At 42.1% G+C, this 70,847-nt stretch overlaps 2 protein-coding genes, 2 long non-coding RNA genes, 2 other non-coding genes and 1 pseudogene across 41 annotated transcripts in view; 3 read left to right on the top strand and 4 right to left on the bottom strand.

Moving 5' to 3' along the window:
* Positions 1 to 17,291: 17,291 nt before the first annotated feature.
* On the bottom strand, positions 17,292 to 17,363 carry TRNAM-CAU (transfer RNA methionine (anticodon CAU)). Its single transcript has one exon. It is a non-coding gene; the product is annotated as a tRNA-Met (tRNA).
* Positions 17,364 to 17,479: 116 nt separating this feature from the next.
* Positions 17,480 to 18,804, top strand: LOC148864683 (uncharacterized). Its single transcript, XR_016109246.1, has 2 exons — positions 17,480 to 18,312; positions 18,508 to 18,804. It is a non-coding gene; the product is annotated as an uncharacterized LOC148864683 (long non-coding RNA).
* Positions 18,805 to 29,404: 10,600 nt separating this feature from the next.
* LOC148864681 (uncharacterized) lies at positions 29,405 to 33,807 on the bottom strand. Of its 2 annotated transcripts, none has more exons than XR_016110546.1 (3): positions 33,585 to 33,807; positions 29,812 to 32,276; positions 29,405 to 29,740 (listed from the first exon to the last, which is right to left on the bottom strand). It is a non-coding gene; the product is annotated as an uncharacterized LOC148864681 (long non-coding RNA). The 2 variants fall into 2 exon arrangements; XR_016110545.1 differs by having other exon boundaries at positions 31,682 to 32,276.
* TRNAM-CAU (transfer RNA methionine (anticodon CAU)) lies at positions 32,530 to 32,601 on the bottom strand. Its single transcript has one exon. It is a non-coding gene; the product is annotated as a tRNA-Met (tRNA).
* Positions 33,808 to 37,525: 3,718 nt separating the features above from the next.
* LOC148864680 (uncharacterized) lies at positions 37,526 to 38,742 on the top strand (annotated as a pseudogene).
* Positions 38,743 to 46,096: 7,354 nt separating this feature from the next.
* Positions 46,097 to 51,401, bottom strand: LOC148864679 (DNA-dependent metalloprotease WSS1-like). Of its 27 annotated transcripts, none has more exons than XM_088978349.1 (7): positions 50,876 to 51,150; positions 50,404 to 50,657; positions 49,328 to 49,410; positions 49,040 to 49,218; positions 48,749 to 48,944; positions 47,636 to 48,118; positions 46,097 to 46,547 (listed from the first exon to the last, which is right to left on the bottom strand). In XM_088978349.1, the coding sequence occupies exons 4-7, from the start codon at positions 49,192 to 49,194 to the stop codon at positions 46,356 to 46,358; spliced, it is 1,026 nt and encodes a 341-aa protein (XP_088834475.1). In that variant the 5' UTR covers positions 49,195 to 49,218; positions 49,328 to 49,410; positions 50,404 to 50,657; positions 50,876 to 51,150; the 3' UTR covers positions 46,097 to 46,355. The 27 variants fall into 27 exon arrangements, with proteins under 27 accessions (XP_088834475.1, XP_088834471.1, XP_088834472.1 ...); XM_088978345.1 differs by having other exon boundaries at positions 50,327 to 50,657; positions 50,876 to 51,146; XM_088978346.1 differs by having other exon boundaries at positions 49,328 to 49,403; positions 50,327 to 50,657; positions 50,876 to 51,144.
* A 14,848-nt stretch (positions 51,402 to 66,249) lies between these two features.
* Positions 66,250 to 70,847, top strand: part of LOC148864678 (protein MAINTENANCE OF MERISTEMS-like) — a 16,943-nt gene continuing 12,345 nt past the window's right edge. The window contains exons 1-8 of one of the 9 annotated variants that reach the window (XM_088978737.1): positions 66,250 to 66,586; positions 69,479 to 69,582; positions 69,683 to 69,756; positions 69,830 to 69,940; positions 70,029 to 70,130; positions 70,239 to 70,296; positions 70,383 to 70,523; positions 70,612 to 70,847. The exon at positions 70,612 to 70,847 is cut by the window's right edge and continues 391 nt beyond it. In XM_088978737.1, the coding sequence (XP_088834863.1) occupies positions 69,891 to 69,940; positions 70,029 to 70,130; positions 70,239 to 70,296; positions 70,383 to 70,523; positions 70,612 to 70,847 (587 nt within the window). In that variant the 5' untranslated portion in view covers positions 66,250 to 66,586; positions 69,479 to 69,582; positions 69,683 to 69,756; positions 69,830 to 69,890. Of the gene's footprint in view, positions 66,587 to 67,007; positions 67,475 to 69,478; positions 69,583 to 69,618; positions 69,757 to 69,829; positions 69,941 to 70,028; positions 70,131 to 70,238; positions 70,297 to 70,382; positions 70,524 to 70,611 lie in introns of those variants that run through there. The other 8 variants (XM_088978736.1, XM_088978734.1, XM_088978739.1 and 5 more) reach the window with 8 other exon arrangements.

Here is a 70,847-nt window from a genome sequence, read left to right as displayed (position 1 = left end):
TTTGTTTTGTTCGATCATGTTTGATGTCAAATTTCCAATTTTAGGTTTATTTAATTAATAAAATTACAACATATCAATTTTAGAACAAAATGTTAAAATGGGGTACAATTGTCTTTTTACAAAATTATAATATTATATATATATATAGTATCGAATTGGATCGAATCCTTTTGGATCAAATTGAGGGTGATTTGAATTCAATCGGAATCCCAAATAAATAAATTTTTTTGCGATCTGATCTGATCTAAAAGTCCGATAGAGAATATCCGAATTTGCTAATTTTGGATTGGATTCGAGTTCAAATCGGATCAAAATCTGATCCATTTGCACCCCTAGACCTCACCACTAAGGGCCTGTAATTCTATATTTGAAAGGACACTGAGTAACCATCTCAACTACCAGGTCATCAACTTTTTGGACTAGATTAAAGAAAAACTATATTAACAAATTATATTGGCATTTATTAATTTTCATTTAGGCTAATACTTGATTTGCTAGAAAATATGAAAGAAGCAGAATGTGTTAAGTGAACCAAAATCTTTACAAGAATTTTCCTCCATATAGGCTATATTTGATTTGCTAGAAAATATGAAAGAAGAAGAATGTAGTAAAGGAGTGTGGACCAAAATCTTTACAAGAATTTTCCTCCATATGGGAATTTATGCGCAGTTGGTCCTCTTTGTGTTCAACGTTTGTCCAGATTTTCAAAAGTAGTTTTCAGAAATATTCATAAAAAGTAGTTTTTTAGAAATGATTATTCTTTTCATCATTAACAATATAATCTATATAAAGTTATTTTTCCCTTAAATTAATGAAATATAAAATATTGAAGTAGCACAGAAATGGGGTTTGTCCTAAGAAACAAAGTATTGATATATTTGGTATAATATATATGGGCTACCCAGGATATCCCATCTTCGGACTCTAGTGTAGGTGGGATTCAATCCCAAGTCTCTGTTACAAGCAGCCATAGACCTTACCAACTAACCAGTTGCAACTTGCCATATGTATTGGCTTTTGACATGAGCCGATGTATGAAATTCAAGGAATTAGGAAAAATCTACATTACCAAAGTTTAAGGCTGCATTTGTTTGAGGTGTAAATTCAAATTTTACACGATGAAAAATGTGAACTTGTTTAATGATTGATGGAAATTGGGATCAGATGATTTTGCAAATTAATACGACCATGTTTGGTTGTCTAAAGTGTAAATTAGATGGAATTATTTGTCATATATGGAAAACTGGTTTTGGAAATGCAATGCTCAAAAGGGAGAATGAATAGAACGTTTGAATCTCTGAGGCGACAGAGAGGTGGAGCGATGTCCAAGTCACATTGATTCTTACATTCTAAACATTATAAGATTGATAAAATATCACGAGATCTGTATGCTGAACCTCTGTGTAGATTTGTCAATGTAGATATGAGACGGATTGGCAACATTCACTCAGATCCAGTGACAAATGTACAGACATGGCTTCATTTGGCCGGAATAGTGTTTATACCTTGTTCGTTGCGAAACAGGGACAATGATGCATAGTGTCTTTTATATGAGTAGACCTTTGAACCTGCAAGAAAGAGAATAGAGAATGAGAGAGATTTAAGAAAGAGAGAAAGAATGTCTCATACCAGATGTTCAACAAAGAAGCAGAGGCACCAATGAGAGAGAAAAACAGAATAGATTGATAATGGAGGAGAGAGACATGAGGGTGAGAGGAGTTTTACTTTGATGATAGAAGCCAATGAGTTTTACATTGATAATTTTGATGTATATTTTACATTGATAGAATTCAGTGGAGTTTTACACCGATTTTCAAGATAAAATTATACTCCTTCCAAATACATGTAAAATTGAACCGAGGTATAAACTTTACCCCCATTTTGATTTTCCACCTCAAACATGAATTCACATATGCGCCCCATCCCCACAGCACATCCCAACCATAGTGTATTGGAAACATCTCCAAATGCTAAGTACGGGAATGTTCCCAATACACAGTTGAATGTCCTGTAGGACACTTGTGGGACGCAGATGTGAATTATAATATCTTTCCTAATGTCTTTTTTGCAACAAATTGACACGTTAAACATTAAGAATTAGGATGTGATGATTCTTTGAAGTGCTTGATACATGATTTTTCAGTACTGAGCGTGTCAATACTTTGAACCATGGTTTGACAAAGATATTGGATTAAATTCATATATACCTCTTTAGTACTTTCTTCTTCGTTAGAGAAGCCTGAAAAGGTAATGTAGAGAAGGGTCCCGACTATTATTTGATAAATTCATGCACAATATACGTCCTGTACCACTTTATTCTTTTTTGTTTGAAAGCCCTAGGTTGCTTCATTAATCAATATCTTTCATGAGTACAGTTATAACTTATAAGAAAATTTGGAGCCTCAACCTAAGTGCAAAGTCTGGAGATAGCTAGAATAAGCATAGACAATGAGTCACGCTATTATCTATACCATGGTTTTGAAAATTGGATTGGATCGGATGGTCGAACTAGTTGATCTAGGAACTGGTCAAGTAATCAATTCCATTTCATTTTAAAATCGTTTTTTGGCAAAAAAAAAACCATTGATTTATTCAAGTTATTGACTTGGCGCGGTTGAACCATTGATCCATCAGTCTGGACAACGGTCTTAGCCATTTTTTATTCTATTTATTTATATTTTATTTTTTATTTTTTTTTAAGTCAGAACAAACTATGCATTCAAACTGGATGATCAAACCGTTTGACCTAAAAACCAGTCCCCAGATAATTAAACAGTTTGACCTAAAAACAAACTATGCATTCAAACTGGATGATCAAACTATGCATTCAAACCAACGAATGAAAAAGAAGGATTTACAAACTCACCCAACTGGAGAGCAAGGAGAAGTCCCTCCTTGAAAGCCAAAGCATCTACTATTTCAGGATTCACTTGGTTGTTAGTAGCATTCTTATATACACTTCCTATATGTATATTCACTTTTTTAAAGAAAATATGCCGATTAGCCTAATTAAAAAAAAAAATACTAAGAGAAAAAAAATGTGAATCCTCTGAAACAAATTTTCAATGGGGCTAGGGTTCCCTTGGTACTGAATACCAAAACACCTGACATACAAGGGGGAAGTAATTAAAAAAGAAATGTAGCTCTGAATTAATCAATATTCCCAAAAATCTCTAAGAGGAAATGAAAATAACACCCAAATTACTACATCTGATATCTAGAGTTGGATGAAGGAACTGCCACCATTAGGAAAACTTTGAGTAATGGATCTCTTAACAAAAGAAACTTGTTTTGGAGTGACTAAGCTAAACAACTACAGCCTTTTCTGATTTTTCATCATGGTGCTTTTCTTTAATTTTAGAATTCTAGGTGAATGTCTTAGTAAAATATTTTTATTAATATGTTGGTATTATTGATAATTTTATCCAAAACTAAAAAAATTATGAAATTCTACGGCATCTGAAAGACTGAAACCAAGGAATTAACTTGAGAAATTCTACTTAGGACTTTGAATATGATTATCTATCAGTATAGTGCCTTATTTAAGGCTGCATTTGGCATTCCTTATTTTAAGGATTTATTTTATTTTTGTGATTAAAAACAGTGTTTATAAGAACATTTTAATCATAAAAAGAAGATAAATCCTTAAAATAAGGAATGCCAAATGCAGCCTAACACAAATTTATGTTCTAATTCCTGCTGTAGCTTCTAATGCTTATTGTTTGAAGCTTGTTTTATTGTAAAATAGGACTATTATTTGGTGTACTTGTAAAATATTGGATCAACAAGCCTGAGAAGACAAGTTTTAAGCATGAAAGAAGTCATTTTGTGCAAAAAAAAAGAGGAAAAATTAAAAAAAAAACAACAAAATAAAAGGTTAGAATCATATCCAATCTACACCTCTCGAGAGGGACAAACACTGGGTAATGGTTTTTTTTTTTATGTAAATAGCTTTGAAATATAATCCAAAATCGTATTTATTTACTTTTCTAATTTTTATTTGAACCAGAAAAAAGAAAACAATTAAGTTAGATGATTGAACCGTTCAACCTGTGGCCCAATCACCAAAACGGTTCTCTCTGTCCCATCCAAGTCTGACAAAGATGTAACGAAGGATAAATAAAAAAGTTGAATATATAAATGGGATAGCAGGTAGGTTAATTACAGAAGCTGCAAGGTCCCGACAATGGAAGCATTTACAGTTTTTAACAAAGTGATTACACTTTAATGATGGTCATTGCCGGGCAATTAATATAATAATTCCAAAGGTAGGCGTATCAGGGACTATCGACAGTTTTTTTAGTTTTATATTTTTTTTAAATTTGGTTTAGAGAGGCTGATTTAAGGTTCTATCCATCCCATCCCTTGAATCAGTGAAAACTCGGATATACCTTTTGTTATAAAGATATAGAAGCTCCTATGATATGTATCAGTCAATACATATCGATACTTTAAACTTTCAATAAATCTTTTATCAGAACGGCAATGCATATGTGTGCATGGTTGCATGCTTAGACCTTGTGGTATGGCTGCTGGCCAACAGCCACACATGTTCTGGCAGTTTTGCTTGGTACTTGGGTTGTGTTTGGATACGTTAAGGAGTTGTATTTTTAAAGCCCAAAAGTAAAACCTCAATTCTAATACCTGTTTGGGAGGGCAGCTTTTGGCTTTATAAGGTGTACTCTCTCAAACAGCATATAAGCAATAATTGTGAAAAACCTGAAAATCCCAAATTATTATCCTTTGAAACAGAAGTTCCATACAAGAGAATGATCAAACTAAGATAGACCATTAAAACAAAATGATGAAATTGGCTTTTGAGTTGCTAGATACGATTAAGCTGCTTTTTTTGTTTTTTGTTTTTCTTTTTAACAAGGCATATTCAATAAAAAGATCTCATAGTTATTTCCAAGAAGTGAGCTTCATTTGAAGTATTGACCCCTTTTAACAATAGGTTGTCTCAAAAGATCTTCAATAAAAGAACTAGAAGAAACAAAGAACTAGTCAATCAAGATGGAATGTCAAGATAAAATCTTGACCATGGTCTGTTTTATTGTTTTATCAAACTTAAATTGGAATTGATAGTAATGGATACATACATTTTCCATGATGGCTAAATCTATGAAATCTCGATATAGGTAGATATAACATATCTTTTATCTATTATTACATAATAAAACGGGTATCCCACTTTGTAACCAAAGACTTCTGAATTTTAATTATATACCACCTGATTGGTTACTGTTTCATGAAATCGGTTCATTGGTCACAAATATTTCCAGTATCGTGCATGTCTTTCTAATATCATGGTCAAACAAATCCATATATAGAAAGTTCGTGCATGTCTTTCTAATATCATGGTCAAACAAACCCATATATAGAAAGTTAAAAACGAAGTTATAGGAAGGAACTTAGGACAATGTTTTAAAAAATGATCTAGAACCAGAATCGTTTTGGCCATCAGTTTTTGAGTCGATGGTTCGACTATCCGGTTCGAACGGATGACCTGTTTTAATAAAATAAAAATAAAAATGAAAATTCATTAAAATTTTAAAAAATGACCAAAATTGTTGAGCGGGTCGAACTAGTTGATCACTCAGGTCAATGGGTTATTAACTGATTCAGCAGCTTTTAACCTGGGACCGGGTTTGGGGTAAAACTGAACCGGTTACCTGGATGATTCTTGGGCTGAACAATTCGACCATCTGGGTCAACGACAATTCGAAAACCATGACCTAGGAATAGTTCCAATAGGTGATAAAATGAAAGAAAATAGATTGAGATGGTTTAGTCATGTACATGGAAGACCATCTACAAAACTTCTAAGAAAAATTGATCTATTACAAAGTGAAGGGGTAAGAATATAAATAAGGGAAGATCAAAAAGGATTTGAGTGAAAGCAATAAGAAATGATTTAAAAGTTCATAATTTAATAATAAATAGAACATTGAATAGAGCAGAATGGCCAAACAGGATTCATGTAGCTGACCCATATAAATGAGATAAGGCTTAGATAATGATGAAGTCATTGCTTATGGATCCATCATCTTATAACATAGCTGCCCCTCCTCCAATTGGAGGACGAAATTGAAAGTATTTTTTATAAAATGAATAATCATAAATATATACATATAGCATTATTTGCGATTGGAGAACGAAATTTCAAATAAGAGGACTTGAAAAACAACCTTGTATTTTAAGTCTTCAAAACCATTCACACGATGAGGAGTTAATTAGTCATTTAATTTGAATTCAAGGGAATTGAGTTTTCAAATTGAGACTGAACTGGATTCAATTTAGTTCCACTTCCAATATCCAAACGAAGTCTTCCATATGAGAATCAAATTTATTATCTATAATAAAACCATTTCTAGATACTAAGGAAAGATACAAATTAGGTCTATCCAACCCAATCTTACATGATACTGTTTTGGGCTAGCCAAATGCCATTACTTCATTAAAGCTTCTCAAACTTACTTTTAGAGAATTCCCTTATAACTTGACATAGTCTATAATAACTATAAAACTAATTCTTGCAATTGCAGCAGAGGTCTATAGGTGCTTCCATTACTATCAGGATAATTCTTGCAATTCATGGTGGGTTAATTTTACAGAATATTCCTTCTACAACTGCATCAAAAAAACAGAAGCTTCTAATAACCCATCACTTTTAGTTCTGGATGAAAATTTTAAGCATTTGATAAACAATTTTCTGAAACAAATTTTCAATCAATTTACGATTGTGGGTATTTAGGCTGTTAACAACATCGAATTGTTAAACCATTATGCTTAACAATTAACTAACAATTCCAAGAGCCACTCACCATTTTAGGGCAGATTAAATTGATGAATAACTAACGTAACTGTTCTTTCAAATTGAAGTTGTATGGTGCGTGTTTTGAATGAGTGAAGTTAAGGGTCTTTTTGATTTACAGTTCGAATTAAAATCGGAAATAGAATGGTCCATTCTCATAATCCGTTTGGTTCAAACAAATATCGAAATGGGAATTAGAATAAACTGAAACGGGATTTCATTTTCAAGGAAAGGGAAAGTCATGGTCGTTCCCTCAAAAGGAGGGAATTTCATTTCATCAGAAATGGGAATGGGATTTGATGTAGCGCGATCTGACTATTCCCTATTGGAGGATGACCTGGCTTCCAGTCGAACAGCGAGCTAGGTGAATCTGCAAGACAGCAGATCAGAGAACCCGGGGTGGCTAACTCGGCGGGGTTGCTCTGATGGTTAAGTTAGTAAATTGTGGTGTGACCTGAAAGCTTTGAGAACTTAGAGAGCTAGAGAGCTAGAGAGTAGAAAAATCACATGTAAGAGCTCCGAGGTCTCCGGGATGTGGAGATAGAGTTCGTTCCACTTCCGAATGAGCAGTATATAGATAAGGCTTATCGTTCCACTTCCGACTCTGGCGGAGCTGGGATGAGTTCTCATCGTGATCTTGGAAAAGTTGGGATCTGTTACCTCATCATGATCTCGAGAGATTCAAGATCTGCTAGAGAAACCTCTGGAGTCAGTTATGTGGCGATTCGGATTGTTAGCCCCGAGATGATACTTCGGTTCTTTAGTTCCGAATTGGATTGGATGCCGAGGTGCCCCGACGCCAAGGTGAGTTTTGGGCTGAGATGGCTGAATACCCGAGCTCAAACGTTGCGAACTAGGCTTGCCAAGCTGAGCTATCATCCTTTAGTCAGGTCGTGTCCACGTGTCTCCTTTTCTCTAGGTCGGGCCAAATCACCCTTCATCAATTGCCCCCCACTCCCTAAGCCAGGGGTCTCAACACGGTGCAGGGGGTTCATAACGAGTCCAGGTGGATTTGGTATGAGGTCTAGGCGGCTTGATGGGCGAATTGCTAGTCGGACCTATTCGGCTGGCCGACACAACCAAGAATAACCCAGATCGCGTCTACTCTACGCGCAGACGTCAAAATACGCGCTAAACCGATTTTAACCTCAGGGGTCGTGCAATCAGTTTTCCTAGGAGCCATTGGATCGTGACGATCTCGATCGTAGATCCCCAGACACACCGGCTATAAATAGGAGGCAAGGGGCTCACTTTCTTTGCCACAAGACAATCTGAGGTCGCACTCGAGTCCTTCAATTTGGTATCTTTCCGAGGTCGTCTTCCTTTCTCCGGTCTTTCTTTTGGTGATTCTCCCCTAACTCTCTTTTTCGATTCCGCATCTTTCCATTATGTCTAGCTTTAGTTTCGATAGCCTCTTAGACGGGAGCAGTGAATCCGCTACCTCGGCTCAAGCCGTAGATATTTGTCCTACCAAGGAGGTTACTTCGGGTCAAGATGCGGTCCATGGTCCTCCCAAGGTGGACTTACTTCGGGGGGGAGCGAGAGGCCTCTGGCATCTTGGCTTCCACCTCACATCGAGGTCAGTTGCCAGATAACTTTGGCCCGTCGACAATGACGGCGGACAGGCTCCTATCCCTAGTAGCCTAGTACAAACTTCCCAACGACCTCGTCTACAATATCCCCATAAGTAATTTCCCATGGGAACATGGTCACGATGAGATCGTGATCTTCGAGGTACAGCTCGTAGCTAGTCTTCGTCTTCCACTTCACCCTCTAATAGTCGAAATCATAAAATTATTCAACATCACCATAGACCAATTGCACCTGAACTCCATCCACAACATCATAGGAACCATTTCTCTTTTCCACGACTACAACCTTCCTCTCAACCTCGGCGTCTTTTCTTCTATTCTTTCCATCAAAAAGAGCTCATCTTGTGTTCTGCTCGAGCATAGGCAAACTTATTACCTGTCACCTCGTCCTGGCTTCAAACTCTTGCACAAGCTTCTGAACAAGTTTCCAACCTGGAAGAGGCGCTATTTCGTGGTCCGCAATACTGAGGGATGGCCTTTCCCAACTCATTGGAGGGCAGCCATCCAGGACCCCGGTGTTAGGTTGGACCTGAAGACAAGAGAGGCACTCCGATCTTGTGCGAAGCTCGGCCTGATGTTCGAAGACTTCATGACTGAGGAAAAGCTCGTGCAGGCCGGTATGAGTCCTAGTAGGTCAATGTTTACTATATTTTCTCTCTACTTTACTTCGGTATTGTTTCTGACAGCTTGTTTTTATCGCAGCTATCATGGACATCCCCGCCAACGAACTCTTCAGGAGTAAGAAGAAGGGGAAAAAGAAAAGAGCTTCAAAAAGAGTTCGTGTTGAGTCCCCGCCAACTGTTGTTCCGGAGCCCGAGTAGCCATCAACCGCCGAGCAACCTCTTGTGAAGACCTAATCGAGGAGGAATCGGGCAAGCTCTCCCCGCCCCACGCACCTAAGGAGGCTACGTCTTCGGAGCCCGCCCCGACAACTGCCGCTTCTTCAAGCAATGACGACACAACTCAAAGCATTTTGATTCCAAAATTCGGCCTCCTCAAGAGCAAAGACACAGTGTTTGCCAAGGAGGTTTCTAACTGGGCCGAACTACCGGTTGCTCAGCTCAGAGCCCGAGCGGATACTCACTGCATGGTGGTAAGTTTTCGGACTTGTCTTCTTCGATCTGTCTTGTCTTGGCTTTTTATATGTTGACAATGTTTTCTTATCTTAGCAGGTGAGTTCCACCATCCACGCCTTTGCTTATCAGTCCAAGGTGAACTTGAAGGGGGCCCTCATAGCCGAGTCTTCCCGCAAGGCCCACGCCAAGCTGAACTTAGCCCGCAATGAAAATAACCAACTGAAGAATGACGCACAGACTAAGAAGGAGCTGCTCACGTTGCTGATGTCGGAGAAGAAGGAGCTCAAAGAGCGTGAGGCGGCCTTGAAGAGGGAGCTCGAAGAGCGAGAGAAGGCACTAAAGAGGGAGGTGAAAAACCTCAAGGCTCACGTGAAGGAACGAACTGAGATACTACTTCAAGTAATGGAGGAGGCCAAGGTTAAGGTCATCGAGGAGTACAAGTCTTTGGCGGTGTACCGAAAGGAGATGGTCGAGGTGAGGACGATGAGCCACCGCAAAGGTTTCAAGCTTAGCAAGTGGTTGACCTGATGTGAGTTCCCCCAGCTTGACCTCAGTGTCGTAACCACTTTCGAGGATCACTGAGGAGATGGCCATCGAAGCTGCTCAAGATCCAAACTCCAAAGCAGAAAGTGACGGCGACCTGCTCGATGAGGGTGAGGAGATCGGTGTTGGTGAGAGTCGTATGGAGACGGATCTTCCTGCCAAAGCCTCTAATAAGGATGAGGAGACCCGAAGTGACTAGAAGCCTCTTTTCTTGGTCCTTTATGATGTATACCCTGAGCCTCCGAGCTCAGTTCATAGTGAAATTTTCTCTTTTTTCTTCTTCTCTCTTCTTTCTTTTTTTTTTTTGTTTTTTTGTACTCAAAACTTTACATTAATGAAATACAAGTATTTTGGATATCTTTGTGCAAGAAACTTTCTAAGTGTAAATAACTCCCTAACTGGTGAACTATACCCAAAATAGGAGTAAATTTTATCCAAGTGTTGGTTATTCCAAGCTATCGGGCTAACGAGATGGAACTACTGGTAGGGATAACCTCTCATTGTTGTACACCGAGGTGGGCGAACACTATAGGGTATATACTCAACCTGTCTACACATAGGCTACTCGCTTAGGTGTCGGTTATCCCTCAGTTCCGAGTCATCGGGCCTAACTTCAAATGGGATCAACCTGTTGTTATATGCCGAGGTGGGTTAGACATAGTAGGGTTTGTACCCGAACTATCTTTGCCTCAGTCATGAGAACTAGTTTGCCTATGCCAAAGAGCCAACTAGGACTTGACTGCCTATGCCGAAGAGGCGACTAGGACTTGTCTGCCCATGCCGAAGAGGTAATTGGGACTTATCTGTCTATGACGAAGAGGCGACTAGGACTTAACTGCCTATGCCGAAGAGGTGACTTATCGTAGTGCCAAGGTCTTATGTCAGCTCGACATCATAGCCTTTGGGTTTCTGGGAGTGACTCACAGTCCTCTCTCCAGTTCGGTGATCACAAGTAATACCTTCTTAGGTTGTCAATATTCCACGCTCGAGGTACTTGCTTTCCTTCCAGAGTCTCGAGCTCGTACGTACCTTCCCCGAATACCCGTCTTACTTGGTATGGACCTTTCCAATTTGGTCCAAACTTACCAACGCCGGGATCAAGTATCATAACCCTCCAAAGAACCATATCACCAATGCGGAAGTGTCGCTTTCTGTCTCGGGCATTATAGTATCAAGCTACTCTCTGTTGGTAAGCTACAGTCCGGATGTATGCCAGGTCTCGTACTTCTTCCACCAGGTCTAGGTTGGTACGGAGCACATCATTATTCGCCTCTTCGTCATAAGCCTCCAAGCGTAGTGTAGGCACCTCGATTTCTGTTAGGATCACCGTTTTTGTGCAGTAAGTGAGGTTAAAAGGAGTCTCACCTGTGGTAGTCTTGATGGTGGTCTAGTAGGCCCAGAGTACACTAGGCAATTCATCTACCCACAACCCTTTGGCTCGAGCTAAGAGAGCTTTCAGTCTGTGAAGTATGGCTCTGTTAGTGACTTCCGCTTGCTTGTTCGCTTGGGGGTGTGTCACTGAGGTAAAATTTTGTTGAATTCCCATTTCCGCACACCAATTCTGAAACATGATGTCCTCAAACTGCTTCCTGTTGTCAGAAATGAGTACCCGAGGTAGCCCGAAGCGACATACTATGTTCTTCCAAAAGATTCTGTATGTTGCGGGCTGTGATTGTTGCTAGAGGTTCAGTTTCCACCCACTTCGTAAAATAGTCTACTGCTATGACCAGAAACTTCCTTTTTCCTGTCGCTGATGGGAATGGGCTAAGGATGTTGATTCCCCACTGTGCGAAGGGCCATGGGCCAGTGAGGTATTTCAGATCGGTAGTAGGTCGGTGGTGGATGTTGGCATGCCTCTGACACTTGTCACACTTCTTAATGAACTCGAGTGCATCTGCCTTCATCGTGGGCCAGTAGTAGCCTTGCCGTAACGCCTTCTGTGCGAGAGCCCTGCCCCCCAAGTGTCCACCGCACAAGTCTTCATGGGTGTCGTGGAGTACATACTTGGCCTCTGAGGGTCGCAAGCAACGCAAGTAGGGGAGCGTGAAGGAATTTTTGTACAGCTGTCTATCTATAAGGACGTACTTAGCCGACTGGCGCTCTACCCTTCCAGCCGCATTGCGTTCTGTAGGGAGGGTCCCGTGAAGCAGGTAACTCACAAGTGGATTGATCCAGCTCGGTTCTGCTTGTGCTACATGAGCGACCTCTCCTGCCCCCCCGAGAATGCTAGGCCGAGGTAAGTCCTCTATATAAACGGTCTGCATGGTGTTACTGCTTGTGTTGGCTAATTGGGACAAGGCGTCGGCCTCAATGTTCTCGGACCTCGGGATCTGTCTGATGAAGTAGGAAATGAAGGCACGCAGGATCTCCCTAACTTTGGCCAAGTAAGCAGCCATGGTAGGGTCGCGAGCCTTATACTCACCGCTGACTTGGTTGACTATGAGCTGAGAGTCACTGCATATGATGGGGTGCTTTGCCTTCATTTCCCTTGCTAGGGTGAGCCCGGCGACCAATGCTGCGTACTCTACTTCGTTGTTTGATACCGCGAATCCAAACTGAAGTGTGTATTCCAGCTTCGCCTCGCTTGGGCCGTATAGAATTATTCCTGCACCGCTTCCTTGTTGGTTGGACGAGACGTCAACGTGGAGAATCTAGGGCTCCTCGTCCCAGGTCAGACCTGCTCTGACCAGGACCGGTGCCGCACTGGTTGAAGCTTCCATCGTGTGTTCGAGCTCGGTCAGCTAGGGAGTTGCGGTACTAAATGTACATTTTGCCACAAAATCGGCCAAGGCTTGGGCTTTGATTGTCGTCCAAGGTTCATACCAAATGTCGTACTCACTTAGTTCAATAGCCCACTTCAACAATCTACCAAATACCTCAGGCTTGAGCAGAATCCATCTCAGAGGCTTGTTGGTGAGGACGATGATAGTGTGGGCTTGGAAGTATGGACAAAGCTTGTGAGCTTCTATGATTAGCGCATACGCTAATTTCTCAATCTCGGGGTACCTGGTCTCTGCGTCCTGCAAAACTTTGCTAACATAGTAGATGGGTCGTTGGTCCCGATCTACCTCTTTGATTAGTACCGAGCTGACCACCTTGTCACTCGCAGAGAGGTACAACTTTAATACATCCCATTCCTCAGGTCAGGTCAGAACTAGGGTGATAGCTAATTATCTTTTCAGCTCATCGAAAGTGAGCTGACATTTTGCAATCCACTCAAAGTCTTTACTCTTTTTTATGGCTTTAAAAAAGGGTGGCAGCGGATTGCCGATTTGAACCTCTTTTAGTTTGTGAGGTGGCCTCATATCTAAGATGGCCTTTATTTTTTCTAGGTTGGCTTCGATGTCACATCGATTGACTATATGGCCAAAAAATTTACCCGATGTGACCTCAAAGACACACTTGTTGGGATTTAATTTTATATTATATTTTCGTAAATTTTGAAAAACACTTTGCAAATATGGGTCTTCACGACCACGTCATCAACATAGCATTTGATTTGATTCTCGATTAATAGCTCAAAAATTTTATTCACAAGGTGTTGAAAGGTTGCCCCGGCATTTTTTAGTCCGAATGGCATGACCTTGTAGCAATACAACCCGAGCTCAGTTATAAAGGTAGTTTTTTCTTCGTCAGCGGGTCCATCCTAATATGGTTGTAACAGAAAGAGGAGTCGAGGAAGTTCAGCAACTCATGCCCTGAGGTTGCGTCCACTAGGCAGTCGGTCTTGGGTAGCGGGAAGCAGTCTTTCGGGCATGCTCTATTCAAGTCAATGTAATCGACGCACATGCGCCACTTGCCATTGGCCTTTTTTTACCAGAACTGGGTTAGCTACCCAGCTCGGGTAATAGACTTCCCTGATAAAGTTTGCTGCTAGGAGCTTCCCAACCTCTTCATCAGACCAGGCAAATATATCTAAATTTGTTAGTAAGAAGCTTACCAGCTGAGAGCGAAGTAGCTCATCGATCGAAGTGCCAATCTAGAGAGTCTTGGCCGGGTCATCGGTTGAGACCGGGATGTAGACCGTCTCCTCTTTTGGGGCAGCTCGCTCGTCGGCATACTCTATTAGTCGCTCTCGATGTCAGCTATTAGCTTTGCTTTCCCCTTGAGGGTGGCTACGTAGCACTTGCGAGACTTGAGTTGGTCACCTCACACAACTCCTACTCCATAGTCCGTTGGGAACTTCATTGCCAAATACTAGGTGGATACTACCGCATGTAGGGCGTGCATAATGGGCCGACCTACTATGGCATTATAAGGAGGAGTCGTGACCACTAGAAACATGTGCTCGAACCTCACGATATTCGGCCACGTGCCGGCCTCTATGGGTATTGAGACTCGTCCGAGAGGTCTAACCTCCTTGCCGCTAAAGCCTACCAGGGGAGTGTCTGCGGGCTTTAAGTCGCTTTTCTAGAGCTGCAACTTGTCGAATGTGTCCTTGAATAGTATGTCTGCCGAGCTACCCGAGTCCACCAGGATGTGCTTGACTTCGAAGTCATTGAGCCTCAGTTTTATTACCAGAGCGTCATCGTGAGGATATTGGATCCCACGTGCATCGTCCTCTGTGAAGTAAATTGGTTCTTTAAGTCGAGGTCGCTTTGGCGGGTTCTCCTCTTCATTTTCTAGTTCGTGGACTGAGATTCGTCTGGCTGCCGAAGTACAACCCGCGATGATAGACCCGCCAGTAATCATATTGATTACCCCGCGGATGGGTCTCTCCTCGGGCAACTGCCGTGGCAGCTACTCATTATGCTTGTTGCTGGTCTTAGGGGCATTCCTTCTCTGGTCCCCCTGTTAGTTTGCTTGCTGATCTGCCTGGCTTCTCTCTTCTCGCTGTACAAAATTTTTTAAGTACCTGCGGCGAATGAGCTCCTCGATCTCATCGCGAAGGTTCCTGTAGTTCTCCATGTTGTGCCCGTGGTCTCAATGGAAATGACAGTAGACGTTCCAGTTTCTTGTTGCAGGGTCTCCCCTCAACCTAGGAGGCCACTTGACAAAGGAGGAGTCATTGATGGCCATTAGGATTTCTCCTCACTTAGCGTTGAGAGGTGTGTAGTTCGTCCTTCAACAGGTGGGGTCCTGGAGCGCTGACCTGACTTGCAAGATCGCGAAGGAGATCGGCTTCCAGATTTGTTTCTTTCCCTACTCGAGGACTTGCTCTTTCTTCTTTTGTGCCCGTCACTACCTATGTTGTCACTGTCTCTTTTTCTTTTTTCTGTCGGGTTGTCAATCTTCTGGTTTATTTCTTCTTTGGTTCCGATGAATTGGTCAGCTACCTTGAGGAATTCAATGATGTCTTTTGGTTTATTGGCCATCACATGGCATTTAAACTCTCTATGAGTTATTCCTTTCTTAGTTGCCGTGAGTCTTACCGCCGAGTCTAAGCCAGGGATCTGCAGGTAGGTGTCGTTGAAGCGCTTGATATAGTTTCTAATCGACTCTCCTTCTCTCTGAACCACATTGAGGAGACTCTCCTACGACCTCAGGCACTTTTTGCTGGTGATAAAGTGCGAGGTAAACAAATCTGCGAACTGCACCCAGCTCTTGATCGATCCCGGTGCGAGGTTTCGGTACCAGTCTGAACTACCCCCTTGAAAGTGATGGAGAAAGTCACGCACATATGAGACTCGTCAGCCCCAGATATGTGCATCTCGGACTGGAAGGAGTCCACTTAATCATTAGGATCAAAAGACCCATCATACTTGTCCAAGGGAGGCATCTTGAAATCTTTGGGCATCGAGGTCACCAAGAGCTCAGGAGACAGGGGAGATGACCTGAAAAGTAGGGAAGGAGTGGCTTTTATAGCTACCGAGCTCGCCTCCTCTTTACCTTTAGCCTGTCCTTCCTGTTGGTTTGGTCTCGCTGGCTGGCTGTTATGAGCTGAAGTACGTCGTGCCTTGCGACACCTCCATTGCTGCTTCTTTACCAGCTCGGCATTGGTGCTTCTGATTTCAGTATGCTCCAGTATCGTTCTGCGGTGAGGTAGTTCCTAGTTCCTCATGGGATTCTAGGGCTGGCTATCATGTTCGAAGAGGCCCTACCTTGAGTTCGCACCCCGAACCCAGAACTGGTTACCTGCAAGCGACCCGTCTTCTTGCTGCGAACACCAAGGAAGATTGGCCTTGTTAGGCTGAGTATCCCCGGACCTGTTTCCGAGGTTCCCTTGCGAAGCAAGTGGAGTAATCCAACTGTCTCTCATCCCGCGGGGTGAGACCTGACTCCTGGGAGGAACTAGGACTTGGAAAGTCTCTTCGCCTCGGTGGGGAGATCGAATGATGTCCTGGTTCACGCGAGGTCGGTTCTGATTCCACTAGGCCCTTGGGTGCCAAGGTGGAACCGACTGTTGGCTCTACGGCAGTGGGGGGAATTGCTGCTGGTAGAAGAGGCACTGTTGGAATTGCTGAACTTGCTACATTTGGACCTGGATGGCCCGGACAAACTGCACCAGGTCGTCAAACTGGGACTGTCCAACTCCGGGAGGAACCACAAAAGGCTCAGAAAACGTTGCGCCTACCACTGGGGGGAAGTGGGACGTTCACCTGTGTGGTGTTTGGTGGCATGGTCAGCGTTGGTACCCCAACCACAGTAAGCGGGATGGTGAACTGACCAATGCACACTGAAGGGATCGGGGTTGTCCCATGGAGACGTTCATCTTGCTGCTTTGTTCGACGTGACTAGAAGATGTCACTGATTCAGAAGGTTGATAACTTGTAAGAGGGATGACTTTTTGGTTGATTCCCACAGACGACACCAATTGATGTAGCACGATCTGACTATTCCCTATTGGAGGATGACCTGACTTCCAGTCAAACAGTGAGCTAGGTGAATCTGCAAGATAGCAGATCAGATAACCCGGGGTGGCTAATCCGACAGGGTTGCTCCGATGCTTAAGTTAGTAAACTGTGGTGCGAGCTGAAAGCTTTGAGAGTAGAAAAATCACGCATACCTTCGCCTTGTGATTCCCATCTTTATATACTAGAGTAATCGTAGGATTCACGAAAGAGCTCCGAAATGTGGAGATAGAGTTCTCATCGTGATCCTAATTCAATGGTCAACTACTACTATTGTATATCGATTATTTCCCACATTTCAATACAACCAAAATTTGGTGGGATCTTCATCACTTACCAAATGGGAAAGAGAGGAGTATCCTTTAAGGAGAGAGATTCATGACAATGTTGTGTGGATGAGGTTGAGAACCCACACGATTTATCTAATAATTTACTTGTTAAAAACTATTTAATCGCTACCGATGCCTTCTCTTTCTATCAGAGCCAGGTTTCGATCCTGGGACCTGTGGGTTATGGGCCCACCACGCTTCCGCTGCGCCACTCTGATTTGTTGACTGCATTGTGTTTTGTAACATCTTTATTCTTGTTTTGTAGCTTCAAGACATATATTTATCCAGAAGTTACTGCTAAGTAGTTGGATATTCTACTTGGGTTGTGCAATAAGTGTAGATACAGCACTCCCAAGTCTCAACTGAGTTGTTTCATGAAATACTGAAAAACAAGTACTCTGGCATTGAAGGTGTTCTGCTATCAATAACTCTCGGCTCAGTGGCTTATTCAAAAAATTTGTTTCACGGATGGTTGATGGGATACCTATCACTCTCTGTTAATTCTGTCATTCGTTTATCTAATTCTTCCCAACTCTCTCTTATCCTCTCTCTCTCTCTCTCTCCCTCTCCCTCTCCCTCTCGCCCTCTACATTTTTTTTTCTCTTTCTTCTTCTTCGTCCCACTCCCCAGTCCCCATCACTGTCACCACCCCTGTTTCTTCCCCCATTCACCGCTGCTGCAACTCTTAGCAGCGGCGATTTGCCATCTCTCCCTCCAAGTCCATCTTCTTCTTCATTCTGGCCTCTCTCTCTTTAATCCCATTCTCCTCTTCCTTTCATTCTCTATCTCTTTCCCGTCTCATCACCGCCGCTACAACGGTGGATCTGAACTCTGTGGCAACCTCTACTTCCCCAATATCTTCTCTCTCTTCCAGTCACTTTATTTGTTTTGTTTTTCGCTCTTTCTTTCTTCCTCATTCATTCCCTAACAACCCCATTGAGAATCCCTCATTGGTTTTTCGTCTTCTTCATCTGGACGACGGCGATGAACTAAGCTCTCAATACAGAGTACCAACGGTAGTTTAACGTACTATCTCGCTACCGGTTTGAAGCCAGAGCATCATCCTTGGTTCTGAGATTCATCTTCATTCGAAGGCAAGTAAGCAATACCAAAATCCATTGATGTTCCATTGTTTCATTGACAGAGTGCAAGACAAAACCCAATCAGGTAAATCCTATTCAATCCATATTTCCCTACAGGTTGTTTCTTCTTTCACTGTGTTTCTTTTTTTTTGGCTTCCTCGATGGAATGACGAACTTCTGGGTGATTCGGTTTCCTATGAAAGCTTTAATACCACAGTCTCACCATTGTTCTTTCACCGGATGCTATATATATCATGTGAACCCTTTTTGAATTTGCTAGAGAATGGATCCCCCTGCGTTATTTTTTGACGAATGGTGGTGGAGGAGCTCAGGGTCGGGAAGGAGGAGGAGGAGAAGAGGTCGTCATTAGAGAAATCGAGAAGGTCGCTGATGTGGAAGAAATCCGGTGCTAGGAGTTAATTCGGCCACAGAAATTAAATCTCCCATGAGTTTGAGTTTAAAGATTATAATATGTCGACTGGGGTATTTTAGTAAAATATATGTAAATTAATTTGAAAAAAAAAATTATGCATCCGTAAAATGAAACTATAGAAGATATTTTTATGATTATCAAAAACTTGAGAGAAAATAAAATATAAAAACCTAGATCCATCCCATACAATTTTACTTTCTAAAATATTAGAAAAACCTACGACCAATCAAAGGCATCATGAAAGTAGAACCAATCAAGTGAATTTTTACAAATTCACGTTGGGGAGCTGTGATTGGTCCAAGCCTTTTGGTATCATAGATTTTCCACCTACTAAAAGTAATTAATTACTAGGATAGCAATTTTCCATCTTAACAAGCGGGTACCCGTTGTAATTACTAGGATATCAATTTTCCATCTCACCCCACTTGCTTTGCCTGCGACCTGCCGAAGTCGAGTTCGTACTCCGCAACACTCATGAAGGCTTATGCGGCGGACACCTGTGTGGCAGAGCACTCGCCCAAAAAGCACTTCGACAAGGATACTATTGGCCAATGATGAAGGCAGAAGCAGTCGAGCTCATCAAAAAATGCGACAAATGCCAGAAGCACGCCAATATCCACCATCAGCCTGCTTCCGACCTCAAATATCTCGCCAGCCCGTGGCCCTTTGCACAATGGGGCATCGACCTCCTGGGGCCATTCCCGCCAGCAACAGGAGGGAGAAAATTCCTAGTTGTGGCAGTGAATTACTTCACGAAGTGGATAGAAGTCGAACCTTTGGCAACAGTTACGACCCGAAACATACAAAACTTCTTTTGGAAGAACATAGTATGTCATTTCGGGTTACCTCGGGTACTAATTTTCGACAACGGCAAGCAGTTCGAGGATATCAAGTTCCAAGAGTGGTGCCAGAACATGGGGATTCGGCAGAACTTCACATCAGTCGCACACCTATAGGCAAACGGTCATACGGAAGTTATGAATAGAGCCATCCTGTGCGGACTGAAAGCACGTCTAGATCGAGCTAAGGGATTGTGGGCCGAAAAGCTACCAAGCGTTTTATGGGCCCACCGAACTACAGAAAAAACTGCCATGGGAGAAACCCCCTTCAACCTCACCTACGGCACTGAAGCAGTGATCCCGGCGGAAATCGAAGTACCAACATTGCGACTACAAACATACGACGATCGGGCAAACGGAGATGAGTTACGGACCAACCTTGACTTACTGGACGAGGTAAGGGACCTCGCGCACATCCGGACAGCGGCCTATCAGCAGTAGGTAGCTCGCTACTACAATGCCAGAGTAAAGTAGCGAAGCTTCTGGGTCGGCAACCTGGTCCTTCGTAAGATTATGGTGCCCGAACCCGGCGTGGGCAAACTTGGACCAAACTGGGAAGGGCCCTATAAAGTAAAGAGAGCGCTCGGGGGGGAGGGGGGGCATATGAGCTCGAAACCTTAGAAGGCAAACAAATACCTCGAGCGTGGAACATTGTGAACTTAAGGCGATACTACCTATAAATCGCCAAGCGAAGTGGACGAAATCGCTTCAAGGGCCTAAGGGCCATGATGCAGAGCCAAGAGGAACCTCGGCGTAAGCAAGCAAAGAAAAGTCGGGCATATTATCAGCTCGGCAAAAAAAATCAGTTCGCTACAAAATCCTTAGCACAGAAACAGGTCGCGTAAATACAATAACCCAGACAAGAAACAGTGGCATATTATCAGTTCGACAAAGAATCAGTTCAGGAAAAGGAACACTTAGGCAAAAATATTGTCTATTCCGTTGCAAGAAACAGGAGTACATTGGCCATCAGAAGGCACTTCAAAAAAAAAATCTTTACATGCCCGGAGCTACTTCTGCACCATCAGAAGGCACTTCAACAACACCCGAAGGCCCTGCCTTTCGTTCAGAATCCAGCTCGCCATTGGCAGCATTGGCCATCTCCTGAGTTATACGCGAAGTGGAGATGGCACTAACATACGTGTTCCGGATCATCCACCGGCTCAGCTTGAACCCCCTTCTGTAAGAATCCACCATCAGATCGTCAAAACACGGAGAGGCAATATAGTCTTCAACGACCTTCTTCTTGGCGTCTTCAATGCCTTGGGAAAAAATATGCGTTTTCTCCCTGATGTCCTCCTGAAGATATTCGACTTGATGTTGTAAGTCCAACTTCAAGTCCGCCATGTGCTTGACGACTACCCCTATGGCCTCGGCATCACGCTGAGACATCGCCTGCCTGGCCATGGCAATGCGAGCAGCTTCTTCGACAGCATAAGCGGCCGCCTCAGCAGCTTGAGTATTTGCCTCGGTGGCACGAAAAGCCTCTTCAACAGCATGGGCGGCAGCCTCTGCAGCTCGCGTCTGTCGCGAACTCCTCTCCACTTGGGCAGCTAAGGCATGAATAGAAGAATTCACCTACAAAAAAAAAAAACAAGTGAGCAACAACAGCAAAAGCGATAGAAAATGAAGGCAGACAAAATCTAAGTTACCATCATAGCATGTGTTACGGCGCGGCAGGCGACCTGATTCAAAGGAAGATCGGTCCACGCTGCGATCTCCTCGGGGAAAGTAGCCTCCCTACTCTTCTGAAGAGCGTAGTTTGGCGTCAACACGCTCCTGAACTCCCCTTGAGCTCCCGAGGTTGAGGTCCCAGCTCATGTATGAGCGGACCTAGAGTGAGCAGGAGCACTGGAGTAAGCAGGAGCACCCGTGTGAGTAATCTCAGCGTAAGGCATCCCGGCCGCTTCATGCACCGGTGGAGCCACCTCGGGCTCCCTGAGTAGATCTTCCGACGTGTGGCTTGGAACTTGAGGCTCCTCATCCGGGGGCAGCTCGGTACGAGTTCGCTTGGCAACGCGCTTCTTCTTCTTCATGCCTTGGAACAGGCGCCCCCCACGAGTTCTCTCCACATCCATCACACCTGTAGAAACGAGTTCGACATCAGAAAAAATGAAGGAACAAAGCAAACAAGAAACCGCAGAACTAGAAACCTACCCGAACTCAGGCCGACCGCAATAAGCTTGGCCTCCGTCAAGTACTGATGGCACTTTAAACCTTGTCGTGCCCATTGCCGGAGGCCCTTCACCGTCTCTTTATCGAGAGTGACACCGAAGTAGTCTCGCTTCCACGCCAGGACCTTATTAGGAAGATCGTGCAGAAGCTTAAAGCCCGGGCAAGGAGAAAGGTAATACGCCCGTCTTCCCCCAGGAAGAGAACCCGCTTGTCTCTTGAGCATCAAGATGGAGGAGAATATCTCCAAGTCTAAAGGGAAATTCTGCTCGCAAAAAAGGGAGAGAGTCCCCACTAGGTTCCGAATAGAGTCTGGATGAAGCTGGCCAATGGTAACACCGAAGTGGTTTATAACTTCGACGAGAAGAGGGTGGAAAGGCATTCGCAACCCCGCAGCGAGCTGCTCTCGAAAAATCACGATCTCATCAGGACCGTGTTCCCAAGGAAAGCTACGCGAAGGAATGAAATATGTATACCCCCCAGGCAGATTGTAAGACATAAGTATAGATTGGAGCCCCTCGGGCGTCATGGTTGAGGGACCAAACCTGTCTAGCATCCGACCTCGGCGAGAGGTAGATGCCAAACTGCCCGAAGCAGCTCGTCCTACGGGTTCATAGTCATCAAGTTCCACCTCAGGATCATTAAGGCAGTCGGGGGATACGGCACGATTTGTAGAACCTACATCAGTCCTATCTGAAGAGTCGTCTGAGCTATCGAAGCTAGACATCGAGGAAAAGAAGTGGATTCAGGAAGGTACTCACCGGAAAGTTTGAAGGCTCCGGAGACGGGAACAAGCCAAAAAACCTTGAAGGCTAAGTAACCAGCGTAGACACGAGCTGAAAAGTTGGACGCGAGCTCAAGAGGCAAACCGCAGAAGTGACAAATCGACTGGGGTCCCCCACTATTTATAGCTGCAGTAACCAATAACCGATAGTGCATATCAAAGACAATCCGATGGCCCGCATTCGCGCTGACTGCACGTCCCTTGAGATCGAGACGTGATTGGCTCACGTCTTTCTGAAAAGAGCGAAACGACAGCGTATGTCTTTTTGAAACCGATGTCGCGCCGGTGCACATCCTTCTGAAATTGACAACACGCCGCACGTCTCCCTGCAACTTACAACCGCCAGTGCACGTCCCTCCAGAACGGCAGTGGCGCGCTTTTTTCAAATTTAAATGACCTGCTGTCACGTCCTAGTGGCGCGAATTTTTGAAGTTTAAAATAAACGCGCGCTGCCACGTCCGTCAACATTTGAGCAGTAGGCAAGTCTCCCACCTTCTCGGACACTCCAGAAAACTGAAGAACCCTGGCAAAAGCAACTCGCGCAGTAAAGATTTGAAGAGCGGGACAAATCCACCTACCACCTCGCAAAACTCCCCGCACCAGGGCAAGACCCTTGGTGCAAGGAGTGGGGGGCAATTGATGAAGGAAGATTTGGTCCGACCTCACAGTTATGCGACACATGGCAAAGGCAACAGCTCGGCACAAAGCAAGCCTAAGGCGCGAGCACCAAGGGGAGAAACCAACGGTCAGAACTCCCTACTGGGGCCCGAACTCACCCTTGGCCCTAAACCAGAAAAGTAATCCGAATTGGCCTGCATATAATAGTTCGGGACATACTTCGCCGAACTGGCCTGCCTTGTAACAGTTCGGGACATACTTCGCCGAACTGGCCTGCCTTGTAACAGTTCGGGACATACTTCGCCGAACTGGCCTGCCTTGTGTAACAGTTCGGGACATACTTCGCCAAACTGGCCTACCTTGTAACAGTTCGGGATACCCCTCGCCGAGTTGGCCTGCCTTGTAACAGTTCGGGATACCCCTTGCCGAGCTGACCTGCCCTATACATACCTCCGAACTCAAGACCCTGCCTTGCTCACCACTCCACATCGCCCTCAGGGCACCAAAACCAAGTAAACCGCACTATGCCTGACACCGAGGAAGTCCGTACTCGAGGGCGCCGCACCTGATTGACTTGGGATCTGACGCTTGACGGCCGTAGTCTAAACGGCCACCTGCCACCGCCTCCTGACACCGCCATCTCCAGTTAGAGAGATGGTTAGACAGTGACAGTTCTGTCCCAGCAGAAAGGACGATGCCCGAGTTGACAGACGCAAGGGTAATCATACCCGACCTGACAAGGGCCTCAGAGCGAGTGTGCGAAGTGATTATAAAAGCCTCCTGCCCCCAACAAACAAGGTATGTGAACTTTGCGCTATCTGGTCTACACTTTGCCTTTGAGAGATTACTGACTTGAGCTTCGGAGTTATCACATCGGGTTCCTCCCGGAGTTCTCTCATCTTTCCCGTTTCAGGCTCCCCGATGCTCCAGTTCAGAGGCGAATTCGTTGACAGCTAAGACCGGCTAGATCGCTCTCCATCAGAATCCAATACATGTAGAGCTGTCAATGGGTCGGGTCTACCGATAAAACCAAACTGATTGAATCGATTGAATCAGTTCATGTTCTGCAAAATTTGTGTCTTGACTAAAAATTGATGTAATCGTTTCTGGTCAAGTACCATTTTTTGTGGCGAGCTCCCTACTTGGTGGCGAACTGCCTGGTGGCGAGCTCCCTACTAGGTGGCCTGTGACTTAGAGAATGGTGGAGTTCCCTGGTGCAGTGCAACCCGACTGCCCTCTGCATGAGGTGGTCTTCTTTCCTTTGTAGGCAGTGGGAGCTGAGGGACCAGCGAGAACTGAATCAGAGGACCTGGGGGTATTTTCCCGGCGGGGGTTTTCCGACGCTTAAGTTAGCACTCTGATTGTAGAAAGCTTTGAAGATGATATTGGAGAAATGAGAGAGCTAGAGAGCAAGGATTACCTCCATTTTTCCATCCTCCCCCCCCCCCCTTTGGGGGGTGTGGTCTTTATATACCGGAGTCCTCGCAGGTTAGGTGGGTGAAAAGCCTCCAGACAGTAAGACTCGTCACATCCCGTCAGAACCGGGGTACGGTGGTGAACTCCTCGAGGTCGTCAGGCTGGCGCTTGTGTTAGGCGGCCAGGTCGGCGCCTGCGTCAGTCAGCGGGTCGGTGTCTGGGCCAGGTTGTCAGGTCGACACCTGTGTCAATTGGCGGGTTAGTGTCTGGGCTAGGTCGTCAGGTCGGCGCCCGTGTCAGTCAGCGGATCAGTGTCTGGGCCAGGTCGTCAGGTCAGCGCCCGTGTGAGTCCGTGGGTCGGTGTCTAGGCCAGGTCGTCAGGCAGAAGGCTGGCACTTGTGTCAGGCGGCCAGGTCGGCGCCTGGGCTAGGTTGTCAGGGCGGCGCCTACGTCAGTCAACGGGTCGATGTCTGGGCCAGGTTGTCAGGTCGGCGGGTCAGTGTCTGGGCCAGGTCGTCAGGTCAGCGCCCGTGTCAGTCGGCGGGTCAGTGTCTAGGCCAGGTCGTCAGGTCAGCACCCGTGTCAATCGGCGGGTCGGTGTCTAGGCCAGGTCGTCAGGCAGAAGATCTTCCTGCGATACGTCAAACTACTCCTGTACCAAGCTACCCTACAAGTGGCGAGTTGCCTATGCAATGCCGAGTTGTCTAAGTTGCCAGGCTATAAGGGTGAGCTGCCTGTGGTGAGTTGCCTGTGGCGAGCTGCCTGTGGCGAACTGCCTGTGGGGAGCTGCCTGTGGCTAGCTGCCTGTGGCGAACTGCCTATGGCGAGCTGCTTATGGCGAGCTGCCTATGGGGAGCTGCCCGTGGCAAGCTGCCTATGGTGTGCTGCTTTTGGCGAGCTGCCTGTGGCAAGCTGCTTATGGCAAGCTGCCCGTGGCGAGCTACCTATGGCGAGCTGCTTATGGAGTTGCCTATTGCGAGCTGCCTATGGGGAGCTGCCCGTGGCGTGCTGTCAAGAGGTCACACTTAATTGGCATGTGTCACAATTCCACTGGAGGGCCAAATCTGCCCTCATCAATTGTGTCAAAATCAATTTTAATTGTTTTGAAACTGCTTATATAATTAATAATATATAAAATTCTCATTTTCTTGTAATATTTGTTATATTTTATTTATCTATAAGGGTAAATTTCACAAAATACTATACCAAACAACTTTAGTTAAAAATGCTTGTTTTATCAATATATAAACAAATTTATATTTGCCGTTATTTTTATTACCAAATATCATCGAACATGAAGTTTCAAATTGTTATTGTCAGAGAAAATTATATTAGCTAAGTCTAATTGGGTTGGACTCATTATCTCGAGTATCAATCAATTCAGTTCTGAGTCTATTTTATAAAATCAATTAATAATTCCGGATGATCCATTCTGTCCCAATTGATAATACCGGATGATCCGTCCTGTCCCATTGACAGTTCTAATACATGGCTTCCTTTTATATTTTAAAACAAAACATGATTAGGATAAGTATCCTTAGGCTATGTTTGATTTGAACAAAAGAATAGGTTTAGGGAAGGAAAAAGTAAGGATATCTATACAAGATTTGTAAAAGTTTTTCTATATCTTTCTTTTTTTCTCTACTCTTTTTTTAGACCAAACACAACTATAAAAAATGTGATATATCCAATGTTCATATCACTTAGGGGGGATTCTTTTTTCACATTTTGAAAGGGGGGAAAAGTTGGTTAATGGGATTTGGTTTTCATTGATTAAGAATCATATGTTCTTTTTTTAGATTTATATGACGATTAAGAAAAGTTTATTTTCCTCAGTATTACTTACTATTTAACTAGGTAAATGATACCCATTTCCTAAGTGGATAAATAACTTTCCCACCTAGAGGAAAAATTGTCAATACTTAAATGGGACAAAAATGTCTTTTTTAATAATGAAGTTTTATATCTAAGATGATCATTTAGCTTATTTAGATGAGAAATAAAAGAATAGGACCCCGAGTAAATATTTCCTAAAAAAATTATCCAAATAATTATATTTATCTGAATAAGTTACTTACCGAAAAAAAAAATGAAGCGTTAATAAATAAAGGTAATGGCCGTTACAAACTTACAACTGTTTGACAATCAATGGGCCAATTTCATACCACTGTTTTGATTAAAAATGACGTGTGGTCTCAACAGCCACGTGCAGCCTTTCGAGCATACTTCCAAATAATATACCCTACATTAAAGACATGATAGCCGTAGGTTCAACCCGTTTAATTAATAAATAAATATCTTAATTAATTGATTTATTCTTTGGATGCTGGGCCTTATAAAACTAATGTTGTTACGATCTTATAGAGACCGGTCAGCAAGTTCGTACAACGGATTAAAGGCCTAGAAGCATGTGCTGTGGTTTAAGCTTTTAAGGTATCTTATCTTATTTTTAATATTCCCTATTGTAATTAATATTAATTAATTTTCAAGAACCTTCTAAAACCGTACTTAATTTGCTTTATAAGAAGCATATCTATGACTTTTTTATTACTGCTCAGAATTCACATCAGTCAAGTCTCAAGAGAGGGTGGCATATGGACCACGTAAACAAAAATTGAGAATGTAAAGCATATGATAGGTCATGTGCCTTGTTTCCTCATCGTCTAACAAGCCAAAGTGAGCACCGGTAAAGGTGAATACCAACTGAACTTTTTAGGAGCTATTCCAATTCGATTCAGATCGAGCTTTGAGCCGAATCCAAGCCTTATATATGATTCGTCTCTCAATCGAGCTGAATTCAAATAATTTAAAGTTCGGCTCGTTAGGCTCGCAAGTCTAACAGCATTTATATATGTATATTTATATTATACATATTATATATAAGTATATATACTTTTTTCTATAAAATTTTATTGGTAGGGATACAGTTATAACATGGTCCCTATTTATAGTATACTTACTTCTTAGAGACTAGAGAGGGAGAAAAATCCCTCTTCGTCTTCTTCGATCAAAAAACCTAAGTGGCTAAACCCTTTTCTTTCTCGTTCCTTGACTTTTAGACTTCATCTTAGAGTTTTGTTTTCCTCTATAGCTCTGCTCTCACAACTCTCATCGGTCGTCGGTCGATGGTCTTAGGCTCTCAGCTCTCACCTAATTATCGAAAGTGGGAGGAACCTTCCCGTCTTAGGCTCTCAGCTCTTGGAGTTTCGATGGCTTTGGTTTTGAATCTCTCTCACTCTACTATAATTACAAAATACATGAAAAGCTGCAAAAAATAAAATAAAAATAAAAATAACAAGTTTTCATTATCCTCTCAATGTTTTCACAACTGACGTCCAACGACAACAGTTTGCACCTTCCTTTCTCTGCTTCTTGAAGCAGTTATCATCACCGACAAGAGCACCAGCAGGTCCAAAGGATATGGCTTTGTGACTTCTTCTTCTTCTTCTTCTTCTTCTTCTTATTTGAGGTTTTTCTCTACAAACTACAATTGGGAGTTAGGACTTCGATGTTCGAACATGGAAGGATTGATTGCATCGACAAGAACCGTACGGGCTGCGGCATTGCCCCTGATGAATCGATTTTTGGTGATGACCAATTTTTTGTACTAAGTACCTCGTCATTTGGTCGAGCTGGGGGTAGGTTAGGTGCTGAGTTAACTGGGCTGAGTTGGGCAGGTTAGGTGACGAGCTGACTAGGCCGAGCTAGGCAGGTTAGGTGACGAGTTGTCTATTAGGTGCTGACCTGACTAGAGGGCCGAGTTGCCTATTAGGTGTCGAGTTGACTAGAGGGCCGAGCTGGGTGGTTGCGAGCTGGATTGATTGTTGAGATTCATAATTCTTTAGAGACCTGCAAGGAATCAATGTCAGAGGACCCAGGGTGGCTAACTCGACGAGGTCGCTCTGATGCTTAAGTCAATACTCCCATGGTAGACTACGAGCTAAAAGTCACAAAGTATGAGAGCTAGAATATACTTACTTACCCCCCATACCATTGGGGTTGGTGCCTTTATATAGGCATTGTTTGGCGTGGGCTTCACGCACCATATCCGAGATTTTTGAGAAGTCGTCCAAGTGGTACAAGATTCCCTGAGGTAACCGCCATGCACGTTGACCACCCTCCAGATCGTTCGGCACGTGAGTCAACTTCCAAGGATCGTGGGAGTGTTTGGATATGCATGCCGAATTTGTCGCCGAGCACGTCTCGCAGGTCACCAGGTTGGCGCTTGTGCCAGGCCGCCAGGTCGCGCCTATGCTAGGCTGGCAAGTCGCGCCTTTGCCAGGCTACCAATTTGCGCCTGTGCCAACTACCAACTCGCACCAGGGCCAAGCCGCCAAGTGGGACACTATCAACTTGGCTAAGGCAAGTTGTTGCCAAAGTGGTTTCGGGTGTCACGTAGTTGTTCCGAGGTGCCATGTGTCACAATATCATTGGAGGGTCAAATCCGCCCTCATCAACCTCCATTAAGAGTGAATAAACCAAAGCTTCACATTCAAAGGTAACACTTGGGAGCTCGGTTCATTATCGAGCTCGAGTCGAATTAAGCTTGAACCTATGAATTTTGTAGGCGAATCAAGCTCGAACTTATGTTTTCAATTTGAATTGAGCTTGAGCTTTACATTTTCCTAATGAACTGAACTTGAATACTCATATGTTTGGCTCGACTCGAATCCACCCCTAAGCACCAGTGCCAAGGAGGAATCAGAACTCTCTCCCAACAAGGGTTTTAGTATAGTAAAACTGTATTTGTTTTTGGCGTAAATACGAATTGATGTAAAATATTTGGCGACATTTGTTTTGGTTTGAATGTAATTTTATATTAAAAATTCATGTATATTGCACTTATGGTAGAGTTTTATATTGACAATCTAATCGATGTAAAAGCAACACCAATGAACAAAATCGATATTTACATTGATAATCATTTAAATTGGTGAGAATTAAAGTAAACATCGATATACTTTTACATCAACAAATATTTACATCGAAAATAAACGCAGTCTAAATGGATACTGCATCATCTTGGTCGACAATCGTCGATAATAAATTAATAATACACAATTAATACAGAACAGGCCAAGTTCCAATTAATGCCTTGTTAATTAGACTTTTCAAGCCTCTCTGTTTCTTCAACTGCCACTCCACGCATCAGAATACCCAAACCCAGAATAATTAAGCTGCATTAATTTGTTTTGTTGCCCCATCAAAACCGACTTTGCAGACCACGCATCACAATACCACAAAACTTGGGCTGTTAACAAAATTGATTGTTAAATCACATGCTTAACAATTAATTAACAATTCTAACTAAGAGCCACTCACCATTTTAGACCAGATTAAAATAATCAATGACTACAGTTAGAAAATTGAAACTGTATCTTCATCACCATCTTTACCATACCCTATGGTGCATGTTCTGAATGGGTCCACATTCACCAGCTCTTGCAACCTAAGTGCCTAGAGTGACATTAAGCATAGGTTTAATAGTCGACTACTGTCGATCATGTCAATCACTTCCCACATTTCAATACGACCAAAATTTGGGATCTTTATCATCACTTTGGTCCTCCGCTTTATTTCCCATTTATATAAAAGATGTGTGCGTTTCCTGCTTTCTGTTTTTTTTTTTTACTCTCATGCTTTCATCTTATTTGATATTACTATCTCTTAAAGATCCTCCATAGATATGGACCTTAGGGGTGTCATTGGACTGGATTTGGTCCAATCCAATTCAGTCCAATGTGAGTCCATTACAAATGGACCAGGTTTAATTCAATCCAATGAATATTTTGGATCAGTCTAATTCAATGTATGGACTTGGACTTGTTCAAATTTGTTTTAATTTAGATTGATTTCAACCCAATACCTATATTCTTATCTCATATCAATGGACCACATATTGGCTTAATCCAACCCATTCTAATATAAATTTATTATGGACAGACCAGGTCCAATCCAATGTAATGAATATTTCGGACCGAATTAGTCCAATCCAATATGCCTTATTGGTCTGTCCAATCCGTCCAAATTGCTTTTGAACTGGATTGAACTGGACGGGGTCCAGTCCAAAACCAGCCCTTTGACACCCTTAGATATGATCAAGTCCAACTGCCCATGGTCTAAATGCAACAAGGAAGCCAGTAATCATCAGTTATCTTACATAGTATATAGGAATGTGTTTTGTCTTAAAATGAGGGATTGGAGGTAGGATGAATCAGATGCCACATGAAAAAACCTGAGACTGTTGGTGAAGAGAGATCAAGGCTTTCAGACATTTGCAGTATTGATGATTCTGCACCAGTGATCCAATCTTAATTAGGGCACTAGGACACGAGCTTCCCTTAGGTTGTGTTTGGTTTGAAGAAAAATGTAGGAAATGAATAGAGATGTAGGAAAACCTTTACAAATCTTGTATGGGTTTCCTTACCTTTTCCTACCTTTTCCTTCAAACCAAACATAGCCTTAGGTTATGTTTTAAAAGAAAATACAGGGAAAGGAAGGAAAAGGTAGGTAAACCTTTAAGAAATTAATCTTATATAGATTTTCCTGTCTTTCCCTTCCTTTCCCTATCTTTTCCTTCGAACCAAACATAACCTTTTTGTTTGTTTCATGGGATATTTCTTTCTAAGCTTAATGATCTGGGGTATTAACATTGATACGTTCTTGTGAAACTCTAAGATCCTAGTATGAGCAATAGTAGATACAATCAACTCTAGGGTACAATAAGCTGAATGCAGGTGTTGTGTATGGGGGATAATTTGGGAGTGGGATTGAGATATGTTGACAAGGGAGGTGAAGAAGTGCATTTTATGTCTTTTATATATCTAATTTATATATTAATGTATTTGTTCAATTTAACAAGTAAATTATTTAAATTGAGAGTCACTGATTAATTTCATAGTAAATAATTCCTGTCTTCCTAGGAATAAGCTTCAATATTGGTTTGGCCTAGATTTAGCAAGAATAAAGTGGTTTTTATTTGAATTTTCATGGCATTCTTTTCATCTCTCATCTCTCTCTCTCTCTCTTTATACATCTTTATTTGTAATCCCTATTGTCCCTAAAGGGGTAAGATTTAAGACTTCTAGGCCTGTGTCAAGGTGACTGACTGACTGGCCTTAATTTTGGGTTTCAGGGCTAAAAATTCCACCATTATTTTGAACTCAATAACTAAGGCTTACACATACAATACCTTCAGAAAGACAGAGATGCCACTTCAGGATCATCAATGTTGCAAATGCATGAGATCTAGTCGTTCCATCACTAATTAACGATGTAAAATTTGCTGTTTGCATTGATCCAATCTGGTTCAACCTGCATCTTTCCCCATTAACACAAAAACATACCCATCACCAGCTAATATCGATAGCTGATATCATCATCTAGTGTACGTAGCCTGTTAACCAGCGAGCCGAGTAATCTTTCTCAGCAGACAAATGGTAGAAAAGGGGTTCAGATATGGTAGTTATCACATGAAGTTCTTCTATTGTTGCACCAGAATTCCTACCCGACTAAATTAAGTTGAGAATCTCCAAAAGCCATGTAAATTAAATTTTACTGCATGAACAGAGGTTGGTGAGTACAGAAGTGGCTGTAAGAAACCCACACATCTTTATATAAATGGTAAAAGAGCAGCTACTCTGATGATGGAGACAACACAATATGGTAGCAGTTGAAGTGTGTGGAAGGTTATCAGCTTGACTAACAATAGTCACCCATTGAAACCTTATCTTCCTTTCCCTCTAGAAATCAATGCACGAGCTGATGAATAAGGGCCAGTTCAAAACCTGCAGCATGACGCAGAAAATTAAGTATTTGAAGGTGCATAAATTGATCTCATATGACAAAGAAATTAGTAAAAAAAAAATGATAACAGAGAAAGTATAGGCTGATTGAAAAATATAAGTAAAATCCATTTGATAATTGAAGTTGGGCAAAAAGAGTCTGAATATAGAATATTGAAGTTGGGCAAAAAGAGTCTGAATATAAGTAAAAATTATTGAAAACTTTTTAAACCAGCAAGCAGAAGCCTTCTCTTTCTATCAGAGCCAGGTTTCGATCCTGGGACCTGTGGGTTATGGGCCCACCACGCTTCCGCTGCGCCACTCTGATTCGTTGAACATAACAGGGTCTGATTGAAACTTCTCCTCTAGCTTCAACACATATTATATATCTGTATTGATGCTTAAAATATTCCAAAGTTGAATTGTTCTGATGAGGATGAAAGATTCATGCTTATCTAAAGCAGACCAAATTGCTCTTTAAGTAATTGGATATTCTGACTGGGGTTATGCAAGAAGTGTAGATACAAATAAATTTATAGAATGGTTTATAAAAACGAACCGGTCAGGGGTCCGTTGGTTATCGGTTCAAATGATCTGACTGTTCAACTTGAATGGCCGGTCCATTCTGACCAAAAACATTTAAAAAAATTTAAAATATTAGAAAATGATCATAACCGTTCAAATGGTTCGAACGGTTAACGAGCCGGTTCAGTGGTTTGCTGACTAAAATTAATGGTTTTAGAGGAAAATGGAATCGATCAGGTGACCAGTTCCCAGTTTTTCCAGTCTGACCATCCGATCCGGTCCGGTTTTGAAAGCAGTGATTTATAAAATTACATTGCCAACGCATTGAAGTGCAAAACAACAACACCACTGTGGAAGTTTATCTTAAAGTTTCCTCCTTCTTATTGACAATTAGTTTGAAGAGAGTACGTGCAAAACCATATATGTTATATTATTTTGTATGTATTTATACTATACGAATTAGTATTCATATATACTCTTTCCAAACTGAGCCTAAGAAATAGTTTTATATATGGTGTGGTACTGCACTACAGCTATTGACTCTTGTCCTATATATGTAGATAAAAAAAAAAGCAACAAGACCACCAGCAACAACAGTAACACAGCAACCAGTTAAGAAAAAATGCAACTAAAGCAATAACAACAGAAAATCCAGGAAAAAAAAAGAAGAAAAAGATGAAACCCATCTACATATCGTATGGAAGAAAAAAAAAAAAGAAAAAGCGTTAACAAATTAAATGAAAGAAAAAATCAGTTCAGGAGAGAGTGGAACAAGTTGAACCTTACCTAGTCTTCATGTGAAGCAACAAACACGGCCATTGATCACTTGTTCTATATATTTATCTCAAACCATCAAGAAGAGCTAGAGATCGAATATAATGGGGTAATCAAAAGAGAAATGTACTGAACAACAATGTGGAATGTAAAACTAGTAGATAGCTGATGAGAAAAGATAAAAAGTGCTCTGAAGAAAAGACAAGTGATGGCCAAAACGATGGAGGCGGCACGGAATTCCACCCATCTTCTTCCCGGTTTTATAGTTGGGCGTGGACAGATTTGAATGAAGTAGGAATTGAATCAGTACGGTTGAAGTTGTACTGTTAATTGCACCCGTACGTACGTGTTGAATTTGTACTACTGTACTGATGATGGTCTATTCCACCAAATTAAAAGTCTACTGTAGTGCTAGTGCAGCAGGTTTTGATTCCTCCGGCTGCGAGTTGTCTTGGTCCATGTGGAGTAGGTGATTTGTAAGATGATATAATTTTTAATTTTTATTTGATGCGGGACCTCTCGGTCTCGGATTTTGTGGTTGTTAGTTAGATGAGAGAGAACGCTCTCTTATGTCTCTCTCATCTCATCAAATTAATCAATGAAAGATAAACATATGATTTAATTTGAAGCTGGAAGAAAAGGGATAAGATGGATTCATAACTTTTTCTGGATCACCACATAATTATTAACTCATATATTATTTTTTAGAATTTCGATCACTGCCCAAAAGAGCAATCTTTTAATTCCCTAATTGTTCTTTTGTGACATCAACAACTTCAAGGGAATACTCTAATTGCACACAAATTAACGAATTCACCTAGCCAATCCTATTGATTTATAGCCTCACATGGAAACGCCAGAAGCTGTATTTGGAGAAAACCCGCTAGAAAACCCTTCAATGTGATTAGGGGTGTTCATAAAAAACTAAGGGTGAAATCCGAATTGGAATGGTCCATTTCCATAATTTGTTTGGTTTAAACAGAAATGGGAATATGAATTAAAATCAGTAGGAATGAGATTTTATTTTCAAGGGAGAGACAGGGAATGGCCATTCCCTCAAATGGGGGAATGTCATTCCAGCAAGAATGGGAATGGGATTCCGATTCCACCCAACCAAGCAGTTGGAATCGGAATAGCACATTCTGAATCTGACTCCATACCCCTATTCCCATGAACCAAACAGGGTCTAAATAACCAAATAACTGAACCAAAGTGAGAAAACCAAACTGGAAAGTGCTATTAATTGAACTATTCGTTTTGGTATTTTTGAAAAACTGAAGGACTAGATCGGTTTTTGGTTAACCTAAAAAATAATCAATGATTAATAAAAAAACTGAAACCAACCAACCCGTTAACTGATTCTACTGATTTAGTTTTGGTTCGAAGAAATTGAAAAACCAATAAAACCAGTTTGATTTAAAAATTTTGACTATAATTTGATTAACCGAACAGTGGATACACCTAACTGTGACCGAAATAACAAACCTTTCAAAACGGCAGAAACCTCTCAAATGGCCCTTAGTCCGGATCGGTCAAATGTGACCATTTCGTTGTGGTCATTATATATCCAATCAGATTAAGACACGTTTCCCTTGTACAAGGATTAATGGAGGGCACTGTTGCGTCCTCTCCTCTAATTTTGTTTCTCAAAAGTAAATGAATAAATAAATAATAAACATTAAACCCCAATTAAAGCTTTGACCACTTCGCTGTGGTCAATGTGTAGGAGCAATGACGTGTGCTTACAACAGCCCTTGTGCAATGACTTCATATAAATCTGTTGAATGTTCTAAGGAATCCGAAATGGTGTCAATTGTAGGTCCAATTCGATCTAGTCAGATGTGAGTCTATATCAGGTTTAATTTAATTTAATATATATTAATTTGATCAATTTAGACCGGTTCAATTCAATGTCTGAATTATTCAATTTGTTTAAATTCATTTGATTTAGATTGATTTCAATCCAAACCCAATCCATTAATACCTATATTCTTATATTAGATATTAATTTAATCCAACTCAATTCAATAGGTGCGACTGGACGGGGTCCAATCTATTAATTAATGTATTTGGCTAAGTATACCTGTATAGAGTAAGAAGATGACTTAAGCCATGATGATGGTGTTTGAAAATTGAAACTGCTTAGTTTGTTGCATTCCCGTTTGACCACTCCACGTAGTTTTGCATTGAAATATATGCATGGGCGCATTTGGTCTTTGGTTGCTGATCTGCTAGTTTGGCCAGTAACCAGACTTCTAGAAGAGGATCTTATGGCTTTTTTGCTTCAGGAGAGTTTTGTTTGTAGTAGTGTTGAGTAGTTTGCTTTCTTCTTTCTTTGGTTCTGGTTGTTAGTTTCTGTGTTTCTTTGCTTTCTTAGGCTGCTCTTGTGGGTTGATATTGTTTTGGTGTTTGGTGGTTGTTGATGTTGTTGTTATTCTCTAATTTCTATTTCCCTTTTTAATTCCAATGAAGCTCCTCTTATAAAATGGGGGAAGCATCTAAAGCATGTTTATTGATGGGCTATTAATGACTCAACCAATAGGGTTTAGGTAGAATCAGTCTCGAATCAATTATTAATTAAGATATTTATAGATACAGAATTATCCCAATTAATAGTCACGTCTATCACGTCCAAACCTGATTATACTGAAAATTATATTTGTTTATTTAGATAATAAATTTAACCTTAATAAAAATCATAGAGAAATATTAAATTATTTATATGTTAATAAATTAAACATTTTTAACTAATATTTTCTTACTTATTACCTATTAAATTTATCATTTCAAACACAAAATATGATAAAAATTATAAAAAATTAAGAACATATTATATATGTTTAATAAAATAATCAGTTCTGAGTTTGACTTGGTTTGAAACAGATAAGAATTAAAACCAACCCATTATTAATCGGGACAAATCATTAAACCGGAACCATTATAATTGCATGGTTTGATCGATTTGGATCCATTGGATAGACCCAACCCATTGACAGCCATACTGGGGACTCTAAGTCCCACAAGAATTCTATGTAAGTCTATCCACAATACACTACCTCTATTCATAGGGAACATTTCCCATACATAATAACATTAAGAGGATGAGATATTCTCCCGGTGTGACTGCCATGTTATGTGAGTAGAACTGTCGTGAGTGGGAAATCCGAACTCCCTAAAAAGGACTGTACATGGAGGATGTGGCTCTTGATAGCACACGTCATTTACTTAATAAAAAAGCGGTGGGGTGGCCAGGATTGGCCCATTGGTTGTGAAACGGTTGTAAGACTGATCTAGGCACATCCCATTACCGATACAGAGGCCATGCCCCTAATCCTTCAATGGAATGTGTGTTGAATTCTTTCATTAGTCTCAGGGGTTTGTTTGTCCTTTTACAGGGCATGTGCCCCTTTTATCAGAAATAGGATTGGTCCTAATTAGGCCTTGTTTGATGATTAAGTACTTGTTAAAAGAAGTATTTGTACAAGTACTTATTTTAACAATCACTTAAGTTTGTTTGGTAACCCACTTTTCAAATCACTTATTATGTTTTTAAGCACTTATTGGAGTGGGGATGTTTGGTAAGCTACTTTCCCCACAAGTGTTTATATTGACGCAAATGATAATTTTACCCTCCATTGTAGATTACTTAGATATCTCCCTCTCTCTCTCATTTTCTTCACCGGAACTATCGGAACCGTCGGACTGTAGATTGAACAACAAAAAGACTCCTCCAATTAACAACCTTCACAAAATTCTCGGATTCCCATTTCTACCTCCCGAGTCTGTCTTGACTCCCTCTCCTTCTTCCGTTGTCTTATAGCTTTATACCCAGCTAGTCCATTTGATATTGTAGCATCTGGTTTATCCCTAGCTAAAACCCTTACCCTAGCCCCTTCGAGTCTGTCCTGAGCCCACTGAAGTTTGAAGCAGAAGAGAAAGAAGGAAACTCATTCATGGCTTCCAAACTTCATTTCTCGAATCTCTCTCACAATGTTCTGAAATGGTTTCAACATTTCCTATAGTGAACTATTTTAGCTTGATTCAGGATAGACCCATAAGAGGAGAAATGAAAAGTAATGCATCACAGGATCCCTTCCTCAGTAAACTCGATGGTGAAGATGAAAAAGATGAAGAAAGAAGGAACAGAACTTATCAGAACCCCCCCCAACCCGATACCCAACAAACCCTTGAGAGGAGAGAAACAACGAGAGCCATCTGAATATCATTTCAATGGAAAATTCCAGCTTAGAGACGATGAAGATGATGAGAAAATGAGAAAACTCGACCAAATACGGCAAACTCATTTTGGATCCAGTAAAGAGGGAAAAAGAGACTGTAGGTTCAACGGTGATACTTTTACCCGCAAATTTGACTCTGGTTCGGACATCAAAAGGACTTTGGAGTCGCAGCAAAGTCCTTCAGTGTAGTTTCCTAATAGACCCATGAAGGGAGAGAAGAGAGGGAGTCCATTGGACAAGAGTTTCCTCGAAAAATTGAGGCTTTGCAAAGAGAAGAAAGAGAATACAAACGAAACTTCTCCCACCCAAGTTGCAAAAACCGATGTCAAAGCATAACTAGATTTGACACCACAAGATGCCAATGAAATTTTTAGGAAAATGAAGGAAACGGGTTTCATCCCGAATGTTGTGGCAATGCTTGATGGCCTCTGCAAGGATGGGCTGGTCCAATAAGTCATGAAGCTGTTTGGGTTAATGGGCGAGAAGGGTATGTTACCGGAAGTTGTAATCTACACGGCTGTAGTTGAGGGCTTCTGTAAGGCTCAGAAACTTGATGATGCCAAGAGAATTTTTAGAAAGATGCAGAACAATGGGATTTCACCGAATGTGTTCAGTTTCACAGTCTTCATTCAGGGATTGTACAAAGGGAAGAGATTGGAGGACACCATAGGCATCTGCGTTGAGATGTTGGAGACTGATCATTCCCCAAATGTAACAACCTTTACAGGCCTAGTTGACGCGATTTGTAGGGACAAGGGTGTGGAAGAAGGAAGAACACCATTAAGAGATTGGAGAAGGGATACTTTGTCGATGAGAAGGCTATCAGAGAATATTTGGACAAGAAGGGGCCATTCTCACCATTAATTTGGGAAGTTGTATTTGGAAAGAAAAGAAAACCAAAATTTTTTGTTCACCGCTTACAAGACCTGTAAGAACGGCTGTAGGAAGGGAAAAGTGGTGGACCTGTAAGAACGACTATATTAACTATGCACCCAACTCCGTCAGCTGGCTTTTGCTCATCGTGGAACGTCACCGATGGACCTGCAACCAAACGCCACTGCTGCCTATTGTTATAGGGTTTCGAATGGAATAAGAAGATGATAAACTCGAGTAGGGGTAGTTTTGTCATTAAAGAAAAAAAACTGGGACATGCTTGTCCCATTTGAATGAAGAAACACTTCTTCAAAAAGTGCTGAAAAAAAACCACATCCATATCACTTTTTTAAGAGTACTTTTTTTAATAATAAGTACTTCTTACCCTCTTTATTACCAAACAACCATAAATACTTAAAAACCACTTAATGTATGGTCCCATGTCTTAAACAAGTAGTTCTTTTAAGTGTTTACAAACACTACCTTAGTTGCTTTTTGATGGAGGCCCATCTCATCAGGGAGGCCCATTTCATCATATGGGCGACAACTCATGGGAAGAATTCAAGATAAGCCAAAGAACTCAAAGAATCCAAGATAAGTCAAGAATTCAAGATTATCCCAAGATAATTCAAGAATTCAAGAATTATCAAAATTCAAGAATTCAATATCCAGCAAGAATTCAAGAATTCAAGACTCATCAAGAATTCAAGAATTCAAGACTCATCAAGAATTCAAAGAATCCAAGACTCATCAAGAATTCAAGAATTCTAGATAATCCAAGATTCATGCATGGATAAGATCAAGGGAGATCGGACGGGGGAGATCAAGTCAAGAAGAGTTCGATCCTATCTACAAGTTTGAGATGTTTAGATCAAATCTAATTTCTTTTCCTAGTTCTTTTATAATTTCTCAATGTATTATAAATATTGCTATTACCCAGAATTATTAATGAATTTCATACTTTAGATTTTCAGAATTTCTTCAATTTCTCTTCTTCCTATTTTCGCCACCTTTTTCTCTCTCCTAGAGAAATCGATGTTTTTCGCTAGGTGCTAGCGGATGCCCGGTGCTAGCATAGCCAGCTCCGATTCTCATTGCTTCCACGCTGCGTCAGGTGGTATCAGAGCAGGGAATTCGCCCAATCATGTCCAACCTAGACGGTAGCAGTCGCAACCCACCCCGTGACGGAGATCAGGGGTTCCCAACTGTTTGGAGAGCAATCGAAGAGCAGCGTACAGCCACACGTAACATCGAACGCCAGTTGGCAGAGGTGACTGAACAACTGCAAACCTTGTTACGGGAGGTTGTCCCACGAATCTGGGAAAATCCACAGCAGATCGCAGGAGACGACCACGACAGACCACCCGTCACTACTGCGTCCCGACGTCCAGTTCTTGACGACGACAATGATGACAATTTCGAATTTGATGGTGCTCTAGCTCTTCCCGACAACGACGGAAACGGTAGAAATTGGCACAATCAAGGTAATTTCAACCCCCGTAGGAATAATGATGAATTTAAACTCAAGGTAGATATTCCTACTTTTAGTGGAGATCTTGGAATAGAGGGACTTCTGGATTGGATCACAGAAGTCGATAGGTTCTTTGATTACATGGAAATACCAGAGGAACGAAGGGTAAAATTAGTAGCTTTCCGATTAAAGGGAGGCACATCTGTTTGGTGGGAACGGATGAGAGAGACCCGGATGAGAGAAGGAAGGGGTCCTGTTCGAACCTGGAGGCACATGAAACAATTAATCAGAGGTAGATTTTTACCCCCTGACTATGAACAATATATGTTTGAATCTTATCAGAGGTGTGCGCAGGGTTCTTGTAGTGTTAATGAACATACATCTGAATTTTTGAGATTAGCTGAGAGAAATCAATTATCTGAAAGTGATAACCAGCAGGCAGTCCATTATCTAAGCGGTTTAAGACCGTCTATCAGAGATAAAATTGGTGTACAGATGGTTCTTAGTGTGCAGGAAGCAAGGAACCTAGCCTTGAAAGCATAATTAATGTTCCAAGACAAGGCCCGCAGTGATAATTATCGCCGGTACAGCGGGAGCGACAACAGACCGGCAACTGTCGACAGGAACAAATCAGTTCCGGCAGTACAACCTTCTCACCTGGCAAGTACAAGTGACGCCGGTAAGGCTACTACAGGAGGACATACTCGAGGTAATCCTTCCAACCCTCCTAAACCCAATAACCCTTATGCAAGGCCTGCTCCTATTAAATGTTTTAAATGTAATGAGGTTTGACATAGATCCAGTGACTGTCCCAGGCGGAAGGTAGTTAATATGGTAGAAAGGGAAGAGGAAGAAGATATTGAGGAAGAAGTATATTGTGGACCTGATGGGGAGGATGAAGAGGGTCCATATGAACATAAGGAGTATACTTGTGTGGTAAGAAAATTAATGTTGTCCCAAAAAAATAAGGATACTTCTCAAAGGCACAGATTATTTCGTACCAGATGTACTGTCAAGTGAAAATTATTTAATTTAATTATTGATAGTGGTAGTCAAGAAAATATTATTTACAGGGATGTCATCCAACAATTACAGCTGATTCCTGAAAAACATCCCAACCCATACACAATTGGGTGGATCAAGGAAGGAGGCGGCGTACGAGTGGAAGAACGCTGCAAGGTACCTTTTTCAATTGGTAAGTACCATGATGAAGCATATTGTGATATTGTAGATATGGATGCTTGCCATATTTTGTTAGGGAGGCATTGGCAATTTGATACAGATGCAAGGCACATGGGTAGGATGAATACCTACCAACTTGAAAAAGAGGGTATACGTTACACTTTGTTACCCATGGCTGAAGAGAATATTCCTAAGGCCCCAAAAGCCAATGAGAGAAATTTTCTTACTATTACCCATCATCATGCTGAATTTATGAAAGAATGTAAGGATACCCACGAGGTACATTTGTTGAAGGGAAAAAATATGAATGAAACACTGGAGGAAAATAAAATTCCAGTAGAAGTGCAGGGACTGCTTGATGAGTTCCATGATGCAGTTTCAGATAAGTTACCACATGAACTCCCACCCATGCGAGATATACAGCATCACATTGATTTTGTTCTTGGTACTAGAATCATAATTCCCCTTGTAAATTCTTCAAAGGTTAAGGTTTGTGGTCGATGTGTAGATACGCCAGAAGACCTTAGTTTGATGCAAGAAATCGTACTGTGTGTAAGCTTTCACATTCACAGTTCCATTTTCATTGAGGGTGATAAGTCTTCATGGAAGTTAGAAGTTCCTTCATACTTCGATTCTACTCTTTGTCCTCTTCCAGCTCTTTTCAAATTGCTGAAAATTAAGCCATATCAGAAGGTAGAAGTTATCTCGAAGGATCTTGACAAGCGAAAATGTTCCTTAAGCCTAGAGGGTGATTCAGATGAAACTGCAACACTCTTGCCTCTTTTGAAACGAAGAAAGGGGGGCAAACATCCTGAGCAAAGTAACGATAAACAAGTTATATCAAAGTCAGCTCTAAATAAGCTTGTTGGTACTGCAGATACATACAATCTAGAGGAAATGGATCCCCAAAAAACACTCATGTGTGGTCTAAAGCCGTATCAGAACCAAGCCCTTTATTGGATGACAAAATCGGGGAAGGGAATTGATGTTGAGCAAGCGGCCAAAATACTTCATCCATGTTGGTCCGCCTACCGTATATGTGATAAGAGAGCGTCTGCAATTTATGTTAACAATTTCTCAGGGGAAGCTACTACACAATTTCCTAGTGCTTTAATACTTGCTGACCTTCATCGCTACCTACCAGAGACGACCCTCACATATCCTAGCCACGACTCGGGGTCGAGTCTTTTCCAAGTGGGGGAGAATGATGGAGGCCCATCTCATCATATGGGCGACAACTCATGGGAAGAATTCAAGATAAGCCAAAGAACTCAAAGAATCCAAGATAAGTCAAGAATTCAAGATTATCCCAAGATAATTCAAGAATTCAAGAATTATCAAAATTCAAGAATTCAAGATCCATCAAGAATTCAAGAATTCAAGACTCATCAAGAATTCAAAGAATCCAAGACTCATCAAGAATTCAAAGAATCCAAGACTCATCAAGAATTCAAGAATTCTAGATAATCCAAGATTCATGCATGGATAAGATCAAGGGAGATTGGACGGGGGAGATCAAGTCAAGAAGAGTTCGATCCTATCTACAAGTTTGAAATGTTTAGATCAAATCTAATTTCTTTTCCTAGTTCTTTTATAATTTCTCAATGTATTATAAATACTGCTATTTCCCAGAATTATTAATGAATTTCATACTTCAAATTTTCAGAATTTCTTCAATTTCTCTTCTTCCTATTTTCGCCACCTTTTTCTCTCTCCTAAAGAAATCGGTGTTTTTCGCTAGGTGCTAGCGGACGCCCGATGCTTGCATAGCCAGCTCCGGTTCTCATTGCCTCCACGCTGCATCACTTTTTAATTAATAAGTATATAAGCATATTTATCTTTATTTATTTATTTATTTATTTATGATGTTGAGATCTTCCACAAAGGCTAGTCAACATGGTACAACTAATTAGCGGCCCATCAGCATGTGCTGCGATTCAAGCATTAAGGTATCTTTATTTTTATAATGTCCTTACATTAATAAATTGAACCTTTTTTATTAATTTAATTTCACTTTGTTATTAATATTAGGGTTAATTAATGATGTAGAGTCTTCTATAAACATATTTGTTTTTACTAATCATATCTTTGTTTTATTTTTTTTTAATTTTAAACATATTTGTTATTAAGAAATAATGAACGATACATGCATACATGCTCTTCTCTAGGGGTTCAACATGTTAAACCGAACCACTAAACTAGACATGTTGAAGTGGGCCGGGTAGGTTCATGGTTGTGCTTAGTTTGAAAGGAGTACAGTACAAATATGTAGAGCACAAAATTTTGTATTTTGTATGATTTTGTATGTATTTGTAATTTATATATTTGCATTTATATTCTTTCCAAATTGAGCCTAAGGCTATATTTGGTTGAAGTGCAATTAATTTTCTTTATACTAGTGTAAATGCTTGGGAGTGCAAATGAAAATAATGCAAATTCTGGTTTAATGTTGTTTTAGGCTTTACTTTATTCTATTTCAGGTCTTATTTTACTTCATTTGTATTGCATTTAAACAAAATAAAGTAAATTTTAAAATAAAAATAAATCATAATTTGCATTGAAATCATTTGTATTACCATAGTTTTGCATCTGTACATAAATATGCATTGCAACCAAATACAGCTTAAAGAGTAGTAGTTTGTTTTAGCATTCTAGGTGTCACTACACATTTCGCTTAATTAATTACTAGTGAATGACCCCATACTAAGTACGGGGAATCAATAATGTTAAATTTACATTATGGAATCAATACTATTAAGTTTATATTTATTAATATTTTAAGTAACTATTAAAATTTCAAGAAATATTTAGTTCAAAAATAGATTTTTAATAATTATTAGAATATGAATAGTTTTCTTTTGTTATAGTACATAGAGAGTTAATGATTAATTGAGATTGATAGAATGTAGGCAAAAGTGGTTGTGAATAACTACTTTTGCATTTTCTGTATTTTTCTAGGAATTGATTGAAAATGGTGGTAGTGGGTTGTGGGCTTTAACAACTTCTTCTCAGAAAAATGCCACATGTCTAGTTTTCTAAAAAAATGAGAAGGCCATGTGGTGGGGAACTACAACCTAGTAGTGGGTTGTGGGCTTTAGCAAATTTCTCAAAAATTGCCACATGTCTAGCTTTCTAAAAAATGAGAAGGCCACTTGTCTGAATAGTGGTAGTGGGTTGTGAGCTTTAACAACTTTTTAGAAAATGCCATGTGTCTAAATTTAAAAAAACTAAGTATCTGAATGGTGGGATTTGTAGCCTGAAAGCCTTCCTTTAACATATATATAGGCAATCAACTCAAATGTGTCAGATCTATGTATACATCAGTGCGGGCAATCGTCCTATTAAAATTTAAAAAATATTTTATACAGTAATGAAAATTTTATTTTATTTTTCACAATTGTGGGGGTCAATTTATATATATATACATCCAAAATGACAATTGATAAGCATTACCCTATGAAAACTAAAGGCCTCATTCAAACCAGGCATTCTCTTTCCAAGTTTAGGATGGAGCTTTAGAATGGGTTGTTGGATTGGAGAGGAGGAAATTGAGGAGACAAACCAAGTAAGTCCTTACCTTTCCATTGTTTGGTTTTATATGTGGAAAAATAATAGGAAAAGCACTATCACGAGTTGGTTCTTCATCGGATTCATGTAAGATGAAGAAGAGAGCTCCATGACTGCAACGGCGATCAAAGAGAGAGAGGGAATGAGAGAGAGATAGGAGTGCTGAAAAAGCAGATTGCTACTAACGAAAGTTGCAGCGACGATCAAAGAAATGGAGGAAGATGGGAAGAATAGGAAGAAGAAGAAGAAGGTGAGGGAGAAGAGAGAAGAGGGAGATAGAGGGAGAGACAATATTTGGTGAAGATCGCCACTACCCCTCGCAAAAGAAGAAGGTGAGGGAGAAGATGGGAAGAATAAGAAGAAGAAGAAGGTGAGGGAGAAGAAAGAATAGGAAGATGGAGGGAGAGACAGTATCTGGTGAAGATCGCCTCTGCTGCCGCCTCTTCTGTTTGATGGTAGCAGATCGCCGCTGCCCCTCACATTGATTCCTTGCTAGTATCTAATGAAAAAGAAGGCCAATAACAGTGGTTCCTTACCAGTTCGATGGTAACAGGGAAGGCACTAGTTCTCTCCCTCCTCTATTTGTTGTCACTGGTTCGTTTTTCTCAGTCCATCCCTCTGTTCGTCATCAATGGTAACAGTAGTTTCTCAAGTTTTTCCACCGGGGTCACACTGTTTTGGTGCGACCCCGATTCCATGATTTTGGGATTTGACATCCCACATTTTTCTCATCCCATCCCAAAAACCAAATGGAGCCTTAGTATCTCAACCCCTCAATCAGCGAATGGTTAAAATGGAGCGACGGTACTAGAAGCATACTGTCCAATGGTTAAAAGGAAGCGATCACACGCTCACTTCTACAACCTTTTGGCTTTTAGGTTATTTATATATATATAGGGTGAGAAAGCAATTAAATTTCCTGAGTATAAATACTGAATACATCTCAGTTTAACAATTACATCAGGTATGCAGATTTGGGGATCACAGATGACAGTCCCATCTGAATATGAATGGCAAACTCATTATTTTTCCAAGTATCCATCACAAGAATCACTTGATTCGGAAAGCATAAGTCACTACCAACTGCCAGCCCTACCCCCACGCATCCCTTGAATTCCAATTCAGTGTTGATATATGATGCCTAGGTAACAACACTCTCTTTGGAATTCACTAACAAAGCAATGTAATCAAGGTTTACAGTATCAACAGAGATAAGTTGATATAGGTCGATCTGTAATGGTTTTTCAAGGTACAGATAATGTTACATATGTGGAATTGTGGTAGCAGGTAAACAAGTATATCTGAAAGGGTATATAGTTATTACCCATATAGCTTCATAAAAGATGAAAATAATATGTTACTAAAAGGGCCTTTGACAAGGAACGTTCTTTTCTGATGAGGTGTTTACAACTATGTGTGATGCTATTGCTACAGTTCCTATTTTTTCAACTCTCAAGTGCCAAGATTGGGTCCCCTAGTAGAGATTGGTGGCCCATATGAGTATCTCCACTGCCCACAAGCTGAGCATCTATCCAACTTAACACTGTTTTCTAAGGTACAAAATTTGCAAGACCAAACTTTGAACTTCATTTCAATATCTTTTCGCTTTTGGGTACCACAAGCTTCACACATTAGAGAAAGTGGCTGCAAAAAACACACAATGTCCTGGTCATGCAAAAACACTCAGTAGAAGTAGCAAATCATACAAGTTCAAGAGGGAAGTAGTAAAAAGATACCATGCCCATCAAGGTATAACGGTATTGGTCCTACTGGAACTAGAATTTAAAGAAAATTTTCACTGGATAAGACATGTTTTCCAGATCAACTGGTGATTACTAGATCAGGGAGATTTTGACTTCAAAAATAAAATATGCTGACCCTTTATTTAACATTTATCCATAAAGAAAATATTATGAAATTTACTAGCAGATTCATTTCATTTACCAAATCTTGGATAATCAATAATACAAAAAATCCCAAAATGGTAAATATTCCCCCATCCGACAGAACACGACAATCCAAAACATGCATGTATAAGAGAGAATATAAATCTGCTCATGCTGTTAATATCAAATGTGTTTATGTTTGTGCCTTGAATTCTTTGTGGCAAATCCACTCTGAATTAATTTGAGAAAAACCCGAAGGCAAAATTTCATAGTGGTTTGTGGTGGATGCATAGGGCTTGGGCCGCTAGGTCCGAACCGAATATGAAAAGTTATGTATTTTGGGGGGTTTCTCTCTTGTAAATAGAGTCTTTTGTCTTGTGAGAGAAGGGTGAGACTTTGGGTGTATTTGGGGCTTAGGGTTTTTTCTGTGAGGACACAACTCTGTATTTCTTCTCCATTGACAACTCCATAGTGGATTTCTGTTCCTCCTTCGCCCGTGGACGTAGGTTATAAGCCAAACCACGTAAATCAGTGTGCTTTTGTGCTTGTTTCTCTTTATCTCTACTTTTACTTTTAGTTTGGGTGCCATTCTAATCTGTTTTCTTGGGTTTTTCTGCAACAAAATGAAATCATAAGATTAAAGTCATCTCACAAGGGAAATTTGGGTGTTTGAGAAATCCAAACATTTTCTATCAAATGCATTGCAGGGTCAAACATATTTCTCAGAAAAACAGGCCATCCATGATGAGCATGTATAAGGAATATCCTATTTCTGATTAGTAAAACAAGTGCTTAGATAATGACCTTGTAGATAGCAATAATCTCAAATAGGGTAAGTAGATTTACCTGGTTGATTAGTGTGCATGTAGTACACTCCCAAGTTTCTCCATCCTTTATGTTGTCTGTCATTCTGTTATTTTGCATAGGTGCAGAAGTTGAAGTTTGGATTGGATTGTCACTTAGGATGGAAGCATCTTCTGAGCTTTCAGATGATCCCCTAGATGATCCAATCTTCCCCAGCATGACACCATGCCTTTCTTCAAAAGATTTGGAACCACACCACAAGTCATCATGCAATCTCCTTTCTGCAGCCATTGCAGCAGCTTGTATCGGACTAAGTGCAACCATAATATCACTATCACCACCCAGGCGCTTAGGTCCTGATGGCAATAAAGCTCCATGACGTGCTCTTTTTTCTGCTGCAGCCAGTGCAGCGTGGCGGAGAGACAACAAAGGTGGTTGGTAGGTAAAACCACCCAAACGTCTGCCAGGAAGATCAAATCCCTGACCAGAGCCAGTAACTCCTTTGGCCAGTAGCTCCTCACATTCCTGCAGAAAAGTACCAATAAATGAGGTGAAATTAATATAAAACAATCAATAAGGTTGTGCTTTGGTTGTGCTTCTACTATCTATAAGTGATTATTTTTTATTTGAGCCCACAAAATTTAGTAAGAATGGGCCTCTCTAGTTGGCTTCGGTTACTTGGAATCTCAAGAGGATACTCAGAATAAGTCTGTTATTTATGCACATTTCTAATTGAGAGAACATGGAACAAGAACACAAGATTTTTTTTATAAGTAAGAACATAAGAATTCCTTAAATTTATTCACCTGTTTAGGGAGGAAGATGGCCTCAACATGGTCAAATGTTAATTTGTTACCATGGGGCAATCAATAATATATGGAGAGATAATTAATCTACTTTGTCATCAAGAAATAACAATTTTTTTTAAAAGGTAGCAAGTGGATATGGAAGCTTCAATTTACAAAAATCAAAACATTTATTGAAGTTATATCAATTAATGGCTGATAGCTGGGACCAGCACATCAATTAATGGCTGAGACAAGTCATGACGTTTCTAAGCAAAGTTGGAAATCTACAATCTACAATTTCAACTGAAAAAAAAAGCTAGTTCCAATAAATATCTTGGATAACGCAAGGGAAACACAAGGCAGTGACCTTTCTGATTTCATCTAATAGCTTGTAGAACTCAGTATTGTGAGGACCATGCTCATTGTGACAGAGCTCATGCAACATGGTATCAAGAATCTGATTGTAAGGGAAGAAATCCCACTCTCTATCTGGTCTTCGCAGTCTGAGTTTAATCTCTGCACCTCCTCCGATGTTTAGTCCTAGAAGAGATGGATTTGTGGGACTGCATTTTCAGAACTTTCCATGTAAACAAGAGTACTGCATAAAAAAAAATGGAAACTTTATAGAAGTAGTATATGAAAAGATAAAAAATAGTACCAGAACTCAGAAAGGAGTTTCACTCTCCATCTATGTTTGCGCATAATTGGTTGTACCTGTTTAGCTACATTCTCAAGAATCTTCTTTGCTTCATCTTCACCTACCTTTTTAAGAGGTTTAATTTCCCAAACTTTGTTAAGATCATTGACATCCATGCAGAATAGACAGAAATATTAATCCTAGGCAACAACAAACAACCAGTCCTTTTTTAGTTTCAAATACATAAGCAGAACCCAAAATCATGATCCTATCTGTAGAGTTAAATAATCAGTTTATTATGGCATGTACCATCAAGTCATCAACATCAGAAAATCCAAAGAAATTTTCATTCATATCTCATCACGAAGGCCTCTTTATGGTACATCTGCATTCTAAGACAATCAAATAGCTGACTTTAAAAATCTATTACATGACAATTTCAATGCAGTTTGTATATGCATAAGGAAGAAAAACCCGAAATGCAGAAAAACCTGTCATAGGGTATTTCTACTCAATCTCAAACTTTATCAAGGAAAAGAGAAAATGCAAGGAAAGATCCAATTTAGATAGCTTCTACTTGACAATATCAACAAAAATATTCTGAAGACCATAAGCAAGGAAGATTCTAACTTGGCCTCACAGCAAATAGAGACAATGATTAGCCTGGCTGAAGTGCCTATGGATTTTTTAGCATTACTTTTTTTTATCAAAATTGGGCCAAATATGGTATCAACAATAAAAATAAAGGGGAAAGAATGCTGCATCCGGGCATCTCCTTAGATCCCTGGAGAAAACAAACATTGTCTTAACTCCTAATGCCAAAGTCCAGAACCCATCACAACCAGTACAAGCTCATCAACATCCGCAACATCATACCGAAAATTGTTGTAATAGTATTATCATAAATAAATAAATAAAAGTTTATCCTCTCTCCGCCTTACAGGATATATACTTGGAAACAAGAGATATGTAAACTGATTCTTTCTTCTTAGACAGCATTAAATACCAAGATACAATCCCTTCTAAAATGGCTTATCTTAATCCTTTCCGGTCAAATATTATTTGGTACTAGATTTCACACTAAGGCCTAGTGCACCAGAGGAAATGGTTATCTTTAGGAACTCTAAATTTCTAATACTCTGCAAGTCCAGCTTTAATTACTAGAAAACGTATTCGCTGAACTTTACAGTACCCTCAAGCTATTAAAAAATTTAGCTCATATAGCACATCCAAGGTTACTCCATCCTTTAATAAACATGTTAAACATGCAGATAGATGCTTTCACTGATTAGATAGGCGGAACTTAACCCCATGGTGTTTCAGCTAGAAACCAAAGTCCGGAAGGCTTTTGGTAGAACAACATGTATGACCAGTTGCAACTTCACCTTCCATTGTGTTACTCAAATTTCCTATTGCATTAATTGAGTAGCGGAGGCATGAAATCCTTCGATAAGGCTTGATTTCTGTGATGCAGTTAAAAATTTATGGACATAGGATTGGGGGTAACTCCAAACATTCACCAGCACAGCTATGCAGAGGCGCCATGTTGTTTGATTGAGATCACTAATTCGAATATCCATCCAATTCCCTCCATCGCCAACTGGAGAGCTAAAAAGAAAACATAACGAATAATTCCTCCCTGCAACCATATCACATAACAAATGAAGAATTATGCATATCAATGATGAATTCTGTGGATTAACCGGAAATTTCGTTTTCAACCATAACAGCAAAGAATCATTTGGGCCCATCGCTACACAGCACAAGTAGTTCCGCAAAAATCGTGACGATCAAACCCTAGAAAGAGAGCGACAAAAACTAAGACAGTAACTGAAGGAAGACAAGCTACCAGCCTACCAGGGGAATTAAGGGCTATCAGGAGTTTTAGATTAAGCGTGATGAAGAAACCGTCAGCTTGTTTTCACCATTGCAGGAAAAAACGAGGTGATTCGATCCAACCGAGGCAAACTGTCACTCTACCAACAAAAGGAGCGAACAATCACAGAGTGGCAGATTTTCCTTGGTTGAGGAGAGAGAGAAGCCCGCTCCGTCAAATGGAAGGAATGAAGGATTCGAATGGGCGGCTTCGAAGCTGAGACGCTGATTGGACTATTGTAACAAGAGACCGGATTAACTGCACTGGTGGTCGGTTGTGTTAATTAGGGCGGTTTAACCAATAATAACACTCCACGCCAGCCATACAGAGAGATTTGGGATTTGGAATGGTTGCGGGGTTAACACGCTTGATAAATGACATGGAATTTTCTAATTGGTCAAGCTGCTTAACTAGAGATGACAATTTAACCCGTCCCTTGGGGTTCTACCTCGCCCCGACCCCAGCCCTAACGGACGTAACATGTAAGTATTCAAGTAAGAATAACCTGGTTGGGATGGGAAAATTTGGGAATGGGGTTGGGATTTCTAGCCCTGATAGGGTTTGGGGCCGGACATTTGAGTCCGGGGTTGAGGATGAGAATGCAAAACTCATCCTTGCCCTCGCCCTCTTACCATTCCTAAGCTTATCCAATGATGTAACGAGAATGCAATAATTGTTCAGCAATGTTTTAAAAACCGATTCGGAATTGGAATCTGATGCAGCGCAATCCGGGCACTCATAACTAGCAATCGATTGGCTCCTATCTGGCGACGGACGGTACCTGAGAAGAAGACGGTGAAGGATTCTCAGGGGACTTGCCCGATGGGAATACTTCGATGCTTAAGTTAGAACACTTGAGAGAGCAGTAAGGAATGCAAAGAGAGCTAAGAGTGCAGGTAGCGCTAGATCAATGAAAGTTCGAGATTAACTCAAGATACCTTTTCCCCTTCGATCATGGGGCTCTTAAGTATGGGCATTCTTGTCAAATCGGGCGTAACCGCCATTGGACCTCTGTCGCAGCCATTATTTGCCAGGGCTGTGCAGGTAACCATTGTAGAGTACTACCCAATCGAATGAATGACACGTCCCAGAAAAGACAAACACGCCACCACCTATCAAGAGACGTAGGTGCAATCTGCCGGGTTGGTAGGGACTGCGCCGTCAGTCAGGAGACGTGATGCAGTCTGACGGGTATGGTCTTGTCGGATAGAAGCTTCCTAAAAACGTCCCGTCGCTTAGTAGCGAGTTGCCTTGTAGCGAGTCATCCCGTAGCGAGCTGCCTTGTAGCAAGCTGCCTTGTAGCAAGCTATCCTGTTACGAACTGCCTTGTAATGAGCTCCTAGAAGTACTTCAAGGTGATTCCGCCTGAGGTTGCCTTTGGGGCAGTTCTCTTGCCTAGGTATTGGAGTGAGCTGGTTATCCTAGCTCGCGAGCTGTGATAGACTTGTCTTGGAGTATTCCCTTTCAGTACATCAAGGGTCCTCGAGATCGCGCTGTAGCGAGCTCATCTTGTGGCGAGCTGTAATGTAGGGAGCTGTCCTGCGAACTCATCACTTAGTCGCAACCAGGCTATTATGCTGAGCTGTCACTTGTGTTGAGTCACGTCCACGTGTCACATTCTCAGGAGGCTGGGTCAATTCACCCTCCATCAATTGCCCCCCACTCCTCAAGCTAAGGATTCTACTCTAGCGCGAGGAGTTCATGGAGTGTGATGGGTGGATTTGACCCGAAATTCAAACTTGATTAACTGATTGCATTAAATACACGCGCAGAAGTAAGGGGATTTCTAGACTTTTCGAATGCCAAAAAATGTGCCAAAACGACACTCAATTCCCGAAGTCGTGCAGCCAGTCACATTTCGGTTTCAAAAGACGTGTGGTCAACTTGATTGCGAACTGTCAAATCTGCCTTAATCTGAGCTGTCGATTTGATGGCACAGTGGCTACAAATAGGAGGGCCTCAGGTCTCATTTCCTTTACACTAACTTGCCTTGCTTTCGGATTCTGAGGTCGCGTCTTCGTCTAGCTACTCGAGCTCTCCTTCCGTTCACACCAACTTTTCGGTTCAGCTTTCCCTGGTGAATCTTATCACTCTGTCAATATGTCTAGGTACCCGTACGATAACTTTCCCCGGGGTGGTGACCAAGATGACGCCCCCTCAAGCTTAAGGGGAGCTTGGGGGTAGGCTCCGGAGGCTCGCGAGGCCTCCGGCGAGACAGCTTCCACCTCTCGAGGTAGGGAGCCGGACAGCTTCGGTCCTTCCTCCATGTCGATGGAGAGACTCAGGACCTTGGTTCTTCAGTTTAACCTTCCCAGAGACCTCATCTACGGTCTCCCTTCCGGTGACTATCCTTGGGAGCACGGTCTCAACGAGATCGTGATCTTCCAGGAGCAGCTCATCACTGGCCTTCGTCTTCCTCTGCATCCTTTGATAGTGGAGGTTTTGAACCACTTCAATGTTACTATTGACCAGCTTCACCCCAACTCGATCCGAAATGTAGTTGGGACTATTTCTTTATTTTATGAGTATTGTCTTCCCCTTAACCTTGACATCTTCTCCACCATTCTTTCTATTAAAAGTGCTTCCCCCGGAGCGCCTCCAGAAAGGCTTTCCATCCCGGCTTCAAGCTCTTGCATGAGCTGCCGAACAGGATCCTGACCTGGAAGCGAGACTATTTTGTAGTTCACAACCCCGAAGGGTGGCCCTTCCCAATTCACTGGAGGGCCGCCTTCTAGGATTCGGGTGTTGACTTGGATCCCAAAGTTCGGGAAACGCTACAATTCTGGGCAGCGGTTGGCTTCCATTGGTCAGACTACTTAACCAAGGACAAGCTCGTGCAGGCCAGCCTGAGCCCTGGTAGGTTGCCTTTTAGGTCGCGTAGTGCCTTGTTAATTTTTTTTTACTGGACTAATGCCTTATGATTTTTGGCAGCCATCATGTTTGGTGTATACACACGCCACCTTCTGTCTAGCAACCAGAAGCTTAGGGTGAAGAGGTCGCGCCCTGAGGCTGCTGATCCAGCCTTTGTTTATCCATCGCCTGAGGTCCCACCGGTCCCATTTGAGGGAGTGGCCACGGAAGGTGGCGCAGAAGAGCCCGAGCTCCCAGCACAAGGGCAGTTCCCTCCGCCTGAGCAGTCCCACCCTTTCGCTTTCCCGCGGTTTCCTACCGGGGGGTGGGAAAGCGTCATTGACTTCACCGTGGCTTCGCAAAGGAGCCGAAAAGCGGTCTCCCATGAGGAGGTCGCCAGTTGGGGAGGGATGGACCCCAAGCAGCTCGCCAGGCTAGCCTCCGCTCACTACATGGTGGTAAGTGACTACTTTTTTCTTCTTTTCCCTTCTTCTTCTTTTTTCTTTTTTCTTTTTTTTTTTTTTTTGACCTCGGGCTTTTGTTGGCAAGTGAACTCCGCCATCCACGCCATGGCCCTCCAAACCAACATTCACTCCGGTGACACTCTTGCTCAGAGGTCAACTGTGCAGAATCTCCAAGGCGAGCTCGACCGGGCCTGAGGTGAAGTCCTTCAGGCTCGAAAGGGGAGCGAGGCCCAGGAACTGCTCATCCGGGACCAAGAGGCACAGATCGCCCAGTTATCTCAGGAGAGCGCTTGCTACCAAGAGGAGTCGTCGAGGGTGGCAGCGGAGAGGGAGCTTCTTCACTAGCAAGTCTGGGACTTGGAGTCCACGCTTCAGGATCGGACTCGGAACTTCGACACCATGGTGGAGGCTGAGCGAGCTAAGGCGGTGTGGGACTTCAAGGACTCCCAGGAGTACCACGACCTCCAGATGGAGTACAGCTCGAGCTCCTACCGTTCTGGATTTAAACTCTGCCGCTGGCTGGTCCGAAAGAAGTTCTCTAGGCTCAACCTTGACGGAATAACAATGAAGGGTCTGGATCTAGAGACGACGGACTTAGCGGAGGAGGAGGAGCCTGACTCTCCAGAGGATGTGGAGGCGGTGGATCCCTGAGGCTGGTTGCTGCTCTTCTGTTTTCTTTTTCTGAATGGATTCTAGTGGTTCTCGGGTGTTAGAACCTAGTTTTAAATCTCTCTCTCTCTCTCTTTTATGAACTCTCTTGGGTGGTTGGGCCCTACTTTTTATTTATTTTCTGTTGAACTTTTCCCGGGCTGTTAAGCCCAGTTTTTTGTTTATAGAAATTAGTAATGAAATGTCTTATCTTTTTCTGCTAAGCAATGTGTGCTCCTTACTTTCTGTCGAAGCAATTTTATCATTCAAACTGTTAGAGTTACACGTACGAAGTAGGATCTTTTGGTAGTTGTTACCCCGAGTTGATCCTCCATACTTGAGGTAGTTTTTATGGTATACCCCGAGGTGGTTATCATAGTGAGCCCGAGCTGTCCCTTATCAAATTCAACTAGTATACCGAGGCGATCTACACTTCATAAGGCTCATGCCTGAGCTGCCTGTGCCTTTGGTATTAATACTTATCCATTGTCGATGAAACGGTTAGGTCTTTCACAGTGCCGAGATCTTAGTTGGCTCGGCGTTTTAGCCCTTAGGCTGAGGGAGTGACTCATAGTCCACTCTTGGAGTTTTCCCATGCCATTGAGGCAATTGGGTTCTATTGCACCGAGGTCTACGTTAGCTCGGCATTTTGGCCCTTAGGCTCTGGGAGTGACTCGTGGTCTAGGCGACTGGGTCTTATAGTGTCGAGGTCTACGTTAGCTCGGCATTTTGGCCCTTAGGCTTTGGGAGTGGCTCGTGGTCTACTCAGTAGTTATACGTAATATTGCCTTAAGTTAACAATATTCCATGCCCGAGGTACTTGTTTCCCTTCTAGGGTTTTGAGCTCATATGTTCCTTCCCCGAGCACTCACTTTACTCGGGAAGGTCCTTACCAATTTGGCCCGAGCTTACCAACACCGGGCTCAAGCACCATAACTTTGCGAAGGACCAGGTCACTGACACAGAGGTTTTGCTTTTGGACCCTGGCATTTTAGTACCGAGCTACACTTTGCTGGTAAGCCAAGGTCCTAATATATGCGAGGTCCTGTACTTCATCAAGCAAGTCGAGGTTGGTGCGTAGCTCGTCTTCATTTTCCTTGTCGCCATACGCTTCTAGTCATAGCGAGGGAACCTCGATCTCGGCTGGGATGACTGCTTCAATACCATAGGTGAGGTTGAAGGGAGTCGCGCCTGTAGCGGTCTTCACTGTGGTCTGATAAGCCCATAGAATACTAGGTAGCTCATCTGCCCATAGTCCTTTAGCTCGGTCTAGGCGTGCCTTCAGTCCACGAAGGATAGCTTTATTTGTGACTTCCGCTTGACCATTTGCTTGAGGGTGTGCGGCTGAGGTAAAATTATGTCAAATTCCCATGTCTTGGCACCAGTTTTGGAACTTAATGTCCTTAAACTGCTTACCATTGTCAGATATCAACACCCGAGGTAACCCGAAACGACACACTATACTTTTCCAAAAGAAGTTCTGTACATTTCGAGCTGTGATTGTTATGAGAGGTTCGATTTCTACCCACTTAGTGAAATAATCAACTGCTACCACTAAGAACCTCCTCTGGCCTATTGCTGGTGGAGACGGTCTGAGTATATCGATCCCCCACTATGCAAAAGGCCATGGGCTGGTGAGATAATTCAGATCGGTAGCAGGTTGATAGTGGATATTGGCGTGCTTTTGGCACTTGTCACACTTTCTAACGAGCTCGATCGCATCTGCTTTCATTGTTGGCCAGTAGTACCCCTGTCGTAGTGCTTTTTGGGCGAGGGCCTTGCCCCCCAAGTGTCCGCCACACAGGCCCTCATGAGTGTCGTGGAGCACGAACTCGGCTTCGGAAGGTCGGAAGCAGCGCATGTAGGGGAGCGTGTAAGATCTTCGGTACAGCCGTTTGTCTATCATGACGTATTTGGTTGCCTGATGCTCTACCCTTCCAACGGCATTGCGGTCTGCAGGGAGGGTCCCGTGTAACAGGAAGCTTACGAGCGGATCAATCTAGTTCGACGCTGTTTGAACGACATGAGTGACCTCATCTGCCCCCCCTCGAGAATGCTAGGCCGAGGCAGGTTCTCTATGTACACGGTTCTCATGGTATTATCACTGGTGCTGACTAACCGGGATAGGGCGTCGGCCTCAACGTTCTCCGATCTCGGGATTTGCTTGATGAAGTGTGACTGAAAGTTGAGCAGAGTCTCTCTTACTTTGGCTAAGTAGGCAATCATAGTTGGTTTGCGAGCTTTGTATTCGCCTGTGACTTGATTGACCACGAGCTAGGAACCGTTGCAGATGACGATATGCTTGGCTTTCACTACTTTGGCTAAAGCCAGCCCGGCTATTAACGCCTCATACTCTGCTTCATTGTTGGATGTCGCGAACTCAAAGCATAGTGCGTACTCCAATTTTGTGTCGCTTGGGCAGTACAGAACGATTCTAGCTCCGCTGCTCTACTGGTTTGAGGAGCCATCTACGTGAAGGATCCAGGGCTCCTCATCCCAGTTCACGCTTGGCCTAACTGGGAGAGATGCTGTGCTAGTTGCTACCTCACGGTGCTTGAGCTCAACCGGCCTGGGAGCTTCGGGCTTGCCCGAGCTGGGGGCCTCATGCTCGACCGGCCTAGGGACTTCGGAGCCAAAAGTGCATTACCCGACGAGGTCTGCTAAGGCTTGGGCCTTGATAGCAGTTCGCGGCTTGTATTGGAGATCATACTCGCTGAGCTCAACGACCAACTTTGTCAGTTTATCGGAGACCTCGGGCTTGAATAGAACTTGCCTCAAAGGTTTGTTGGTGAGGACGATGACAATGTGAGTTTGGAAGTATGGACGGAGCTTCTGAGCTATAATGACTAGTGCATAGGCTAGCTTTTCTATCTCTAGATATCTTGTCTATGCTCCCTACAATACCTTACTAACATAGTAGATAGGTCGTTGGACCCGATTTACCTCTTTTATCAGTACCGATTTGACCACCTCGTCACTTGCCGAGAGATACAACTCTAAAACATCGCCCTCCTCGGGCCGGGTTAAGACCGGTATACTAGCGAGGTACTTTTGAGCTCATCAAACGCGAGCTGGCAATCTTCGGTCCATTCAAACCCCTTGCTTTTGATTGCTTTAAAGAAAGGCAGGCAGTGGTCTGCTGATTTGGACATGAAGCGGCTTAGAGCAACTATTTGGCCATTCAGCTTTTGAACCTCCTTCAGTTTCTGGGGTGGTCTCATGTCTAGGATGGCCTTTATTTTGTCCAGGTTGGCTTCAATGCGACACCAGTTAACGATGTACCCCAGGATTTACCCGAGGTGACACCAAAGACACACTTATTTGGGTTCAATTTCATGTTAAATCTATGCAAATTTTCAAAAACTGAATGCAAGTCTTGTATTAAATCATGTGAAAATTGGGTCTTGACGACTATGTCGTCTACATAGCATTCTATTTTTCTGCCAATGAATGACTCAAATAATTTATTTACAAGTCTCTGAAAGGTTGCCCCAGCATTTTTCAACCCAAAGGGCATGACCTTGTAACAGTACAGGCCGAGCTCGGTTATGAAGGCAGTCTTTTCTTCATCGGCTAAGTCCATCCTAATCTGGTTGTAACCCGAATAGGCATCTAGAAAACTCAGCAACTCATGCCCTGAGGTTGCGTCCACCACACGATCAATCCTAAGGAGTGGGAATCAGTCCTTTGGGCAGGCTCGGTTCAGGTCGGTGTAGTCGATGCACATGCGCCATTTACTGTTTGCCTTCTTTACTAAAATGGGGTTGGCCACCCAGCTCGGGTAATGGACTTCCTTGATAAAATCGGTTGCGAGGAGCTTCCCGACCTCCTCGTCGACTGCCCTCCATCGCTCTGGGACTAGGTTGTGTTTCTTCTGTCTAACGGGCCTAACTACAGGATCAGCATTAAGCTTATGAGTTATGATGCTAGGGTCTATACCGGGCATTTCTGTCGTGGACCATGCAAAAACATCTAAATTTTCAAGTAGGAAGCGTACCAGTTTAGATCGCAGTGGCTCCTTAATGGAAGCGCCGATTTGAAGTGTCCGAGCTGGGTCCTTCGTTGATGCCGGGATGGAGATGGTCTCTTTCGTGGGTGCAACTCGCTCCTCACATTGCTCTGTAGGTCGCTCCAACTCGAGATTGTCAGCCACCTTGGCTTTCCCTTTGAGGGCGGCGACGTAGCATTTGCGAGACTCAAGCTGGTCATCTCACGCTATCCTGATTCCGAAGTTTGTGGGGAACTTCATTGCCAAGTAGTAAGTGGAGACCACTGCATGTAGGGCATGGGTGATCGGCCGACCTACTATGGCATTGTACTGGGAGGGGGTTGCGACCACTAAGAAGTCATGGTTGAGCCTCACTATGCTAGGCCAAGTGTCGACTTCCACAAGTACTGTAATCCTTCCAAGGGGCCTAACTTCCTCGCCGCTGAAGCCTACTAGGGGAGTATTTGCGGGCTTCAGGTCGCTTTCTTAGAGCTGAAGTTGGTCGAAGGCTGCTTTGAAGAGGATATCTGCTGAGCTACCTGAGTCGACGAGGACACGCCTGACTTCAAAGTTGTTGATCTTTACCTTTATGACGAGCGCGTCATCATGGGGGTAGTGGACCCTGCACGCGTCATCCTCTGTGGAGAAGATTGGGTCTTCCACCCTTGGCCGCTTCGGGGGTTTCTGTTCTTCCCTGGCGGCCTCGCGAGCTGATGTTCGAGCTGCAGCTGAGGTGCAATCTGCCACAATCGAACCTCCGACAATCACGTGGATGGTCCCCCAAACTGGTCTCTCTTCCGAGGGCTGCCTCTGCGGTTGCTCTGCCTGCCTACTGGATTCAGGAGCATCTCTATTTTGCTCCCCCTACCGACTTACTTTATTATTATTATTATTTTGTACAAAAATTTTCAAGTATCCACGACGGATGAGCTCCTCTATCTTGTCGCAGGTTTTTATTCCTTACACTAGGATCGGCCTTCAGCCGAGGTGGCCACTTCACATACGGGGTGTCCTTGATCGCCATAAGGATTTTGGCCCGCTTCGCGTTCAGGGGAGTGTAGTCTCCGCCCTTTCTACTGCTGGAGCTCGGAAAGGCTGATTCGGCCTTGCCCCCCGAGATTGGTCCTTCTTCTTCTTGTTATTGCCCTGAGTTGGCGGCTTTGTTTCCCTTTTCCTTTTCTCGAGGGCTTGCTCGCCCTTCTGGTTGATCTCTTCCTTCGTCCCTATAAACTAATCCACGAGCTTGAGGAACTCGATCACGGTCTTGGGCTGATTGACAACCACGTGCCACTTGAATTCTTTATGGGTAATGTCTCGCTTAGCCACGGTGAGACGAACTGCGGGGTCCAGATCGAGTATTTGTAAACAAGCGTCATTGAACCACTTGGTGTAACTCTGGATGGACTCCCCTTCCTTCTGAACTATGTCGATGAGGCTTTCTTGAGTTCTTGGGCATCTCTTGCTAGTGACAAAATGGGAGGTGAAGACTTGCACAAACTGCGCCCAACTTCTTATCAATCCGGGCATGAGATTTCAGTTCCATGTGCGGGCCACTCCTTTGAAGGTGGTGGAGAAGGCCACACACATACAGGATTCACTGGCTCTTGCCAAGTGCATCTGGGACCGGAAGGCGTCCACATGATCATTCGGATCGAAGGATCCATCATACTTATCCAGTGGAGGGAGCTTGAAGTCCTTTGGCATGGGGATAACAAGAAGTTCTGGCGACATAGAGGAAGGAACTGAAAGGAGAGGAGTATCTTTTACTTCATCTGAGCTTACCTCCTCCTTACCCCTGAGCTCGGGCAAGACGCGAGTAGTAGTTCAACGAGCTCGTCAGTGCCTCTGCTGCTGCTTCATTGGCTTGACGTTGGTGCTGCTTGCTTCAGTATTACCGAGCTCGATGGGCTCGGACTACTAATGATAGTTGTGAACCGAAGGGCCCTGGCTGTAATTTGCGGCTAGGACCTCGAACTGGTTTTCTGCAAGCGGGAGCTTGAACTGAGAGTGCTGAGGTGATGTGAGCTTGACCAGTTGGGAGGCCCCCAACCTTCCTGCAGGCTGCGAGGTGGGGGTGATTGGTCTCTCCTTCCTGCCGTGGGACAAGGCTTGGCTTTTGGAAGGATTCTGGGTTTGAGAGGTCTCTCCCTGGCGAGGACGTTCACTCTGGCGGGAGGGCTTGTCTTGCTTCGAGGCCGGATGCCGATGGGGAAGTGGCTGTTGGGCCTGAGGCAGTGAAGGGAACTGTTGTTGGTACTAGTATTGAGAAACTTGATGCAACACTTGTTGCTGGTAGAGTTGAAACTGCTGGAACTATCGCATTTGAGCTTGCATGGCTCACATGCACTGCACCAAGTCTTCGAGCTGGCCTTGGTTGCTCACTGGGGGAACAACGGAAGGTTCAGTGAAGGTTGCTCCAACCGTGGAAGGGAGTGGAGCATTCACAAGTTCCACTGTGTGAGGCACGTTCAAGCTGGGAACTCCGTCCACAAAGAGGGGGATGGTGAACTGTCCAATGTAGACAGTTGGGAGCTGGGGTTGCTCCCCTGAAGCATTTTGGTTTGCACCATGTCTGGCATTACTAGAGGAAGCCATGAATGCTGAGTTCTTAGAGAGAGTTGCAGAGATTAAAGGAAGGCTTTTTGAAGCATTTCCCACAAACAACGCCAAATGATGCAGCGCAATCCGGGCACTCCTAGCTGGCAGTCAACTGGCTCCTAGCTGGCGATGGATGGTACCTGAGAAGAAGATGGTGAAGGATTCCCGGGGGACTTGCCCGATGGGAATACTTCGATGCTTAAGTTGGAACACTTGAAAGAGCGGTAAGGAATGCAAAGAGAGCTAAGAGTGCAGGTAGCGCTAGATCAATGAAAGTTCGAGATTAACTCAAGATACATTTTCCCCTTCGAACATGGAGCTCTTAAATATGGGCATTCTTGTCAAATCGGGCGTAACCGCCACTGGACCTCTATTGCAGTTGTTATTTGCCAGGGCTGCGCAGGTAACCATTGCAGAGTACTACCCAATCAGATGAGTGACACGTCCCGAAAAAGACAGACACGCCACCACCTGTCGAGAGAAGTAGGTGCAGTCTACCGGGCTGGCAGGGACTGCACCGTCAGTCAGGAGACGTGATGCAATCTGATGGGTACGCTCTTGTCGGATAGAAGCTTCCTAAAAATGTCACATCGCTTAGTAGCGAGCTGCCTTCTAGCGAGCTATCCCATAGCAAGCTATCCTATTACGAGCTACCTTGTAGCGAGCTCCTAGAGGTACTTCGAGGTGATTCCGCCTGAGGTTGCCTTTGGGGTATTTCTCTTGCCTAGGTGTTGGAGCGAGCTGGTAATCCTAGCTCACAAGCTAGGATAGACTTGTCTTGGAGCATTCCCTTTCAATACATCGAGGGTCCTCGAGCTCGCACTGTAGTGAGCTCATCCTGTGGTGAGCTGTAATGTAGCGAGCTGTCCTGCGAGCTCATCACTTAGTCGCAGCCAGGCTGTTATGCTGAGCTATCGCTTGTGTTGAGTCACGTCCATGTGTCACCTTCTCAGAAGGTCGGGTGAAATCACCCTCCATCAGAACCCTTTTGGCCTTTGGTTTTTGGGCCAATGGCTCAACCACCCAATCTAAACAAATGATTCGTTGCAATTTAAAAAATAAAAAAGAATTAAAACAAAAATTGGCCAAAACCATTGTCCAGATTGAACGGATTGACGATTTAACCACCCAAGTCAATGGGTTGTTGACTAAATCAACAATTTTTGGCAAAGGACCGGTTTAGGGGTGAAATAGAACTAGCTGTCCAGACGGTTTTTTGAGCTGAATGGTTTGATTATTCAGGTCAACAATGGTTCAAAAACCATATTGTTTAGCAAGATGCGGAACCAATGGTAATGCCCTACATCAATCTTCAAATACATGGGACCCATAACTATTTAAGCCCTGTTCACATCTCAGTAAATGACGCATTCGGTAAATGAATTTTATCTAGACAAGTGTTTCTTGGAAAACCCTTATCTAGATAAGAACAACTTACTTGTGTTCTTTTATTCCCCAAGTAAAAGGTGTATACTGACTAATGAGGGGTGATTTGGCTCAACCTAGTGAGCAGAGGACACGTGGACGTGACTTGCCAGCTAGACTGTGAATCAACATTCATCGCCACCTCAACACCACCTACCACCTCGGCGGGCCAAGCCACTTTGGTTATCTCGGGCACCTCGGCGATGACCAAGGTCAAAGTAGCTCAGGATTGCCTAACTTATTGAGGTGACACGTCAAACTTCTAGAAGCTTGCTAACTGTTTCCGAGCTCTTCGGGATCATGCCACATGACTGGGGGACTAATCCTTATCTTGCTTGAATCGGACGAACACGATAGGCCTTATTGGCTAGCACGTTATCCACCTCCCAATGCAGAATGGACTCCTGACGGAGTGGGCCGAGGATCTTGGATGTGTTTTGTGAGACCTATGGCAATCCAATTATATAAGGGCATCAACCCCTAAGACCCAGGTACACGCGATTTGGTGCATTTTAGCTCTCATATTCACTTACTTTAAGCTCGGAACCAACTCAATATTAACTTAAGCATTGGAATGACCATGCCGGGTTAGCCACCTTGGGTTCTCTGAGCATTTCTTCCTTGCAATTCAACTGGCCAACTAAGCGAACTACTATCCAGTTAGGAGCCACTAGACCGCACATCATCAATGACCATTTGCCCAAAAAAAAAGGTAATACTATTGAGGGGACAATATTTTTCCATCACGTATTAGTGATTTTCGATGTGCATGGGTAAATAGTTTACGCAAATATGAGGAGAGTATTACTTCCTCAAGTAAATAAGCCACTTGGGAACCATTCTTTTCCATGAGACCCACTAATACCAAAAAACTAACATGGATATATTTCTTTTGGTACTTACCAACTTACCCACCCCCACTTCCCGGAAAACAAACAAAGCTAACCTCTCACCATGAACCCCACATGTATTTTATAACTAACATATTGAGAGTGTTATCATTGATTTTGCATGAGTTCACATCTGTCCCCCACAGAACATGCCATAAAACATCCCACATGCACATCTCAGCGTGCATTAAGAACATCTCCCATACTTGTCATTTGGAGATGTTCTCAATACGCAATTGGGATGTATTGTGGGACTTTTTTGAGGCGCATTCTATGGAGGGCAGATGTGACTTCATTCTATAGCCCACTTCACAGCCATGCGTTCAGCTAACCCGAGCCCGTACTAAGCATGTAAGTATCAATTTAATATCTTACACCTGTGGTTTATATGCTCTTTTTTTTTTTTTTTTTCATTTGGAAGTAAACCCATGCAATGTATGGTTTTTGGATTGGTAAATTAGGATTGGCCTTGCACTTGGCATTTGGGTTGGTCTTAAGCTTTATTAAACAACTCATCCAATATATACCCCCGCATTAGAAAGGGGTTTAATGAGATTTAATAATAAACAAGGGATTTGATGAGGTAGGGAGATGTTTCAATCATTGATTATTGGAGAAAGAGAGGGAGAGGGGAGGAAGAAAAATTTTAAGAATGATTTTATATAAAAATATAAGAATGTATTTATATATATATATATATTATATAATATAAAAATATTTTTATTTTTGAGTTTTTAATCTGATTTCAAGCTCATCGATTATTTAATTGAGCTAAGCTCAAACCATGAAATAGAGTTCAAATCGAACTCAAACCTAATAGTATTTTAGTTGAATCGACCTAAGACATGAAGAAATTTGGCTCAACTTGACTCGATTGCCCCTCTAATGTGGTTCACATATTTGTGTTTGCAACACATCCTGATGCTCCCAAAAGGAAAAGGGCACTTAGTGACTTACCACTTGAAAATAGAAAAATTTTCAAGTTTTTCTGCTCACTATTGCTTCTTAACAATAGATAACCTGGTGAAATATAGAAAATTAAAAGGAAAATTTTTGACTTGTTTAAATAAAATAAGAAGGAGAACAAAGTTTAAAATTTTACAAGTTTTGGTGGACAACGCAAATTTTGTATCAAAAACTTATGCAAAATTTGTACCACTTTCTTTCTACCTCAATTCTCTATCGAATCTAAATTTATTCTAGAGCATTTCTCAGACCAGTTTCATAACACTTTGTAATTGTACAGTGGAAACATCTCTGGTATTTGCATATTGTCATTCATAAGAGATGTTACCAGCGCATGGCTGCAACGTGCTATAAGGTTGGTGTGAGGAAGTCCAATCAAACAAACCCTCTTATTTCCATTATTTCATATCATATATATAAAAAGTAGGGAGGCCACTTCATTTTACTTCTTATTTCTTATAATCAAATAAGTGGAAGTCTAGTAAGCTATTTGCACTCTATTGCATTTACACAGTGCAAAGAAACTTCGTACCGCAAACACAAACTGAGCAGTTTCAGGAAAAAGATGTTTGGTCCAAACACTTTTGTTTTCTTAGTAGATATCAAATCTGATTTCTCAGGTGTTTTGAGACATGACGATTTGAAAAAGAGGAAAACGATAAAAGTTCACTCTCACCAAACATGCCCTTTATCGTTTAGCCTTGTTATTTGAATGATTAGACCAAGTAGTAGGGTTGGGCATTGGTCTGGGCCGGTCCAATCTGACCCAAGGAAACTGCCATTGGGCCTGACCAAAAAGCAAGCCCAAGTTGAAAAGCAAACTATAATTAATCTTAGCCCTTGGTAAGGTGTGATACCTCATGTTATCATGTAATTCAAAGTTAATTTCTCCTAAGGTCATCTAATAAATTATTTGGATAAATGCATTTATTTGTATAAGTGTTTCTTGAAAAACACTTATCCAGATAAGAGCACTTATTAGTGTTTTTTTATTTTTCATGTAAAGGTCTATAATGATGGATTTATCAAAAAAAAAAATCATTATTGAAGGATAATATTATCTCACAACACATTAATGATTTTCAATATGCATCAGTAAATAATTTATCCAAGTATGAGGAGATTTACTTCTTCGGTAAATGAATCACTTGAGAACTGTTCTTTTTCATAAAACCTACTAATACTAAAAACGAATGTAGATTAATTTCTTTTCCATGGAACCTACTAGCTAACTCGCTCCCACTTCCCAAAAAACAAACGCGGCCTAACCATTAACTTGGTACTATTACACTCATTTGGTTTAAATTTGGGTTGGCCCAACCTTGGCCTAAGGCCCAAAATATGAGTTGGGGTTAGATGACCTGGCTTACTTCAGCCCCAAACTCGGCTCAACCTGATGCCCAGCTTGATCATTGAACAAAGGGACGGGACACGTGGCATGTTTGAGGGTGGCTAGATACATCCGGGATCTCGTGTTCCCCCCTTCCCCAGGCCTATATTAAGGACAAAGAAATATTGTCGCTTTTGGATTTTTTCACAGTCGCGTGGCCAAACGGGACCGTGGCACTGGTATCGTCCAAGCGAAAAGACAGTTGCAGTATAGAAAGCACAGAAGCATCCACTTTGGCCTGACAAGCTTTCCTACTCGTTCTCAGAGGATGTAAATGAAAAATCTACTCGTTTGCCGGCCCATCAGAAATTTCAAATCTCTGGAAATGAAAATTCACCTAACCCACTAGCAAACCAAGCAGAAGAAAAGGAACAAGGCATATAGAGGAGGAGGAAGGGGGAGTGAAGACGAAGAAGAAGAACTAGAAGACTAAGCTGAGAGCGAGAGCATGAGCATTTCGCCTTGGACTTCAGGTGGGTGTTTCTCCTTTTACTTTTTCTTGTTAAATTTCAGGAACTACAACTTTCTCTCAACCATTTTATTCCAGTTAAGCTTTATTTTCACTGAAAAGTAAATGATTCAGAAATGGTGGTTGATGGTGATCGTGCTTGTTCTAATAGCACTCTTGCAAAGCCATCCAATTCCTTGTACAGTTTTTTTTTTTTAATTAATTAATTTACTTTTATTTTCTAGAAGGGTTTCCTTCTATCGGTCCCGTATTTCATTTCACGGCGGTAAGAAATGAGTTTTCTAGGGGCCTGCTGGCAATTTGACAGATGCTATTAACACCCACAAAACAGTCCTTGTCACTGGATCCCGCCCAATCTCTCTCTCTCTCTCTCTCTCTCTCTCTCTCTCTCATTTTTTATCCTTTTTGTTTGTTTTTTTGTAATTGTGGAGGAAAGGAGGGGGGGGGGGGTTCAAAAAATCCTGCTTAGGCATGCTCAATTTGGTGTCAATATTGCAATGCGAGGAGCAACATGGAGCTTCTTAAGTGCAATCTCGGGAAGGAGAGTGTGCAACATAAAGCTGCATAATGTTCCACTTTCTACAGCGTAAAATTGCTTCTTTCGGCACCCGACAGAGAACTGTTCGGGCTTTCATTTCGCTAAAAAAAAAAAAGAAAAAGAAACAAAAAAAAAAAGGTTGATTTGGTCAAGTTAAGAGTAGCTTAAGTTGTAGCTATGTCTGACGAAGTCTTTAAGTCTACAACTTGCCCTAGGGTGAACTGAACCAAAAACAGCTGAAGCTGCAACCGGAGCATTAAAATGTGCAACGCAGAGCTGCATGATCCTCATTTACCTTTACATATCCAATTCCATAAAATTTTACATGGGTTCAGGTGTGGGTATCGAATATGGGTATGCATATAGGAGTTGAATCTATTTGATCCCAAACTTTCGGGATATGAGAAATCGGATAAAATTTGTTCATCCATCGCTATAACCATTTAGATATATCATAGATAGGACAATACATGTCTTGTTTTAAATCATGCATGCCAACCATATTTAACATTTTTGATGCATTCTGTTATAGACATCTAAAATAAGGAAGTATTAATAACAAATACAATAATCTGGGAAGAATCCATGACCATTCTCTTTGTGAGGGATGAAGAGTTTGCATTAGAAGATGAGCATTCGCCACTCTTAAATTATGCAATTGATTTGGCATCTGAATTTATGTATCCAAGGAGGCTCTTTGTCTTCATATTTCATAATTGTAATTGGTGGAAACATGTCTTACTGGAAGAAGAGGACGGAGGAAGTTTGAGAAGGGTGTGGCCAAATGAGTGAGAGATGGAAGTAGATCGAAATGAGGAGTTTCTCTTAGTGTTTTAAAACAGTGCACCTCGGGTGTTCTTAGGTTCACAGATGAGGCTCATTTTCTGGGGTTCACCTCATTTGGCTTGTTGCTATTTTTTTTTAATGAGTTAACCTTGATTTTGATGTTTATGTAATTTACTGTGCTGTAAGTGTACCTACAACAATTAGAGTTTAAACAGTTTTAGCCTATATAGGACTTAAATGTACAAGGCTGTAACCTTTGTGTTAATGAAACAGTGCTTTAACTAATTGACCTAGTACTTTTTTTTTTTTTTTAAAAAGGAGAGATTCCCTCAAAATCAATTGAACTAATACTATTTTTTTATTCCAAAAGTGGTTCCTCATCTCCCTCAGGCATGAACTTTGCTTGCATTGTGCTTCAGGCTCTAGAAACACTTTGCATTTTAGTTGCACTTTTCACTCTGAAAACACAGAATTCTTGGGTTTTTGTCTGCTTTTGACCTAGGAGCTTGATGGAGTATTATATTGTTAGCTGCTGAGCAAAGTTCAAAATTTTGTCATGTATCGTCCGATACATTATTGTATCGGTGAGTGACCCACTGATACGCTAAACTGGGGGGTTTTGGGGATTTGACCTATTTCAGGGGGGTAGAGGGGCCTAAAACCCATCCCCTGACCTATTTTTGAAAAAAAAAAATAAGAAAATAGATGGGCACAAGGTTTAAAGTACCAATACACCCCTTGCGCCATATCGGGGTGTATCGGTTGATACTTTGAACCTTGTTGCTGAGTTATTTTGGGGGTGTTCAACAATGTGAATAGTTTTTTATTTTTATTTTTTATTTTTTCTAAAACCAAAACAACTGCCATGTCAGTATGATCATTACACCTTTGCTGATGTGACTTTTGCTGGGTTGCTCTTTGGTGGCTGTATCCTCCCTGGGGTGTTGTAAGTTCATAGCTGGATTCATTTTGGGGATGACAAGGTGTCTGAAGGGTGATGTTTTTGTATAACATGATCATTGTATGGGATTCTGGGTTGACAAGGTGTCTGTTTCTTTTTTGTGATTCTTTTGCTCTATTTTTCCTGGCCACTTCACCTGTAGATTTCTTTTATATCGCTTCTTCTATCTTCTGTAATTTACTGTCAGAAAGAAAACTACATTGTATGAGGTTGAAGGGGGCATTTTTGGTTGAGCAGGTAAGTTTCATGCTTCACCGCTGATTGTAATATTTTGTCTTAACAACATTAGTTAATAGTTTATGTTGGTTGTGTGCCCAATTAAGTGGATACACACCCAATCCTTCAAAGCTGGTGGTGAAATGATGGATGTGGATTTGGTGTATCCGACATGTATTTCATACTAATACCCATGTCGAATTATGTCAAACATGGGGTGCAAGGGCAAATGATGATTTGGGGTATAGAATATTCTATCTCAACCTAGCGACATTCTTTCGAGCACTTACTGACCTGAATTTAGTTTTACAATCATACCAATGACACATTGACACTGTTATGTATGCTGTGCCCTTAATATATGTCATTCAGCTGTTTATATGTTTGCTGTGCAGGCTGATGTAACAAATAGAATGGCTAGCAATGGCAAGAAGCAAGAATCTAGGAGGCAAGTATCTAGGGATCTAGCTGTGTTACCAGATCAGCCACCTGACGAAAGGTTGGTTAGCTATTTAAAATGTCATTATTATTGCAGTTATTCAAAGCTTAAACCAGTTCTTCAATGCTAAGACAGTACCATTCCTAATGCTCATGAGAAGAAATTATCCACATTCCCATTAGAAGGCACATCTCTGGAGCTAGCTGTGTCACCAGATCAGCCACCTGACACAAGGTTGGTTGGATGCTTAAATGGTAATGTTGTCCCAGTTATTTGAAGTTAAACCAGTTCTTTGATGCTGACACAGCCCTACCAGCAATGTTCATGAGAAGAAAGCATCATCCTTATCCCCATCTGAAGGAACATCTATGGAGTTAGTTGTGGGCATTGTAGCACCAGACCAGCCACCCGAAACAAGGTTGATTGGTTATCTAAAGTATCTAAAGCATTTCTATTATTCTAGTTTTTCTTTTAATTCTTAAGCCAGTTATTTGATGCCAATGCAGCCCAACCTGCAATTCTTTTGGGAAGAAAGCATCCTTATCCCCATCTGATTCTACATCATCTCAATTGCCTCCACGTCCTTTGAATTCTTGGGTATTGTTTAGGTAATTAGAAGTTCTGAATGTCCAATTGGTACATTTTTTTTGAGGCTATACGTGTCATATTGCCATGGTGACACTGGTACCATTGACAAATTTCCTTCAATATTGCAGTCGGGACTTTATAAAGTCTTACAAGGTCGATCACCCTGAGATCCATGGCCTTAGAAGTGTATGTATATCACTTTTCTACACTAAATTCATTAGCGTTAGATTTTTTTTTATTCTTTTAATTCAAAATTCAATTGTATGTTGTAGGCCACCATGGCAGCTGCAGAGGCATGGAAAGCGATGTCTCTAGAGGAGAAATCATCATACAATAACCAGGCTAAGGATGCTTGGGAACAATACAAAAGCAAAACCCCCCGACCTCCCTCACCCCCTAAGTCAAAGAGAGAGGTAAAATAATAAAAGCTGAAATCTTTGTTCTTGTACTTCTGTGTTCTGCTATGCTTTATTTTATGCTAATGAAACTGATCTATTTCAGATACTGCAAACAAGATGTTCCCCTGGTCGTTTCTTGAGTGTTCTTAAGAAGCTCACTGTTGAGCAAAAGGTGGCAGTTGAGAATGTGGGCTTTGGCAGCCTGCTTGGCATTAGGTGTGAGACATTACGTCGTGGACTTTGTCAGTGGCTTCTCGAGAGGTTTGATCCTGCCCGTTGTTGTCTCCACATTGATGGTAAGCGCATCTACATAACAGTGCGTGATGTAGAACTTGTCAT

The sequence above is a fragment of the Nelumbo lutea genome, chromosome 3 (genome assembly GCF_056320005.1).
Source record: "Nelumbo lutea isolate HS-2025 chromosome 3, American lotus-T2T, whole genome shotgun sequence".
Lineage (NCBI taxonomy): Eukaryota > Viridiplantae > Streptophyta > Magnoliopsida > Proteales > Nelumbonaceae > Nelumbo > Nelumbo lutea.
Note: the sequence above shows the minus strand (reverse complement) of the source record. Positions and strands in the feature narration are given on the sequence as shown.

Bases quoted from the DNA above. Each gene is read 5' to 3' on its own strand.
- LOC148864679 (XM_088978331.1), bottom strand. From the start codon at position 49,194: ATGGATGTCAATGATCTTAACAAAGTTTGGGAAATTAAACCTCTTAAA. The intron at 48,945-49,039 runs GTACTATTTTTT...CTGAAAATGCAG, and splicing joins AAACTCCTTTCTGAGTTCTG to TCCCACAAATCCATCTCTTC. The intron at 48,119-48,748 runs GTCACTGCCTTG...ACTTTTCTGCAG, and splicing joins TATTAGATGAAATCAGAAAG to GAATGTGAGGAGCTACTGGC.